At 36.7% G+C, this 72,089-nt stretch overlaps 1 pseudogene; it reads left to right on the forward strand.

The window, feature by feature from the left end:
* The first annotated feature begins 18,605 nt into the window (after window positions 1-18,605).
* Window positions 18,606-35,703, forward strand: LOC149262288 (GDSL esterase/lipase At1g29670-like; annotated as a pseudogene).
* The last annotated feature ends 36,386 nt before the right edge of the window (window positions 35,704-72,089 follow it).

Raw genomic sequence — 72,089 nt, forward strand, 5'->3', positions numbered from 1 at the left:
CATATGTACGCTCTTTTCAATAAGAACACCCATGTACAGATCTATCCATGCTACAAAATCGATACGCGACTACCCAGAAGAATATTTGCATATGTACGTGATATTTCTGAAGAAAACCTGTGTACAAATCTATGACTCTTGAATTATAACTTTTTTGCACAACAGAACATCAATCAAACCCAAATCTCGACATACACGACATAACATCATCATCACAGATCCATCAACCCATAAGTAGATTATTCAATGTGTAGTCATTTCAGATTTATAAGATTTGATCCATTATCACACTCCTGTGTGTGTAGTTATTTCAGATTAAACAATTCATCAAAAACCCATATCATGCACACTTAACACTTTGATCTTCATCTCCTTATATAGCTTAGGCGTTAGCCAATACCATGGTCAAACCCTTAGTTATGCCGATGGTATTCTTTGACGAGATCAAATATCTGTTTTTGAGCTCATTACTATTGGCCAATACCATGGTAAAGACCCCTGGTATTTTGAATACCATGGTGTAGAAAATGTACGCAACTTTTCTTCACCATGCATGCATATGTATGTGGATTTTCTTCACAGAACTCGTGTATACTTCCTCAAACTTCATATTTATCATTCCTCTATCTCTGAATTGGTATTCCTTTGTCTAATCTCTCTGTCACATATATATTGTCTTGATAATGTTCACACCTTTATTAAGTATGTTTCCATCAAGGACATCACATTTTTCATAATTCCAACACTCCCCATAAACATTCTTAGCCAACAAATGCACAAATATCGAGAATAATAAAAAATGGATGTAGGTGATGCAGGCCAATTTCTTAAAAAGTATTCACTGGAATTTGCTAAAATTTCTTGAGCATGTTACCATCATCTTTATTCATCTCCCCATGAAATAACTCAACAAAATTATGCATGGTTTTTGAGATATGGTTAAAACAATTTATGCCTTGTGCATTTTGGCAATCTTGTAGCAAAACAAAGCTTTCCTATAGCACTTTAGGACAATGAGGAAAACAAATGGGAAAGGCTTGGGAATGATTGGTGGATGTTGGAAATGGATGAGGGTGATGGATAGACATGGCCTTGGTCCTATTAGAGCTTCTGGGCAAAGGAGGTGAAAGCTTAAGTTTGAATTCCATTGACTAGATTTTTTATCAAATTTTTCTTATGGTGCTAACTTGTTCTTGTTTATTGCAAAGGTTGGAGAGCAACTACATTAATCATAGAGACATACCTATAGAAAAGAATTATTTTTCATTTTCTTTTTTCTTCTTTTTCCTTTTTTTTAGGCCTTCTAGTTGCATCAAAGGAGGTTTTCACCTGATATTTTATTTTTTCCTCTTATTTTATTTTCCTCTTTTCTTTTATTCCTCTATCCTACCCTACTTGGAAAAAATAAAATCTATTTCAAAGATAGGAATACTTCTAATGGGTCCATGTGCATAAACAGATGACATATAAAATCATGTGTAGGATCAAAACATATGCTTTGACATGTACCTAAATATGAGAGACCAATTGCTTTGATGATGTCAAGAATTGTTGAAGAAGCAAGTGGTGCTCTTGCTTAGCCATTGTTAGGAACCAAAGTTCAATATAGTTGTGATGCCCATGCTTCACTTGTCAATCAGGATCATTTTGTATGCCTTCTTCCATGCAATTTAAATCTTCTATTTTTATCTTATTAGTCCCTTGAACATATAAAGGATCTAATTATAAGCATATCATAAATTCTTCAATCTTAGGCTCCAATGGTTGTTCTCCATAAAAGGTGATCCATGACTCTTTATTCTCCTCTGGGTATTCTTCTTCTTGATGTTGTTCTTCAATGACAACAAAGGAATCTTATTTTTGCATTACTCTTCTTTATGTAAGATGAATATCATTTATATAAATAGGATCTTTTGGGAGATTTTTCATCCCAATATTGTAAGGGGGCTGAGGCATTTTATTGTTCGGGTTTGGAAATAATTGTGCAGGTATTTGAGTGGGATTAGGTCTCTAAAATGGTTGTAATTGAGGATGTGGATGTGGTGGAGGTGGATGGGATGGGTAGCATTGAGTTTGGTATGGAAGATATTGAGGATGTTGAGGGAAATATGGATCACCCCATTGAGGAGGTTGGTGTTGATATGGATGAAAATGAGGAATGACATACTTGGGAGGATAAGACAATGTATATGGAGGAAAATATGTATCATCCCATGGGTGATGATATATATGAAAAGAAGGAATGGCATAAGATCCCTAATGTGGTTGAAAAGGTTGGGGAAGATAAGTCCCTTGTTGATATGGGTTGACAAAGTAGAGTTGCTCCATGCCTCCTTCTAACTTCATTGCCACATATTCTTCTTCTACCTGCACATGATCAAGTGGGGGGGTTTGTGGTGTTGAAGATTTATTTTTTATAGATAATTTTTTTTAATGGAAATGCTAATGCAATGAAATATGCCTAATGTAATTTTTTTGCTTTTGCAAAATATATGAATGCATAAAATAAAGAAGGAATCATTCCAGGAAGAAGAGAGTGCTTGCTTTGAAACCCTCCCTGAAAACAATGTTAAAAAGTGATGAGCCCCTATATTGCAACAAGAATGTTGCAACTCCTAAGGCTATCGACTTAAATTATCAACTCGAGGTTCATACAAACTTAAGAGGGGTCGACATTGTATGTGCATCAGACACCTTCCTCTTCCTAGTCTGACTCCCTTTGATGCAATTGAAATAAGACAATGAAACAAATTCAAATGAGCAAATATCTAGGTAAGCTGCCAATCCTAAGTTGCAAAAGGTAAATAACAATAAGCAAACCTATTCTACTTTTTCTGGAAAGTAAATGGCATAAAGGAAATCTATTCTATTTGAAAAAATGTAAATCATAATGACAACTAAGAAAATATAATCTAATCTTGTTGGAAATGAAATGGAATTAAATGAAATATATTCTATTTTGCAGGAAAGGAAAGTCCTAGATTACTCTTGCAAGAAGGAAATCATACTTTGCATAAAGTAAATTGCGGAAAGCAAATCTAAAGTCATTGCAGAAATAAATGTTCAGAAATAAAGAAATGTAAGAGATAAATGGAAACCTAAACAAGCCTCGGCTCAACCAAATTGGCCTCAAAGCATTCATAGGCTATAAATCTACTACCATGAATTTGAAGTGAATTTGGGCAAGAAAGATCTTGAAAACAAATTGCTACAAGATGCTATAAGATTGCTACTTCTTATAAATTTCCAAATTCCCAAGAAAATCAAATGAAAATGATATGGGTATTTTCTTATTATTAATTAGGATCTATTAGGACTCCATTCCAAGTGGAATCACTCAAAAATACCCCTATTAACATGTGCTAAATAATAGCAGAAAATTACTACTCAAAAAATCAGAAATTATGAATTAGTGAACTAGTTAACCTATCAAATGCCTAACCCGATCAAGTGAAAATGATATGGGGTAAATTTTTATATTAACTTGAATTCTTTTATGACTCAATACAAGTGGAATAAAATAAAAATAATATCATTAACACATTCTAAAAATTAGCAAAAAATTACTACTATTTTGCAACAATAGACTTCTGAAAATTCTAGATTTGTGAACTAGTAAACCGATCCAAGTAGCTCAATAATGAATACGAATTTTCAAAGTTGTTCCAAGGATTCATCATGCTTGTGACTCTGTCAATAACCTGGAAAACAATTCACTTCAATTATTTAACCAATATAACAAAGGAAGCATGAACACTAAATGCATAAATAAGATATGGAAGTGAAAAAGACATCCAAAGAAAATAAATAAATTATATAATAGGGCTCTGAGGATCCTGGGATGGCCAATACCAAGGATACTTAGAGTACTATGAAGGAAAATAAGATTTAGATGCTAAAAATGACACCAAACTTCATTATTTGAACCAATCCAAGTACATCCCTACTTGAAATGAAAGTGGAGCTGTTGAATAACAAATTTTCTCCACTACAAGACTAATAAAATCATGCCCTTAGTGGAAAATTTGAATTTTTACTCAAACAAATAGATAGGGAAGCATCCTCTTTGAAAGGAGGCAACTTTCCCCTCCAAAATCCCTTAAAAAGTGGATCTGGTCCCCAACACTAGGAATCTTCTTTAAATGAAAGGGCGCACGTTCCTAAATTTTCTCAATCATTTGAGCTCCAAAATCTCTTCAATAATTTCATAATATCCTCTTCATTTATTATCCAATCTTATTCCATAATGTAGTAGGGAGAAAGTCCCTAAATTATATCATCCTCCAAATCCTCATAATCTACCCAATATTCTCGTTATATTCTACAAAAGTTAAATAATATTACACATAATATACAATTATATATAAACCTTCCTAATGAACATATTAAAGCTAAAAAGATGTCATCCAATGTAAAAAGAGAGGTTTAATGTGTTGGATGGTCAAATGGGCCTTAAAATGTATCTAATTTGGAGGACCATCACTAATACTGAAATTTCCAATAAATTTTCGAACTCACACCTCCCATTGACGAGTGTCTTGTACCCCATTTATGTCTTTATAGTACTTGTCAAGGAGTTAACTAGCTCACAAGACCACTCACATTTTATGTCCTCAGGTCATTCCTGATAATGATATGGTTTTAGGTTTTCCTTAGCATCATCAACCTCTAGGAATTTCAAAATTCAACTCTCTATGGCATGGCCCCAACATGCTGCGCCAAATGGTACCCACAAAAACCCATGAGTTCATGTACGAGAATCCTTGTCCCGTTCCCAATAGTAGGAACAACTTGGTGTGACCTACTAGATTATGTTACACCTTGTATATATGCATTTTATTTTTGGCTTTGTGTGTGATGCGAGAATTTTTCTAGTACATCATATATGCCATAAAATCTGAAAAACAAAAAAAACAAAAAAAAAACAAAAAAACATCAAAATATATGGTCCCTTTTTTACCTAATCCATGTTTTATTTCTTTCATTATGTGATTTAACCATGGGTCTAGTATTTCTACATGGTTTTTAAAGGATAGGGTGGTGTTTTAATTGCAGCATCCACTTGACCTTAGGCACATTTCTCTTGAACCTAACATATAGGGTTAGGCATATTACTGCCATATTTTTTGCATCATTGATAGTCATTTCCATCTTCTTTGTGCCTTAGGTCTGACCCCATCAAGTTGCAATACTAATGTGCCTTTTTTTCACATCATAACTTGGCGATAGAGTTTTCATATACATGGGTACCATAGGTAAGCACCTTTGTTATGTTTTGGTGTTCATGTAGTGTTATTTTACCCTCTTGGAATCCATCATTTTGACCTACCACGACTTAGAATCTAAGCCCCATTTCCTCTTTTTCCTCATATTTTGGCCTTACCCTAGGAGGATTCCACACTTTTATCTCTTGAGATTTCTGTGACATTTTAGCCTTACTTATGCACGTTGATAAGCATTGGTATCGTTTCATACCTATTGTCACATTATGCTTGGCCTATCACTTTCTTTCAGTTGGTGTTCTTACCATTCCTTGGGGGACGTTGTGATGAGTGGTCTTACTTGCCAGCCTCTTTTCCTCCTTATGTTTACAACAATTTTGTCTCCTTTTATCTCTTCTTTGAGCTCATTCAAATTGAATGGAAAAGGAACTATTGAGCTTCATTGTCTTATCTTTTGAGATTAATAAACTATGAATGAGACTAAAAAGAAAAAGAAACGGAAGGAAAAATTACTTGAGTTATTAGTCAAAATTGTAGCATCAATTGCACTGCCCTTGAACTTGGTACTTGTTTGCATCATTTCCCGAATTTTTAGATTTCCCAAGAGTCATACCATATATGAGTCTATTTACTCCTCTGGTTGGTTACTCTTCTAGCCACTATGGAGCATGCCTTAATGCCTCTTGTGCTATTGCATGATATCATGTGGTGCTCATTAGTCAATGCTTCCAAGTCAATTGTGTGTCATGTTGTTATATATGTTCAAGGGAAGTCTTACACTAAGTTATCCTTTTGCAATCCTTGTTGACCTTTTTTTGTCAGCCATCTTTGTGTCAGTCATCCTTCATGACTTCATCCATTCACATTTGACCTTGATGCATAACATGTACCCTTAATTTCTAACATTTTATTTCTTGGATGTTGATTAAGCCATGTCCATCTTGTGTTGTAACTGTAATTCTCAATGTCTAACCAAAGTCATCAACATAGATTAGCCCTTTTGAAAAAATGTCCAACTTGGGCCTTCTAGAGTTTCTCATTCCCGAGGAGATCAACTTGATTAATTAGCTTTATGAGTTAGCAGGGGTAAATTATTGTAGAATTTTCTAACTTATCTCCCCCTTAAGCATATTGATATCTGATATCATCATCTCAGAGATTGTGTATTGAGGCGGATTATGTTGTTAGAGTACAATCCCATGGAGGAGCAAGATGATGACATTTTAACAAAGGCATTGTCAAGATGTAAATTCGAGTTTCACAGAGACAGGATCGAGGTAGCTGATAATCCCTTTCTTATTGAGAGGCAGTGTTGAGAAATTACAACAAGAAATTCCAGTTTAATTTTTCCTTGAATTAAACTGAGAATTAAAATCAAATTTTATTCTCATAGCAACTTGTAAATAGTTTTTTTTTTTTGTAAATAAGATAATATATTACTTGGTAAACTGACAGATTACAAAAAGGGTTGTGTGGGAAAGAACCTGACACAAGACCCAGCCGAAAAGCTACTGTTGGTCATAACAAAGGTTGTATTTATAATATGACCTAGAAAAAAGAGGTAACAAAGTACAAATGAGGAGCCGAGAGGTGGTCTCGTAACAACATTTTCAAAATTGAGATATTAGAAGCGAGAAAGGAGAAGAATGACTTATAGTGGCTGACCATGTAGATATTGTTAACCTCCGTGACAGATAACCTTTCGCGGAGGTAGAGGAACATACACATCGCAAGAAAAACAGGGAAGGAAACTAACTGCATTACTCCTAGTTGGTGGTGACCCGCTCGTCATCCAGATGAATGGGAGTCTCTTGAGAGATTCCCTCGATGACCCGACGACTCGTGGAGGCCCCAGGGTCCTCTTTCTTGATGCTCAGGGATCCTTCAGCGATTGAATGGACCTTTTCTATCGACTTCTTCTTGATGACAATATAATTCGGAGTGTCTCGAGCGATAAATATGCAATAGTGGATGGCTTCTACATGCACTACAAACTTTTTAGTAAGTCGGTCAATCTTAATTTCCATAGCCTTGGAGTGCTCCTCTTGCTCTTGCATAGCAAGCCCCATGATGGTTTTCATTTGCCACCATGTTTTAATTGTACGAACGTAGAGGTTTTTACATGCCGGGGTGACAGCAGGGTCCAGAATCCAAGCAAATTTCGTGCCGACCTCCTCCGTGGTGACCTCTCTATGGAGAATATTTGCTTGGGCCTCTGAATCTAAAATTCACTGTTGAGTTTCTGGATTAACTGTCACCGCGTAGCACAAATTTGAATGCCTAGCAACAATCTCCGTGCGAGTGGTAGGGGTTAGGCCCACAGACTAACAATGGGAGGCAGTGCGACTGCGCACACCTCCCCTACTTGAACCAGGAGTGGAGCCATTCCTCGGAGCCATGATAGAAACAGAAGGACTGGAGTGTACAGGGCACTAGAGAGTGAGGGGCCAACATAAGAGGGAAAAGGTAGTGAGAAGAATAAGGGGGATAAGGGGGAGGGGTGAATTTATAAATGCTAGGAGGAGGGAGAGGGGGTGGGAAGGGGAATCATACAAAGATCTGAGGAGGGGTAGAGGAGTAATGGCAAAGCAGAGAGGATGAGACTGAGAGACGATGGTCACACGAGGGAGAGGGGAGGTGGCATCATGGAATCTGGAGATAGGCGAGCCAAGGATGAGTCCTTACTCAGGCGCCCTCCACCTGTCCTTCCCATTGAGCAAAGAATCAACCTTGTAATGATGAAAGGTACGCAAAAAATTATTTTTTGGTAGAGTAGTTATCTTCTTCATTGATTGATGTGCATTGCTGATGGAGTTCCCCTTCCTCTAGTTTTTTCCACGCTCAGGACTTTAGGTGTAGGGTGTCATCTGTACCCTCATTCACCGGTTTGTCCACGAAATTATTTCCCTTCTGATTGTTTGAAAGTGGAGGCATGCCATGCTATCAATTCCCTGCTTGATCCTTTGTATTATTTTGTTTGGGTGCCAATTTTCCGAGTTTTTTTCCACCTCGATACCCTAATGAATTTTTTTTCCAATTTGGTTGGCCAGTGTGGAATCTCCTTCAACTATCAGAGGAATGAGGTTTAGGTTGTGCACTATGGCGATGCCATGTTCCAAGGCATGAAGTTTTGTGGCATTGTTGGTGGCTGAACCTATATTGCCCTCATAAATTCATATTATCTCACCTTTAGAGTTTCTGAAGACCCCTCAAAAACCTGTTGGGCCAAAATTCCCTTTAGTTGCGCCATCATAGTTGAGCTTGAGGTCCCCTGCTCTCATGGCCACCACGTGTTATTTTTATTTTCATGCCTGGGGAGGGGAGTGACTTTGCGGACCTTGATATGAAGGAGATCCAACATTGAGAGGATTCTCACTTCGAGGAGGGTGGGAGGGGCTTTGACAGTCTGAGTGGGTAGAGAGTTCATTGTTTCGCTAAGCGCGCTTTTGATCTTCACGATAATTATTTCCTCTTAGATGGAGAGGCCACAAAATATTCTCGCGTTGCGTTCCTTCCACAAAGCCCAGCAGATCAAACCAGGAATTAAATTCCAAGCGCAGTTAACCAGAGGATGGGGGGAAAAGATCGTTCCCCAGTTTGCGATGGTACTTTGAATGGAATAGGGGACCCGATCATAGCTTTTAAAGACCAGAGAAATCCAATTCCATAAATTGGACATGAAAGGGCCGACATTTAACAGATGATTGGGGGTTTCTTCTTCTTGATGGTAGAGGGGACATCTTAAGGGGCCAATAAATCATTTTCTTCTTAGATTGTCCCACATTAAAACTTTTCTATGCATGACTAACCATAGGAAGATATAAATTTTCGACCAGTTCTTCATGTCCCAGATTGCATTCCACTTCAGATCTAGTTGGAGTTGGTCGTGCTTTGCTATGTATCTGTAGGCTTCACTTAAGATGAAGTGCCATGCTGAGTTTTTCCCCCATCTAATTTTAACCTCAAAAAAGTCATGGAGGATTTATATTTTTTGTAACTCTGAGGAGAGGTCCGACCATGTTTGGGGGTTCATATGGGGAGTCCAATCCTCATGATTGATCCAATTTCTCCATTTGTCATTTTCTTCACTTTTTCCCCAGTACTTGTTGACTTTGATCTTCCCTCTGTTTTGTATTTCAGCCTTGATATGTCGATAATGATCTTAGTCAAGTTTCAACCTTTGTTTCCAAGAATCCTCCCAGAAGAGAGCCTTGTTATCACTCCCTATTTCCCAGAAACTATGTCTTTGAATGATGTCCCTATTCTCCCAAGCTTGATTCCAGATGACTAAACATTTGATGTTTCCATTCATCCTGATGATTTTCTCTTGTGTTAAGGAGGGGGTGTACGTTTCTTTCTAGACGGTACCCCAAGGGGAGTTGGGGTTAGCAATCCATCTCCATAGGTTTTTAACTCCCAAGGCCTTTCCTAGGAGGCCTATATCTCTAAGACCGAGGCCACCATCTTTTTTGGGCTTGCAGATTTTATCCCATGCTACAAGAGCCCATTTATGTTTGACCTCCGCACCTCTCCATAAGAAGTTCCTCTAAAGGTTTTTAATTTTGTTCGAAATCAATTTTGGGGCTGCTAGAGCCGAGTACATGTAAAGCGGGATGGCCTGAAGGAAAGATTTAACCAGGATAATACAACCAACCAAATTTAGAGATTTGAAGGTCCAGTTGGCCATTCTTTTCTCCAATTTGTTTATTAGGTTCTCCCAAGTGGCTCGGGAGAGAAGCCTATCTGTAAGGGGAACACCAAGGTAAGTGGAGGGGAGAGTGTTAATAGGAATGGCCAGGAGTCTAGCGATGTTCCTGCAAATGGGCAGTGGAGTATTAAATAAAAGCAACTTGAATTTAAGGGGATTGATGGAGGTGCCAAGAGAAAAAGAGAAGTCCATCAGGATGGACATGAAAGATGCAACCTCTTTGATAGATGGGAGGCCCATGAGAAGAGTATCATCCACAAATTGCTGGTGAGTTGTAGGGGGGGCTGAGGCATGGGGCTGGAGACCAGAGAGATTATTTTCATGCAAGGCAGCAGTGATAGAGCGACTTAGCCCTTCCACCATTATAACAAAGAGGAAGGGATCCCCTTGCCTGATACCCCTTGTAGGATTGAAGGGTTGCGAAGGTGATCCATTCATGAGGATGGAGAAGAAAGATCTTGACACCATAGCCATGATCCACTTGATGCTTTCTTTGTGGAGGTTGAACGCATCCAAGACCTGTCTCATATAGTTCCAACTAATCTTGTCAAAGACTTTGGACATATCTCGTTGAATCATCATACCAGGTATTTTTTGGGATTTGAGAGAATGAATAAGCTCATGAGAGAGGATGATACTATCCATGATTTGTCTTCCTTCCACATAGATAGACTGTTGGTTGGAGATGAGGAGAGGGAGGATGAATTTAATTCGATTGGAAAGAACTCTGAAGATTATTTTGTATATGACATTGCAAATGGCTATGGACTTGAATTTGTCCGGGGAATCCACAAAGATTCCCTTGGGTATCAAAGTTAGAAAAGTGGAGTTAAGGTCTTTAAGGACAGACTTTTGAATTCGAGATTCCTCCACCCGGGTATGAACATCCAACTTTATGATAGGCCAACAAACTTTGTAGAAATCAATGGTGAACCCATCCGGCCCTGGAGCTTTTCCATTAGGCATTCCCAAGACCACATGTTCCAATTCCTCGATGAAGACTTTCCTTTGGAGCATTTTCTTATGGTCCTCTGTGAGGATTTTGGGAATATTCTTGGTGATCTTTTTTATATCCTGATCCTGATCATTCCTTAGCTCTTTGAGAAGAGAGCTGAAATAATGGATAAGCTCTGTTTCCAACTCCTCTTGAGAGTGAATGAGATGACCCTCTTGGTTCTTTAGAGCCAGAATTTTGTTGTTCCTCTTGTGCTGTATCATTGTTTTATGGAAAAATTTCATGTTCCTTTCCCCACATTTCAGCCAATTTATTCTGGATTTTTGTTTCCATGACTTTTCTACATGAATGCCTCTTTTGTCCCATCTTTGTTGTAGTCATTGTTCCTCTCGCTTACTAGTCTTTGTTAGCCCTTCTTCAATTATATTTTGTTGAAGAATATCCAGTTAGTGTTCCAATTTTTTTTATCCATAATGATACTATCAAATGTTTCTTTGTTCCATTTTTTTGATTTCCTCTTTGATATGTTTTAACTTTTGTTGGAAAGTATACATTTTTTTTCTAGTTCTGATGGGAGAGTAAGTCCACTTTTTATTCATTTTTTCCATGAAATCTGGGTGTTTCAACCAGAAGGCCTCACATCTGAAAGGATTATTCTTTGAACTCATGGAAATTTGAATCTTGAGAGAGATAGGCTAGTGATCAGAGCCTACTTGCGAAAGGATTCGTGCCTCCGTTTCCCAAGAGGTGAGATAGGTTGCCTCAAATAGAAGGAAGCGGTATAAACAGGGGGCTATTTGATGGTCTCCTCCTCTTCTGTTATTCCAGGTGAATAAGCCATTTCTAGTGGGAATGTTGATGAGGTTTAGGTTTTCATTGGTGGCAAGGAAAGACTCAGAGTCCTTATCTAACTTCCAGATTCCCCTTTCTTTTTAGATAAGTTAGTTATCATATTGAAATCACTAGCTATGATTTTGATAGGGTGGTGCAGAGGGTCAAGGAGATATGATATGATTTGGAGCATTTTGATATGATTTATCACCTTGTGCGGGGCATAAACATTAGTTATACAATTGGCCTCATTGGTGCCTATGATTCTTAGGATCACTGTTAAGGAATGGTGAGTGGCCAGAGAGGAAAGAAGGTGGAGTTTGGAAATTTTCCAAAAAGTCATTATGCCGCCTGCCATGCCTATAGCCTTATCAACCAAGGAGTTGTAAGGTTTGAAGCATTAGTTGAGAAGGAGGGTAGGATGAGTTGAATCCAGTTTTGTTTCTTGAATGAGCGGGATGTCGGGATGATCAAACAAGACTACTTTTTAATATGTGTTTCCCCCTAAGACTATCAAGTCCCCTAATATTCCAAGAGATGCAATTCATTCACATGGAGATGGGTATAGAGCTAGAGCCTTTACCTTTCCTTCATTGATTTGCTTGGCTCCCAGGTCTTGAAGGAGCCGACGGGTGATCTTTCATCCTCGCTTTTTTCTTGAGCCTTTGAGGTTGAGTCCATCTACTGGAATGTTGGCTAATATGCCTTTTGAAGCTCTACTTTATTGTGGTGGATAGTGAGATTTGAGTTTTAATTCTTCCTGGAGGAGATAAGTTCCTTCTATTTTTTGTAACTGTTGTTTTGATATGGCATTTATTTCTTTTTGTTTCCATTCCTTTGCAATTGTTTCAAGGTATACCCCCTACAGAGCTTCCTCTATTTTGTTTTCCTCTAGTGTTTCCTCAGTTTCTACTCTCTGCATTTTTTTATCCTCTAGCGCCCACTCCTTTCCTCTATTGGTATTACCTATATCCCTTTCATCTTGTTCGCGATCTACTGGTTGCATTTCTTCCTCTCCTGCTTCATCTGCTATCATTTCATTATGGTCCCTTTTCTCTTGGGTATTGTTTAGTACTTTGAACTGATTATGGCTTGCTTCTTTGTATAGGTTCTTCTTGGGGATAGCTTTTTTCCCGTTATTCTTGTTCCTAGAGATTACTTTGGTGAACCCTTCGCTGTCTTTTTGTTTATTTTCTTTCTCTTGAATTTGAGGGGTTTTATTCATGGGATAGTCTCATAAAAGATGCCCATGGTCATGACACTTTCTGCATCGGAAGGGAATTTGTTCATAGTCTATAATTTGCAACCAAACTTCATCTCTGAAGATTAATTTGATTTCTTCTGGAAAGGCACTAAAGACGTCTATAAATAGGTAGATTCGGGCATAGGAAACATAGTGACCTATTCTAGTGGCTTCATAATTTTTTATGTACTCCCCCAGCTGGTCTCCTATTCCTTTTAAGACTAAAGGAGACCAATAATCAGTTGGTAAGGAGTAGAGGCATACCCAGATTGGAACCCTAGTAAAATCCTCTTTTTCTGGTGAGAATTTCTCCCTCCAGATTCTCATGTATAAACCAGCTAAATTGTAGAAATAGGGTCCTCCTTCAAAATTTTTGTCTCTATCTTCTAGGAGGTCAAAGATTACTTTGAAAACTCCTTTGGAGCCCAGATGCAGTCTGGTCTCCCCTTTGGGTTTCCATTTTCTTTGAATCCACCAGTTTAGGGCTCTTTCAGTTGGCCATATTCCCATGAACTTGCATATAACTACGTGTTCCTGCATGTATTCTCTATATTCAGCTACCTCGGGGTCATGGATTTCCAGTTCTAGGATTTTCTTGGCTTTGGGGTTATAGTTATTCTTGGTCTTTTCCCCTTGATCTTGCAAATGCTCCTGAGATTGTGAAGGATTGATGTTAGCAAGGAAGGGCGAGTCTGCAGCCTTCTCCTTGTCTTCCCGAGTATCCTTGGTTGATCTTTTCACTGTGTCTTCCTTCCTTTTTGGCAGCTTGTTTTGTTGTGGATGAGTAGTTACTACTTTGTTAAAGCTTCCTCTTGGTGGCGTGCAGAAGGCAGAGTTGGAGGAAAACTTTGTGAAGAATGAAGCTTGGTCTGGCGGCCAACCAGAGACCATATCCTTAACAGAGCGGGTGCCAGGATGTTGTTGCGGATCCACCATGGCGGGGAGGGCCTCGAGGGCCAGAACTAGAGGCACCAAGGCGAGGTTGCAGAGCGCACAAAAACCCTAGCGGGGACAAATCCTAGTGCACCCTAGTACGAATTACAAAGAAAAATTGTTGCTTCATCTCCTCTCAACTTGTAAATAGTTATTTAAGTTTAATTAACTTAATTAACTTAGGAATTTCAAGTTGGAAGTCTTTTTGTAGTCATGTATATGTTCTCCCTGAGTTTTATGGGTCTAGTATGGATTTAAATTGAGTTGGAAATTAGATCACTCAGTTTACTGAGTTAAGTTCAATTAAATTAGTTCCAAACTATTTGTGGAACTAATAGAGAGTTAACAGTCAGTTGGTGCACTAGTGCATACACAAGTGTCACTCTAGTTAACTAAATATTCCCTCATGAGAAACTCATGCATGTTAGTTAAGAGAAAGACCCAGTTGAGACTATAGTGCAGGGACAATGTACTATCAGTGGTATTATTTACTGGAGTTTAAATATCATGCATGCATCATAGATTGATCATATGTTTGGATTTTGTAATTTTGGAAGCATGAATTCCCTTTAAATAAGGGCTATTCATCCTAGGAATTACGCAAGAGATTAGGGGCTTGGAGAGCTACAAAATAGGCTAAGGATTTGGCTTGAGCTAGCTTGTGAGCTGAGAGTGTTGAGCATACTTGTGCGGAATTGTTCTAGTGAGAACAAGCTTTGTATCTTCACTCATATTTATGATATATGCAATAAAAATAGTGGGACTTTGAGCAATGGCTTTCCCTAGATACATCTTGAGTTATGTGCCATTGATTTATCTTCTTCTTGTTCATATTGTTTTCATTGATCTATTGGCTTCAGCTAGTTGAAAGTAGTAGATTCTTGTCTGCGTGCTTAATAAACTATGAAGGAGACTAAAAAGAAAAAGAAAGAAACAAAAGGGAATTTACTTAAGTTATTAGTCAAAATCATAGCATCAATTGCACTTCCCTTGAACTTGGCACTTGTTTGTGTCATTTCCTTACATCAAAGTTTTATCTTTCCCAAGAGTCATACCATACATGAGTCTATTTACTCCTCTAGTTGGTTACTTTTCTAGCCCCTATGGAGAATGCCTTAATGCCTCTTGTGCTATTACACGATATCACATGGCGCTCATTAGCCAATGCTTCCAAGTCAGTTTTGTGTCATGTTGTTATATTGTTCAAGGGAAGTCTTAGACTGAGTTATCCATTTTCAATCCTTGTTGACCTTTTTTTGTCAACCATCTTTGTGTCAATCATACTTCATGACTTCGTCCATTCACATTTGACCTTGATGCATAACATGTACCCTTAATTTCTACCATTTTATTTCTTAGACGTTGGTTAAGACATGTCCATCATGTGTTGTAACTCTAATTCTCAATGTCTAACCAAAGTCATCAACATAGATTGTCCCTTTTAAACAAACGTCCAACTTGGGCCTTCTACAGTTTCTCATTCCTGAGGAGATCAAATCAATTAATTAGCTTTATGAGTTAGTTAGGGGGTAATTATTGTAGATTTTTCCTAACTTCCCTTCCCCTTAAGCATCCAGATTCATTCTCCTAACAAGGCAAAAGTGTCTATATATACTTTTCATGCCAAGAGGGAAGGCTACATATAGATCTAAAGACTATACTATAACACGAGAGCTCTGTTATTTTTTTGAGGCCATCCTTCTAGGAGGAGAAAACTAGGTTGCTAACCAAAGAGGAGAAGGCTATTATGCCTTGAGGTATACCATTATGTATACTATTTGATTTTAATACAAAAATTGATTCCCTTCCTCTATATTGTTGACGTCCATGGCTAGTGTTCATGTTGTTATAGATACTCCTTCCCCAAATCACAAATGAAAATCAATTATGAGTCCCATGAAACTAGCATCACTTTAATGAAATTTTCAATAAATAAATAAAATTTTTAAAAGAAAATAACTCTCATACATCAACCATTCCTTACTATTATCACAATTTTTTGACTAACTATAGGGATTCATACATTATACCAATGTTTTCCACCATATACAAAAATCTGAACTAGGGATTCATACATTATACCAATGTTTTCCACCATATACAAAAATCTGAACAATGGAACATCTTATGGGGACTATAAAATAAAAAATAAAAAATAAAAAGAAAAAGAAAAATAAAATTACCATATGGATGACCCATTAAGAACAAGAAAAACCATTTTATAATTACCAAAAAAGTACAAAATAATTCTTTAAATATAAGGAAACATTAAAGCCACAAAAACAATAACTAGCATATGAATGACATATTAAGAACAAGCAAGACCACTTTATAATTATGAAAAAATTACAAAATAATTCTTTAAACCATTGTTTTTTATGATAAATAGTTTAAAAAGTTGGTAGTGTGACAAAAATTTTGAATTTTAGTTTTAATCCAAGTATATAATGGAAAATCTAAGAGTGTTTTTCATTTTCAACCTTCTTGTATCACAAATATGGTGGGCTCTTTAATCAAAAGGGGTTTTGTGAATTTGTCAACCAACAATTTCACTATAAAAATCATGAAAATTTGTTCTTATTTTAGATATACTTATTTTTTAAACACTAACTAAGATCTTAATTAGTTAACAATATTTATTTTCTTCTCTAACATAAATCCCTTAATCATTAAATTTATTAAATGATCAATAAATATATTGATTATTTATTGATCATTCCAAATATATTTAAGCTGTAAAGCATTCTCTTTTGAAATCAACTTTCGGCTTCTCCACCTGTCATCATTGTGTACCATAAGATTAAATGTTAATCGAATGTTAAAACCATTCGATTAGGGAAAAGTGGTTACCAATTCATTTTGTATTCGATTCCAAACCATAAATAAATAACCGCTCCTTCTGATGCCCTTGCAGATGCGAAGATTATTTTCAATGCAGTCAAGAAACAACAAGGGCCAACCAGAGCGATGGTGAATCTGCTGAAATCCTCATCATGATCGGAAGAAGAACAGAAAGACGCTTCTGCGAGCCCCGTCTGTGATGCTGTGCTGGGTATTTCATCGATGTGTACAGTGGAAGAGCCGTTTATGATTGCCTTATAGCTTCCATGCTAGATTCTGCCATTTTATATTTTAATTTTTAATAACTTAGTCGGATTCGATCATTCTGAAGAAAATTGTTGTTCTGATGTTGGCTTGCTTGAATGCATTCAACCCAATTCATAAGCCCGATGCATGGAAAGATCGCTGCCAGCATGCAGGCGAAATGTGAAATCAATCATTAGTTTCTAATGAATGAATTACCCATTAGTGTCTCTGATACACGAAAAGGTTTGGTTGGCTGGTGGATTCGGTGGACTCTCGAAGCTATGCCCAAATATTTTGACTTCCAAGACTTGCAAGCAAGGATAATTTTAGGGGCGAATGTTCGCCCTTTGGCGAAATTAAGGGGTTTTAAATTCTTAGTGGGCGAATATTTTGTATCATAGTACATTTTTACAAATCACCTCAAATAGCCCACCTTATTTTAAGGGAGAGGGTAAAAAAGGTAAATTTAGCCCTTGAAATTAAGACTTACAACCTTCCATTCGCCCATTTTCAAGAATAGGTTTTATTTAAGTGAATCCATTCGCCCATTTTCAAGAATAGGTTTTATTTAAGTGAATCCTATGGGCCAAATACCATATTTATAAAAGAGGTATGGTAAATTAATAAAAATATAAATAAATGAGAGGTATGGTAAATAAATAAAACATTTTTTATATTTACTCCATAAGTCACCTTATATACATGTAAGGGTGTAAACAAATAAAAATATAAGTAAAGTGGAGGTATGGTAAATAAATAAAACGTCTTTTTATACTTACTCAAAAGGTATGGTAAATAAATAAAAATATAAATAAACTAGACTTATCGTAAATAAATAAAACCTCTTTTTATATTTAGTCCATAACCCTCGTTCTATTTATGAAGGCTCAAGAAAGAGGTTTTATTTAAGTGAATCTTATGGCCAAATACCATATTTGTAAAAGAGGTATGGTAAATTAATAAAAATATAAATAAAGGAGAGGTATGGTAAACAAATAAAACATTTTTTATATTTACTCCATAAGTCACCTTAAATATAATACCATATTTCTAAAAGAGGTATGGTAAACAAATAAAACATTTTTTATATTTACTCCATAAGTCACCTTATATTTAAGAACACTCAAAAAATGGGTTATATTTAGGTGAAACCTATGGCCAAAATACTATGGGACAAATACCATGGACTAGAATGTTATTAATACCATGCAAAAAACCATTATTAACCCTAATATTAGAATTAATAAAAATAAAAATGGCACATGGTATTGACCCATGGTATTCACCAAAATGGCACATGGTATTGACCCATGGTATTCACCTAGAATGTAGCCTATTTAAATGGGGGAATTAAACCAGCGTGTAGCCTATGCTAAGATTCACTAGGACTTTACAAAGTTTTATTATTTAGTGAAAGACTCGCCAAGATCTTACAAGATTTTATAATTGAGTAAAATATTCGCCATACCTGGGGAGAGATTCGCCAAAAAATTATATATACATATTATATTATTGATAAAATCGCCTTCCATTTTTCCTATATACCATGGAGATTCGCCCATTTATTATATTTATAAATTTAGGGGGTTCTTTAAATTTTCCCTGCTTGCAAGTGACCACAACTATCTTGATTGTGCTTAGGATTTGCAATTGAATTTAAAAGCAGGAGCATGATCATGGAGTTCTTCAACTGGCAGTCTTCGCAGCCTATTTCATCTAATTTATTTGTGCTACTGTATGCTCGTTTTGAGTATATGAGACATATTCGAGGCTTTGCGGTGATAGGAATCAGGGGTTTAAATTCCAAGGCAGCTTCATGGCTCCCCTGTTTAGATTTTGTTCTTACATATTGTTGTGTCAGCGTAATTTCCGGGGAGGCCGCGATTGAAGTTACAACCATGTTTATATTCGGCGATTCTCTAATCAACAATGGCAACAAAAAATATATAGTAAGCATTGCAAACTCTAACTTCTTGCCTTACGGAACATATTTCTTTGGAGGCCATCCTATTGGAAGGTTTTGCAATGGCAGGTGTTTAAATTCCAAGGCAGCTTCATGGCTCCCCTATTTAGCTTTTGTTGTGACATATTGTTGTGTTGGAGTAATTTCTGGGGAGGCCACGGCTGAAGTTAAAGACATGTTTATATTCGTCCATTCTCTGATCGATAATGGCAACAACAACTATATAGGAAGCATTGCCAAAGCCAACTTCTTGCCTTACGGAATAGATTTCTTTGGAGGCCATCCTACTGGAAGGTTTTGCAATGGCAGGACCACTGTTGATTTTCTAGGTTTGCATTCTATGGTTATTTGATTTAAAGCTTCTGGTTTGTATATAATTTTCCAATGAAATCCTTGAAAAGAAATTCCAAAGGATGTTTCCCCTTGGGTGTAGACTCTGTTTTCAATTCAGGAAACAAGAATGCAGCAGAATTAGTTGATTGTAAATTCTGGAATGGAGTGAACTACACTTCAACACCCGCAGGCATTTTGGACGAGACTGGCCAAAACCTTGTAAGTCCAAATTGCTGAAACGATAAATTGAGTTTCTCCCACTGGTGCTAAACGTAGCATATACAGTATCTAACATTTATGTTTTTGGTGCGAAATTGATAGCTTGGGTACATATTGTTGAATCAACAGATTGCAAAATTGGAGAAGAGTTTAGAGGATTTGACATCGCAGTTGGGAAGCACAGTGCTGGTGGCTTGGCATATAGCAAAATATATTTTGTCAATTACTTTTGGCAGCAATGATTATATCAACAACTATCTTATGCCTGCCTTTTATCCAACCAGTAGACAATACACCCCAGAGGCTTACAGCAAATGGAAAGCCCGCTACCATTCTGCAGGTGGAATGTGAAATCAATCATTAGTTTTTAATGAATGAATTACCTGTTAGTGCCTCTAATACAGGAAAAGGTTTGGTTTCCTGGTCGATTCAGTGGACTCTCTAAACTATGCCCAAATATTTCGACTTCCAAGATTTGCAAGTGATCACAACTATCTTGATTGTGATTAGGATTTGCAACTGAATTTAAAAGCAGGAGCATGATCATGGATTCTTTCAGTTGGGAGTCTTGGCAGCCTATTTCATCTAATTTATTTCTGCTACTGTATGCTCGTTTTGAGTATATGAGACATATTTGAGGCTTTGCAGTGATGGGAATCACTAATCAGGTGTTTAAATTCCAAGGCAGCTTCATGGCTCCCCTATTTAGCTTTTGTTGTTACAGATTGTTGTGTTGGATTAATTTCTGGGGAGGCCGCGGCTCAAGTTACAACCGTTACAACCATGTGTATATTCGGCGATTCTCTTATCGATAATGGAAACAACAACTATATAGCAAGCATTGCCAAAGCCAACTTCTTTCCTTACGAAATAGATTTCTTTGGAGGCCATCCTACTCGAAAGTTTTGCAATGGCAAGATCACTGTTGATTTTCTAGGTTTGCATTCTATGGTTATTTGATTTAATGCTTCTGGTTTGTATATAATTTTCCATTGATTTCCTTGAAAATATATTCCAAAGGATGTTTCCCCTTGGGTGTAGACTCTCTTTTCAAGTGAGGAAACTAGAATGCAGAGAAATTAGTTAATTGGAAATTCTGTAAAATTCAAGAAATTTTATAAATATGAGCGAATTCAAACAATTGGCTTCACTCTTTAGGGAGGGTGCTAGCCCTAGACCATAGGAAAAGGAAAAAAAATTCTGGATACTGAGGAGACTCAAGGGGCTGAGGCATCTGCTGGATTCCCACTACCTAGGGAGGAACTTCCTGCCGCTGAGTTCACCAAATTGATAATCCTCGGGGGACTGAGGCATCTGCTGGATTCCCACTACCCGGGGAGGAACTTCCTGTCGCTGAGTTCACCAAATTGATAATCCTCTATCTTTCATGAGCCTCCCACTTCTCAATTAAATCCATCATATTTCTGAAATATTAAGCCTGCAGTTTAGTTAAACTCGGACCCAAATAAAACCCCAAAGAGGTTTTTCTCTCAATATGAATCAGTGCTCTTAATTGAAAAACTAGATTGCAAATTTTGGGAAGAGTTTAGAGGATTTGACATCGCATTTGGGAAGCGCAGTGGCGATGGCTCGGCATCTAGCAAAATCTATTTTGTCAATTACGTTTGGCAGCAACGATTATATCAACAACTATCTTATGTCTGCCTTTTATCCAACCAGTAGACAATACACCCCAGAGACTTACAGCAAATGGAGAGCCCGCTGCCATCATGCAGGTGGAATGTGAAATCAATCACTAGTTTCTAATGAATGAATTACCCGTTAGTGCCTCTGATACAGGAAAAGGTTTGGGTGGTGGATTCGGTGGACTCTCGAAACTATGCCCAAATATTTCGACTTCCAAGATTTGCAAGTGATCACAACTATCTTGATTGTGCTTAGGATTTGCAACTGAATTTAAAAGCAGGAGCATGATCATGGATTTTTTCAGTTGGGAGTCTTGGCAACCTATTTCATCTAATTTATTTCTGCTACTGTATGCTCGTTTTGAGTATACGAGACATATTTGAGGCTTTGCAGTGATGCAAATCAGGTGTTTAAATTCCAAGGCAGCTTCATGGCTCCCCTGTTTAGCTTTTGTTGTTACACATTGTTGTGTTGGATTAATTTCTGGGGAGGCCGCAGCTGAAGTTACAACCATGTGTATATTCGGCGATTCTCTTATCGCTAATGGCAACAACAACTATATAAAAAGCATTGCCAAAGCCAACTTCTTTCCTTACAAAATAGATTTCTTTGGAGGCCATCCTACTCAAAGTTTTGCAATGGCAGGATCACTATTGATTTTCTAGGTTTGCATTCTATGGTTATTTGATTCAATGCTTCTGGTTTGTATATAATTTTCCAATGAAATCTTTGAAAATATATTCCCAAGGATGTTTCCCCTTGGGTGTAGACTCTATTTTCAATTGAGGAAACTAGAATGCCGCGGAATTAGTTAATTGGAAATTCTGTAAAATTCAAGAAATTTTATAAATATGAGCGAATTCAAACAATCGGCTTCCCTCTTTAGGGAGGGTGTTAGCAACTTAGCCCTGGCCCCTAGACCATAGGAAAAGAAAAAAAAATTATGGATACTAAGGAGACTCATGGGGCTGAGGCATCTGCTGGATTCCCACTACCTAGGGAGGAACTTCCTGCCGCCAAGTTCACCAAATTGATAATCCTCTGGGGGCTGAAGTGTCTTCTGGATTCCCACTACCTTGGGAGGAACTTCCTGTCGCTGAGTTCACCAAACTGATAATCCTCTATCTTTCATGAGCCTCCCACTTCTCAATTAAATCCATCATATTTCTGAAATATTAAGCCTGCAATTTAGTTAAACTCAGACCCAAATAAAACCCCAAAGAGGTTTTTCTCTCAATATGAATCAGTGCTCTTAATTGAAAAACTAGATTGAAAAATTTTGGGAAGATTTTAGAGGATTTGACATTACAGTTGGGAAGCACAGTGGCGATGGCTCAACATTTGGCAAAATCTATTTTGTCAATTACTTTTGGCAGCAATGATTATATCAACAACTATCTTATGCCTGCCTTTTATCCAACCAGAAGACAATCCACCCCATTGACTTACAACGAATGGAAAGCCCGTTGCTAGCATGCAGGCGGAATGTGAAATCAATCATTAATTTTTGATGAATGAATTATCCATTAGTGTCTCTGATACACGAAAAGGTTTGGTTGGCTGGTGGATTCGGTGGACTCTTGAAACTATGCCCAAATATCTCAACTTCCAAGATTTGCAAGTGACCACTACTATCTTGTTTGTGCTTAGGATTTTCAACTAAATTTAAAAGCAGGGGCATGATCATGGATTTTTTCAGCTGGCAGTCTTGGCAACCTATTTCATCTAATTTATTTGTGCTACTGTATGCTCATTTTGAGTATATGAGACATATTTGAGGCTTTGCAGTGATGGGAATCAGGTGTTTAAATTCCAAGGCAGCGTGATGGCTCCCCTGTTTAGCTTTTGTTGTTACATATTGTTGTGTTGGCGTAATTTCTGGGGAGGCCGCGATTGAAGTTACAACCATGTTTATATTTGGCGATTCTCTGATCGATAATGGCAACAAAAAATATATAGCAAGCATTTCCAAAGCTAACTTCTTGCCTTACGGAATATATTTCTTTGGAGGCCATCCTATTAGAAGGTTTTGCAATGGCAGGACCACTGTTGATTTTCTAGGCTTGCATTCTATGGTTATTTGATTTAAAGCTTCTGGTCTGTATATAATTTTCCAATGAAATCCTTGAAAATAAATTCCAAAGGATGTTTCCCCTTGGGTGTAGACTCTGTTTTCAATTGAGGAAACTAGAATGCAGCAGAATTAGTTAATTGGAAATTCTGGAAAATTCAAGAAATTTTATAAATATGAGCGAATTCAAACAATCGGCTTCACTCTTTAGGGAGGGTGTTAGCCCTAAACCATAGGAAAAGGAACAAAAACTATGGACACTGAGGACACTCAGGGGGCTGAGGCATCTGCTAGATTCCCACTACCTGGGGAGGAACTTCCTGCCGCTAAGTTCACCAAATTGATAATCCTCAGGGGGCTGAGGCATCTGCTGGATTCCCACTACCTGGGGAGGAACTTCCCCTAATTGGGGAGGAACTCTTTAGATTATTTTTTATTTCGATACACACTAATGACAACCAGTTGGTTTAATTTTTTAAACTATTTCTATTCTATATTTTAAATGAAATAAAACTAATAAATATAAAACAATATTCACTAAAACCAGTTTATCTAACTCATTATATTGCTTCTAATTTATATATCTTTAAAACTGTACAATAATTTGATCTTAAAGAATGTTGAATGAACGATCTCAGGGCAATTGCTAGGGCTGCCTCTCATTCCTGCATACCTTGACCCATCTACAAGGGGTTCGGCAATCCTAAATGGAGTGAACTACGCTTCAGCACCCGTAGGCATTTTGGACGAGACTGGCCAAAACCTTGTAAGTCCAAATTGCTGAAATGATAAATTGAGTTTCTCCCACTGGTGCTAAATGTAGCATATATGGTATCTAACATTTTTGTTTTTGGTGCAAATATGATAGCTTGGGCGCATATCGTTCAATCAACAGATTGCAAATTTTGGGAAGAGTTTAGAGGATTTGACATCGCAGTTGGGAAGCGTAGTGGCAGTGGCTCAGCATCTAGCAAAATCTATTTTCTCAATTACTTTTGGCAGCAACGATTATATCAACAACTATCTTATGCCTACCTTTTATCCAACCAGTAGACAATACACCCCAGAGACTTACAGCGATATTCTCATGTGGTAACTTTCACAATTGGTGGTTGGTTTCATAAGCTCTGTCTGGTTGCCTGAGAAATACAACCAAAGTCAATTGAAACTTTAAAGTGGTTCTTGTAAAACTGAGAATTTAATTGAAACTTTAAAGTGGTTATTGAATTTTATTGGCGTTGTCTAACTCTCCTAGGTTTTGAAGTTTTTTTGTTTGAATATGGGAAAACAATTTTTTGGTAAGATTTTGAATTTTTGTGGTTTAAAATGTGTTTTTAATCTATAAATGGATTTAGTGTCTTGAAAAACTTCTGCGGATTTGGATGATGCAGTGATCACAACTCAAACTAAATGGATTCAGTGCCCTGAAAACCCTCTGGTGAATTCTGATGGTGCAGGGTTCACAGCTCAGATTTGGGATTCCAGCAGTTCCTTATCAAATTTCTAGCAAATTTGACCCAAAAATATGCCAAAAAAACTATATCAATGGTTAAAATTTTGGCTATTTTGTTTTGTAATTGATAATTACTTTCCTTCCTTAGCTTAAAATTTTGGTTTTTTTGGTACTCAACATTCACTTTCTGAAAATTGACCAGTGCACACTTTGTTTGCATTAGTCTAAAAAGTGATCAGTGCAGGAATCTGACATATGGTAGCCATCTTAAAATAGTTTCAAGAAAAGGAACCATCTCATCTTGCATCAAACTTCTCTTTGGTTGTCATTTAGATTATTTGAGGCCATTCAGTTTGAACAAAATCTTTAGTAAATATTATTTCATTATATAATAAAAACTTGAATTATGATGAAAAATGTGAGAACCTAGCATTTTTGTCAAAACTCTTGTGAAATTTGTACCAGGAAATAGAATCCTTTCCCTTTAAGATTATCTTACTCCATCAAAATACAAAACAAAATTTGGTTGCTCCTCAAAATACAGTACTTTATCTAAACTTACATAAAAATAATCCCTCCTAGAGTGTTCACTGTAAATTTACAGAGTATTTATATAAGTTGGTTTTATGTGGAATATATATGCAGGCTCTATGCAACTTGGGAGCTCGCAAGTGCGCAGTGGCAGCAATGGGTCCTCTGGGATGCATTCCAAGTCAAATAGCAATGTCCAATAGCAATGGCAGCTACATTGACAGTGTAAACCAACATGCCATACTCTTCAATTCCAAGCTCAAATATCTTTTGGGCACTGTCACTCAATATGCCTGGTGCACATTGCATCTATGGAGATGCCTATAGTGCAGTTAAAGACATGATGCAATGGGTCCTCTGGGATGCATTCCAAGTCAAATAGCAATGTCCAATAGCAATGGCAGCTGCATTGACAGTGTAAACCAACACGCCATACTCTTCAATTCCAAGCTCAAATATCTTTTGGACACTCTGTCACTCAATATGCCTGGTGCACATTGTGTCTATGGAGATTCCTACAGTGCAGTTAAAGACATGATCGACAATCCCAGTTCTTATGGTATAGTAATAACTTAATTTTAAATTTGTTCTCATAGAACCTTTAAATCTTGGATAAGCTAGGGCAGACCAACATGAAAAAGTTGTTACTGTAATTTTTCCCTCTGGGATGCATTCCAGGTCAAATAGCAATGGTAGCTGCATTGACAGTGTAAACCAACACACCATACTCTTCAATTCCAAGCTCAAATATCTTTTGGGCACTTTGTCACTCAATATGCCTGGTGCACATTGCGTCTATGGAGATTCCTACAGTGCAGTTAAAGACATGATCGACGATCCCAGTTCTTATGGTATAGTAATAACTTAATTCTAAACTTGTGCTCATAGAACCTTAAAATCTTGGATAAGCTAGGGCAGACCAACATGAATAAGTTGTTACTGTAATTTGTTGCTGATGTGTTTACTGCTATATACAGGTTTTAGTGTGACAAATCAAGGATGATGTGGGATAGGCATGTATAATGGATAGATAACGTGCTTTCCGGGACTGGAACCGTGTACCAACAGGGACCAGCATGTATTTTGGGATGCATTCCATCCCACTGAAGCTGTGAACATTATTCTGGCCACAAGAGCTTACTCTGGCCCTCCTTCTGACTCTTACCCCATCAATCTCAAGCAGCTTGCTAAGATATAATAAGGTTCCCATTAACATTCTGGACAGTCAAATGTCTCTACTTCTTAAAATATTTTCATTTAGTTATCAGCAGAGCATAATATACCTGTAGTCAAGTTACGGATTTTGAAATATTTTGTTATCATCAGAGCATAATATACCTGTAGTCATTTCGTTTGAGGTAAAGGCAAAACATGTGATCCAATAGTGAAAAGTCTTTATTTAATCTATATATTGAATTCAAGTGATATTTATGGAATTTTATATGGTTTACTGATAAACATACAGTAACTTGGAACCTCTAAACTTTTGGAAAATTTCAGTTAGATTTTGTGAATATGGATTTCATGTATTGAGAAAGAAAATTAGCCTTACTATCTATTTCTTGAACAATTTTTTTGGAACTTTGAGTTGGTAGTATGTTAGTTTGATAGTCGTTTGTCTAAACATAAGTCTTATTTTCATTGCATCATGCGATCAGCTTTGAATTACTCTGTTCTGCTATTTTTTGCCATGCACTCTAAATGGACATGCAGATTGTAATCAATCTTGCGACAGTTTTGAAGATAGTTATTATTTAAGATGGACATTTACATATAATAATAGAAAATATAAAAAACCAAAGAGATAAAGGATGCTGAATGACATTCAATGGTCAATGGTTTACTGATGGAGAGAAATCATGCTGGTTGACATTCAATGATTCACTGAGATTGAAATTCCAAATTTACACATTTTTCTGGGTTGTAGAATGAGTTTTTAGGTTCAATCATATTATGTAACTATAGCAAAGGATAATACCTTAAATGATAGTTAGTGGGTTTCATTCGCCTTCCATTCACCCCATACATGTTAATTTATGTGGCAAAAATATAAACATGTTAAATATCATAACAAGTAATTCCTAAAAGCCTAAATATAAAGAAAATTTGAATATCTTAAAATTTAGAGTAAAAACCATTGTAATTACAAAAAAAAATGAAAAAAACAAAAAAAATCAAAATTTGTCGTGCACAGAGTGACAGCATAACTCCCATGCCAATACAATGCAATACCATACAGAACGTGAAGTATAACTATATTGCAAATTGCCTCCTCTATTTGATATACGTATGATCCACAATTTTTCCTGTTTTTCAACCAAAGTTTTTAATCAATAGCTGGACAGAGACAAATAGGAAGACCACAGTATTTGTATAAAATATAAGCCAGACCACCTTGAACTTTTTTTCTCTATGTACCTCTGGTAAGAATTTCCTCATACCTCCTGTCCGACTGCTATTTCTCCAGTCTCATTTGCTGGTGAAATTCATCAATGAAAGCTTCAACCAACTTGTTGGTTTCTTCAACACAAGACACTATGTTCTGGTGATGACCCCCATCAGTCCTTAATGGGCTGCTCAGACTGCTGCCTTCCCTTGAAGGCAACTGGTTCTCCTCAACTGGGGTGACACGTATCATGATTGCTCCATAATTTTTCTTCTTGCCATGGAGAATGACCTCTCTTACTTTGTGTACTTGGGCTTTCACAGGGTACAGCTTTTGCCAGAGCACTCAGCAATTGTTTTGCAAGATTGGCCAGGGAAATCTTCATGTTCTTTTTCTTGCCCGCCTGTAAACATTTATAACAGATATACCTTAGAAACACACTATTTTTTAACAAATTCAAGAATACAACCATGCATAATTTTTTAGCAAAATTCAAGAATACAACCATGGTGCACAATCACATACAAACCAGCAAAATTTATAAGGTGGAGGAGGTGACTGTAAATTTTGCACACAGTGCTATGTACCAGTCATAAGGTTGTGAATTATTGAGCTGCAAATATTCTCTTGAACCACATTTTGTTTTAGTTGGAAACAAATATTTTGTTGCGCAAAGAAAATTCATAGCTTTTGATGTGACTGGTTATATCTTTTGTTGCTTTCAGTTATATTTGGCGTTATGAAAGGGACCAAACAATCTATGGCTTCAGCGTTTTTTTAGTACCATTATTGCACATCTCAATCACTTATTAATCATTAATTATCTCAGGATGAGAATTTCATTAATTATCTCAGGATGAGAATATATGTTATACTAAAGAGGCGTTAGAGTTAATTTATGAAAAATAATTAGCACTACCATTTCTATTCATCATGTGAGAAACTTTAATTAAACTTATGAAAAATGATTAACATTATTATTTTTATCAATAATGTAAGAAATTTTAATGAACAGACCGATAAATAGATTTGATTAAATTTTAATTACAACTTGACTACATAAGAAAGCATAAATTATGGTTTAATATATATTTTTTTTAAATATAAAAATGGCATGTGTGCAGAGTGTTGGAATTTGTTTTTTTCCAACGACTGTATTGCCCAGGAGCACAAGCAATATTTTTGACTTGAACATTGGTACTGTAATCAATCTTGTTACAGTCTCAAGAGTAATGATTATTTTAGATGGAATTTTATATGGTTTACTGATAAACATACAGTAATTTCGAACCTCTAAATTTTTGGAAAATTTTAGTTAGATTTTGTGAATATGGATTTCATGTTTTGAGAAAGAAAATTAGCCCAACTGTCTATGTCGTGAACAAATTTCTTGGAACTTTGAGTTGGTAGTATGTTAGTTTGATAGTCGTTTGCCCAAACATAAGTCTTATTTTCATTTTTCATTGCATCATGAGCCTTGAATTACTCGGTTCTTTTTTTTGCCATGCACTCTAAGTGGACCTCCTTTTTTTGCCATTCACTCCAAGTGGACCTGCAGATTGTAATCAATCTTGAGATAGTTTTGAAGATCGTTATTATTTAAGATGGACATTTACATATAATAATAGAAAATAGAAAATGTCAAGGAGATAAAGGATGCTGAATGAAATTCAATGGTTTATTGATGGAGAGAAATCATGCTGGTTGACCGTCAATGGTTTACGGAAGAAAGAGTATAACATTGAAACTCCAAATTTGCGTGTTTTTCTGGTTTGTAAAATAAGCCTTAGGTTCAATCATATTATGTAATTGTGGCAAAGGATAATAACTTAAATGATAGTTGGTGAGTTTAATTCTCATTTCATTACCATACACGTTAGTTTATAGGGCAAAAATATAAACATGTTAAATATCATAACAAATAATTCCTAAAAATAAAAGAGAATTTGAATATCTTAAAATTTATAGTGAAAACCATTGTAATTACCCAAAAAAAAAAAATGAAAAAAAAATCAAATTCTGTCATGCAGAGTGACAGCATAACTCCCATGCCAATAGATCACACTACCATATAGAAGTATAACTATATTGCAAATTGCCTCCTCTATTTGATATACTTATGATCCACAATTTTTCATGTTTTTCATGTTTTTCAACCGAAGTTTTTAATCAACGACCATCGCTGGACAGAGACAAATAGGAAGACCACAGTATTTGTATAAAATATAAGCCAGACCACCTTCAGCTTTTTTTCTCTATGTGCCTCTGGCAAGAATTTCCTATACCTCCTGTATGACTGTTGTTTCTCCAGTCTCATTTGTTGGTGAAAATCACCAATGAAAGCTTCAACCAGCTTGTTGGTTTCTTCAACACAAGACAGTATGTTCTGGTGATGACCCCCATCACTCCTTAATGGGTTGTTCAGATTGCTGCCTTCCCTTGAAGGCAATTGGTTCTCCTCAATAGAGGGGTCACGTATCGTGATTGCTCCATAATTTTCCTTCTTCTTCTTGCCATGGAGAATGACCTCTCTTACTTTTTGTACATGGGCTTTCATGGGGGTACAGCGTTTGCCAGAGTACTCAGCGATTGTTTTGCAAGATTGGCTAGGGCAATCTTCATCTTCTTTTTCTTGCCACCCTGTAAACATTTATAGCGGATATCCCCTAAAAGCACACTCAATTTTTTAACAAATTCAAAAATACAACCATGCCCAACTTTTTAGCAAAATTCAAGAATACAACAATGCCTAACTTTTTAACAAATTCAAGAATGCAACTATGGTGCACAATCAAATACAAACCAGCAAAATTTATAACGTGGAGGAGGTGACTGTAAATTTTGCACACAGTGCAATGTACCAGTCATAAGGTTGTGAATTATTGAGCCGCAAATATTCTCTTGAACCACATTTTGTTTTAGTTGGAAACAAATATTTTTTTATCCAAGGAAAGTACATAGCTTTTGATGTGACTCGTTATATCTTTTGTTACTTTCAGTTATAACAAAATAAATAAATAAATAAAAAAAAATATGTCATGCACAGAGTGAGCATAACTCCCATGCCAATAGAATACAGTACCATACAGAATGTGAAGCATAACTATATTGCAAATTGCCTCCTCTATTTGATATGTATGATCCACAGTGCAAGCATTTCCTCATACCTCCTATATGACTGATGTTTCTCCAGTCTCATTTGCTGGTGAAATTCATCAATGAAAACTTCAGCCAACTTGTTGATTTCTTTAACACAAGACACTATGTTCTGGTGATGACCCCATCAGTCCTTAATGGGTTGCTCAAACTGCTGCCTTCCCTTCGAGGCAACTGGTTCTCCTCAACAGAGGGGGGCACGTATCGTGATTGCTCCATAATTTTCCTTCTTCTTGCCATGGAGAATGACCTCTCTTATTTTCTGTACTTGCGCTTTCACAGGGTATAGCTTTTGCCAGAGCACTCAGCAATTGTTTTGCAAGATTGACCTCTCTTACTTTCTGTACTTGGGCTTTCACAGGGTATAGCTTTTGCCAGAGCACTCAGCAATTGTTTTGCAAGATTGGCTAGGGCAATCTTCATCTTCTGTTTCTTGCCGCCCTATAAACATTTATAACAGATATCCCCTAAAAAAACAGTAAATTTTTTAACAAATTCAAGAATACAACCATACCCAACTTTTTAGCAAAATTCAAGAATACAACCATGCCCAACTTTTTAACAAATTCAAGAATGCAACCATGGTGCACAATCAAATACAAACCAGCAAAATTTATAAGATGGAGGAGGTGACTGTAAATTTTGCACACAGTGTTATTGAGCTGCAAATATTCTCTTGAATCACATTTTGTTTTATGTGGAAACAAATATTTTTTATGTAAGGAAAATACATAGCTTTTGATGTGACTCGTTATATCCTGGGTTGCTTTCAATTATATTTGGCCTTACGAAAGGGACCAAACAATCTATGGCTTCAACTTTTTTTCTCAGCGCCATTATTGCACATCTCAATTACTTGTTAATCATTAATTTTATTAATCATTAATTATCTCATGATGAGAATATATGTTACACTAAGGAGGTCTTAAAGTTGAACTTATGAAAAATGATTAGCACTACTATTTCTATCAATCATGTGAGAAATTTTAGTTGAACTTATGAAAAATAATTAGCACTACTATTTCTATCAATCATGTCAAAAATTTAATAGAGAGTGTAATTCTCGCTAATAAATTGTGGTTTAATATAATTTTTTTAAATATAAAAATGGCATGTGTGCAATTCTATTTATAAATAAATAAAATGTACAATGATGGAATTTTGACTATTTTTAATATTTTTAAATTATTAATTTCAATAGTAAATAGAGAAATTAAATTTTATTTATAAATAAATAAAATGTATAATGATGGAATTTTGACCATTTATAATTTTTTTACATTATTAATTTCAATAGTAAATAGATAACATAGTAATGAGACTTAGATTTCCTTTGAAATGAGTGATTTCCCTATAAGAATTTTTTCCAGGAGTTTCCAAACGAGGTTGGGCTTTTAAATGTTGAGGTGGTATGGACTTTCAAGGTGCCAAGGTGAAATGTAGACTTAGATTTCCTTCAAAATGAGTGATTTCCTAGAAGAATTTTTTTCCGGGAGTTTCCAAATGAGGTTGGGCTTTTACATGTTGAGGTGGTATGGACTTTCAAGGCGCCAAGGTGAAATGTAGTTTAAAACATTGGGTTGATGTGTACCTTTAAGTGTCGGGGTGATATGTCATGGTAGGCTTCGATAGACCTTAGAAACATCGGGTAACGGATATTTTAATAGATAAAGATAGAAATATCTCTTCCCTAGAGGATTTTACCTTAGAAGCTTTCGAAGGAGGCACAAGTGACTCGGTTTAAAAATGTCGAAGTTTGGGGTCTTGGGTTTTCAGTTGACGTAAATGAAAGACATTCTAGAAGTGGAGAGGGGGAATCTTTGTTCCTCGAGCTTTTTCCTTAATTTTAGCGAATAAACCCTTTTTTTGGCAAGGACATAGTAGAATGAGTGGTTTCCAGGTGCATATTTGTTCAAGTGCTTACGAAATGTTGAGAAACATTTATTTTCTTTATCTTTTCTAACACGAAGACTCAGATTAGAGTTGCCTATCCTTTAGGTAATTTCGTCTAGGCATATTGCCTAATAATATCGTTGAGTAATGTACTATGGAGCTTACATTCACAAGGAGGATGTATCACCATACTTTGGTGACTCTTAAATTTAGATATTGAAAAGCCTGAACTAAGAAGAACTGACCCAAACATAAATAAGCACCTATTTCAACATAAATAAACCTATCTATATATAAGTTGTATGGAAGCAGATATTGAATTGTTTGAATAGTCAAGATCTGATTACAGTGAAATGGTATATAAAAAATATGACAATTGAAAATCCCCATGAACTGCAAACATATAAAATTCATGCATCCACAAATGTGGAGAAAATATCTTCTTACGAAAACAATAGTTGTTTGAGCACAACATTGTTACTTATAGTCATTCCATTAGCAAAGAAGCAATTTTTTTAAAGATGTATTCTAATAATTATCAAGTGAGATGTATTCTAATAATTATCAAGTGAGAAGAATAGGAAGATGTATCTTCTTATTCTTCTCCATTATTAAATGTTCTTATTTGCCAATTAATTTCTTTTATTGACAAATTTCCCTGTCCAAATAATAAAAATAAATTATTAAAATAAAATAAATAAATAAACGAGATTTAAAACATATTCATTGAGAGAAAAAAAAAGGAAAAGCATTAGCACAGCACACTTAACCCTTGAAAGCTAATAAAAAGAACTGTTACCACTCCAAAATTAACCCTTGAAAGCTAATAAAAAGAACTGTTACCGCTCCAAATTCACAGCACAATTAACCCTTGAAAGCTAATAAAAAAAAGTGTTGCCGTTGAAACTAAAAAATCTCTGAAATTAGTGTTACCAACGTGCAAAATGTTACTGCAGCTCGTCAACAAAAATGGTACCGCAGAAACTTAAAAAGTGTTAAACCATGAAATGTTAATGCAGAAATTTCGATGTGGAAGATATTACATACCTTCGCTCCTGTCGTTAAAGCCGCGGAGAGTCGCGGAGGCTGTAGTAGTTTAGTTGAGGAGAGCCGCGGAGGCTGTAGTTTAGTTGAGGAGAGTTGTAATGTACATAGGAATATAGAGACGGTTATGCTATACTTATATTATATGAACAAAATAAGAGATGGCTTCCAAGAAAATGAGGTGGTACCATCAATGGTTAATAACAATAATTTGGGTTGGGTTTGATAACGTCCACACTTAAAAGAAACATTCCACCACCACAAATTTTCAAGAGTTTTAAAATAATGATTTTTGGGGCAACGTCTAGCAAATAGTTAAAAATAATGATTTTTTGGCAACTTGGTGTGGTTATCTTTAATATGTATTTAGTGGTGTTGGGTAATTTTCCTCAATTTTTGGGGTTGATTTAGTTGATTTTATGGTTCAAGTATATGAAAAACAAACAACTCGAAGAGTAATGAGGAGTCTCGTTGTTTAGTCTAAGAAACCTTATCAATGAGCTCATGATATATCACTCTCTAAACTTATGCCCTATGCATTGAAGTTAATAGAGGAAGCTATTTTTGGTATGTATGGATTTTAAATATCATAAAAAAGTGCAAGGATGGTTGGTATCTATGGATTTAGTTTTATTTGATGAGACTACGTAAAGAAAAGAGAGAAATATATCTAGGTGTAGTGGTTGGGTGGCCATATCTTGTGCAAAAATAGTAGTGCCCATAGATTTTTTAGTTTTTCCTCTAGACCCAACTTCTTTCCTAATTTGAGTTGTGACTAACTAGGCTTGTTTAGATTCAATGGTTGACACGATGGTTGTTGGGGTAAATGCACACTTAAGGACTCATAAATACATAATTATGCCCACATATGACCACTTTTGTTAATCTACTAGACAATTCTATCTTTAATAGGATGAAACTTGGTAGTGATTGTGCACTAGTTGTGCATTGACGTCGAAATTAAATCTCCATTACTATGCATTAACTTATCCATACGGTTCCTAATCATTATTCACATTACCTCTTATTTAAAAGACTACCTTATCCATAATCTTATGCACTTACCTACCAACCTTATCCTTTGACTTTCAATCTTATTTTTGGAGGTTTCTTTCTATTTTTGACTTAGGAGTTGTATGTGGGAGCCTTCATATCAATTCTAACTTATTTTTCAATCTTATTTTTGGAGGTTTCTTTCTATTTTTGACTTAGGAGTTGTATGTGGGAGCCTTCATATCAATTCTAACTTATTTTTCAATCTTATTTTTGGAGGTTTCTTTCTATTTTTGACTTAGGAGTTGTATGTGGGAGCCTTCATATCAATTCTAACTTATTTTTTACGGAAATTGTATTTATTCCACCCTATTTTATACTCTCACTCTATTTTAGACTCTCTCACTCTAGTTCTAGTCTACTAATTAATTAAGGAAAGTGCTTTTCTACTTGGCCTAGTTTTTGGTGAAGACTCCACATTTTGTGGAGCGGAGTGCGAAGTAAAGAATCCGGTGGAGTGCAAAGTGGACATCACAGTAGATATAACGCGTGGTATATGGGCTTAGGGGCGAGTCGAAGGCCCTCCTTTTTGTTAAAAGAATGTAATGTTGCAAATGATGAATGGTTTTTTACCATAGTAACTTGTATTAGGGGAGTCCATAGTATATGGACCATGGTATTGCGATGATATATCCCTCGATGTAATAGTATATATATCAATGAATAATAAAGAAGAAGATAGTCTAGAAGAAACACATAATGTATTGAATGGTTGTATCTTTTGGAGTTGTGGTTTTGGACAAGAAGGCAAGGCTTTGCAGCTGAGTGTGCAGAGGCCTGAGTCCGTAGCTGAGTGTGTGGACTACTTGCAGCTGAGTGTGCAGGCCAAGAACTATTGTGATACAAATTCTCTATTATAAGCAATAGTTATTGTGGTTGTAGTCCCACATTGGGATGAACCACGCTAAAATTTGTGTCTTCATGTGTTTATAGCGTAGCAGTTTATTACAGTTGTATATTGTTTCAGTACACTGAACTTTTATGGATGTATATGATATGTTTCAAGTGATGAATGTAATGTGGCGAGGTAATGTATGAATGAGAAGTAACTTATGAATGTTAAGTATAAGAAAAGACATGAATACCACATCTTCACATCCCTCAAGACTGCAGAAACCTGGTTTTACATCCTCCCATAGCCACTTCGGGTGAGACTTCGATATGCTTGCAGGTCATTGCCGAAAGGGCCAATGATTAAGGGTTTTGTTGGTGCGCAGTATAGATTGAACCTGGGTTAGCCCAATCTAAAACAAAAAATGGTTATGTTGCCGGGACCAGGATCTATTTGAGGGATATGTGGATGTGGCATCCGTCGAAGAAATAAATTCAAGATTGGGTAGAATAGAAAGAACAATAATTTTCAGATCAAGAGAATAGAAGTCCTCATCTGTCATCTAAAATTTGGTTACAGAAGTATATTTTCAAAGATCAATAAGAAATTTTCTTCGGTTCATGTGGATCTGTATGAGTGGATATCAAGGTTAACTGAGAGAAAGGACTATTTTAAAGGAGATGAACCTAAGGAATGGACTCCTGAATTGATACATCGACTCAAGAGCACTGACAATAGGATTTCAAGAGATTTTGATTTCTGGATTAATAGCATCTTGGGAGGATTCATTACTGAGTTCGCGGTAGACTCGACTGTGTCCTACAACGAAGTAGAATGATAATTTTTCAAAGGACCACGAGGTAAGTATTTGAGATCTCTGAAACTCTGGATTAAAATGATTTTGTGTGAAAAGGGAATTTTACGAATGCAATCAAATTATTAGATTACTTATGTTTGGGAGAAGATCTAAAGAAGAAAGTGGAACAACGCAAAGTGGGAAAATATATAGAGTAGAAACTAGAAAAAGATCTCATGGTAAAGATCCGAAGACCTTCATAGAAATTGACTATATCCCTATGTTGAGTGAATCTGAAAGTGAAGAAAGCCTCCTTGAGAACCCCAAAGTAACTACGCAATATTCACCCTTCTGGCCTGAAAGTTCGAGGAAGCCAAAATCAAGTAATAATCAGGGTGCTTTTGGTTTTCCCTATCACCCTACCCCCTCATCTCCCTCCCCTTATGAATCCCCCTCCCCCTCCAAGAAGAAATATGGTTGCTGATATTAAGCTACATGTTTTTAAAGGAACTGGGTCGAAGGATCCGAAGCAATTCTGGATTTTATGTAAGGCAGTATTGACAACGAAGCAAATCCATGATGAAAATATAAAGAAGGTGTAGCTCATCACGACATTCCGAGATAGAGAGTTGACATGGTACATGAAGTATTCAAGCAATCAGATAAAATCATTTGCAGAAATCAAAACAACGCTGGTAAAAGAATTTAAGAAGTCGAAGTCTGAGTCGCAGTGCATCACCGAGTTAAAGGAGATCAAATAGAGGCCTACTGAGTCTATTTGGAATTTGACCAAAGATTCAAGGTATTATCAGATTAGGTAAGCTTCGACATAGCTCCGCAACAACATAAGGAATGGTTCATAGTTGCGTTGCTACCACATATCATATTTTCTTTGACGCAACAAAAGATAGAAACTCAAGCCAAAGCTCTAGAGCTGGCAATGAAATTAGAAGCTTCGCCTATAGGAGATTCCAATGTAGGTATTCAACAAATTCATAGTCAGTTGGAAAATTTGACTCTGCAGTTACAAGATATAAAGAAAATCAAAGAAGTAAGAGAAGAAGTGTGGTGTACGAAGTGCAAATCAGAAGGCCACTCTAAAAAACAATGTCCTCTCTTCATAAATTACATGGCTAGTGGAGCACTGAATCCCTTAAATGCAGGATCCAGCCTATGGTGCGAGATATGTAAGACCAGAGGCCAACATTTCTCAGAAGGTTGTTACCTATTACAAAAATATGTGTAGACTCGAAGAAACTTATATTGAAAATTTTGTAAATCAGTAGGACATGATGAGAACAACTATCGAGCGTATGAACTAATAACGGAGCGCAGTGCTGAGACTTATAGAATGTAAGCAGAAGAACATAGACATGAAGGCAGTGGACAACATGGTGGTTGAGGAGGCTACCAAGGAAGAGGTTGAGGTGATGGAGCTGGTCGAGGACGTGAACAAATTATTTTCTATAACTGCAGCCAGGCAGGTCATTTTATGAGAGATTGTCAGAACCCTACTATGACATGTAAGTACTGTAAATATTTTGACCATGTAATTTAAGAATGTCATACTTATGGAAAAAATGCAAGAAAAAATGAATCAACAGCCGACACAGAATATTCAAATGATGACAGCTGAAAGAAGAAATGATGAACCATGAATTAATATTGTTACTAGGAGTGGAGCTACGACCGAAAGTTATAAAGAAGATGAGAAGAAAGAATCTGAAAGTACATGGGTTAGAAAAAGTATTGAGAAAGCTCCTGTTTTTTATATTCAGAAGGAAAAATAAGTGTTTATGGAAGACGAGATGTGCACTACAGTGTGGAATGCATTGAAGTTCGTCGGAAAATAGAAATATGACCGTTAAAAGGGAAAAATATGCGGAAATTTGCATTTATGAGGATATATTGGAAAAATCTAAGGATAGATATGCAATTAATGAGAAAATTTGAATGCAATATGGGAAAAATTCAATCTAATGATGGGGTTCCAATTTCAGAATTATTATAAATAGTCACCTCCCACCCAAATTAAGAACTTTGGTGAATTGAGAGCTCGAGTGTTGATAGTGCGAAGAAATTGCAGAGATTTTCATTGTGTATGTTGTTTGAGCCTTGCATCTCTGCAACATTGGCAGACTGTAGGAAATTGTTAGACGAAAGTTTGCAAATTTTGACTTCACTGCAGGAAGAACTGCAACAGAAGCAACAACAATTAGAGGAGATTCACGCATTTGTGAAGACCTTACCAATCTTTCAAAAGCTCGTGAAGATCAATGAGTTGAAGGCCCTCTAGAAGAAAATTGAGGAGCTAAAGAAAGAAGAACAAATTTTGACAAAGAGGACTCACCCTTGGTAGGATGAGGCCCTCCAACTATCGCAGACAGTGGATGAGAAGCTTCAGGAGCTTCGACAATTGGAAACAGTGTTGGTACAAAAGGCTACATAACATGTGATAGAGGCACTATTGGAGGAAGCACACAGCAAGGACAAGCATGTGACATAAACTCTGCAATTGTTCAACTAGGCCTACAAAAACATCATAGAAAAAATCAGAGGTAAAGCAGTTGAGTGACTCAGGATGAGTCACATGTGAGTGTTGAGGGTCTGTTAGGCGCAACCAAAGTTGGCATAGTTTTTGGTGAAGACTCTGCATTTTGTGGAGTAGAGTGCAAAGTAAAGAATGCAACAAAGCGTGAAGTGGAGCACACAGTAGATATACCGCATGGTATATGGGCTTGGGGGCAGGTCGAAGCCCCTCCTTTTTGTTAAAATAATGTAATGTTGTAAATGATGAATGTTTTTTTACCATAGTAGCTTCTATTAGGGGAGTCCATAGGATATGGACCATGGTATTGCAATGATATATCCCTCGATGTAATATATATAGGGATGAATAATAAAGAAGGAGATAGTCTGGAAGAAACACATCATGTATTGAATGGTTATATATTTGTGAGTTGTAGTTTTGGTAAGAAGGCGAGGCTCTGCAACTGAGTGTGTGGACTGCCTACAACTGAGTGCGCAAGACAAGAAATGTTGTGGTACAAATTCTCTATTATAAGCAATATTTCTTGTGGACATAGTCCCACATTGGCATGAACCATGGTAAAATTTGTGTCTTCATGTGTTTATTTTCTTATTATTTGTTATAGCACAACTGTTTATTACAATTGTATATTGTTTCAGTACAACAATGAACTTTTATGGATGTATATGATATGTTTAAAGTGATGAATGTAATGTGGCGAAGTAATGTGTGAATGCGAAGTATCTTATGAATGTTAAGTATAATATAACACATGAATACCACATCTCTACATCCCTCAAGGTTGTAGAAACCTAGTTCTGCATCCTCCCATAGTACCTTTGGGTGAGACTGCGATTTGCTTGCAGGTCATTGCCGAAAGGGCTCGTGATTAAGGGTTTTGTTGATGTGTAGTATAAATTGAACCTGGGTCAGCCCAATCTAAACCAACACCTGAAGAATAAACCTAATTAGTTCATGGCCATAGATATTATTTTTAGGTTGTTTTCCCCACTTTGTTTTCCTAATCATGACTTCCAATGTTTTCAATAAGAAATATCGAAGGTTAATGAGTTTTCAATGCCTCAAAAGGATCATTAGTTTGAAATGATATACAAATACCATAATATGTCTACCTTCATAAGTAATAAATTTTTGTATACCCAGGGCCACTTCTACCGAAGGTGGAGGAAAATATGGCCTTTTTATACTCTTTCCATTAGCTTCCAGAACCTCTCCTTCTACAAAGAATTACTTATGATACATATTCACTATTTTTCATCTCTCACACCAGTAGTCTTGAGTCTAAGGTAGATAAGTTACATTGGATACTAGATCGTCATCAACATATATTTGCAATATCCTTACTATGGTTGTTTGGTTTTCAAATGCCAAAGAGAATTCCCTAGTGAACAATTTGTCTCCCTTTCTGAACTTTACAAAGTAGGACATCCACCCAACCTTCTAAAAGATCCTATCCACTTAATAAATTCTACTCATTATCCATGTGATCCAATTCATAGCATGTAGGAGGTTCCCTCATTATGGAATTGTTGGCAATGAGTAAGACTACAGAGGGAGAAATTTTGCTATGTGTGTTTAGGGTAGGATTTGCATGGGAAAAAATGGAGAATTAGAGAGATGAGATATTTTTCTTGTAAACCACCATCATTTGTCATGTTATTAAGGAAAAATCATGGAAATTATATTTATAAGTGGATAGTGACATTGATTAGTGATGGGACTATATTTTTTAAATGGTTGTTTTAACTTCCCCTATGTTGTGGACCTAAGTAGATTTTTTATTAGATTTCAACTAGACATATATATTTGGTTTGATGAGTATGGAAGTACCTCCCCCAACCAAGGGAATCATCCATCCCTAGATAAGGTAATTTGACAATTGGAATGGTAATATCATAATTAGAATTAGAAGTAGTGGAAGAGTACATACCAATAATCTTAACATTAACCTGATGGTAGCTGAGTCTAATTATTTTTTGGCTCTAAATTTGTCTCAAGGGTGACTGAAATTGACCAATGTTGAAATGATTGATGTGGTCTTATAAAAAATCACATATGCAATGAAAATGGATAGTCAGGGCGAATGAGATGGAAAATGGTGTCCTGGATGACTAAAGAGTGTCTGAAAATTATGAGAGTTAGACAAATCTAGCATCATTTGGAAAGTTGTAATGACATGGAAAGATCGATTGTGTTTAAAATGATAAGAATTGATCTGGATCATTGGAGGAATGAGACCAAAGAATATGAAAAAATAATAGAACTAAAATTTTCCCAGAAAGTCAACCATCCCAGTGCTACTCTAGACCGAACATGGTTAACTACAAATTCCTCATCAAATTTGATACATTAATGTTAACATGATCCAAGTTGTTTAAGAAATGTAACTTCATGAGTGAAAAATGAATGTGTCATAATGCCTGAGATAAATATTTCAAAGAATCATTATAAAAATAATTGAGAATAGGGCAAATGCGTAAAAGAAATGTTGACATTATAAAGATAACTCAGAATATGACACATATGCAAGCGAGGTATTTCAGGTATTTCCACTGAGAGTTATCCCCTTTTACATTTCAAAATACCACAGTTTACAAAATCCATGGGTGAATACCATCGGAAAATATAATAAATTATGAAACCATGGGTAAATATTATAAATTATGGTACCATGGGTAAATACCATGGTTTACAAAATCCATGGGTGAATACCATTGATGAGTATCATAATTACTATGGTAAAATTCTCACTTCTCACTTTAATATTATGATTTATTTTGCTTATTATCATGGATATACTATCCATGGTTTAAACAACAATTGATAGAAAAATAATTATTAACTACGGTAATTTTTTTCCACTTGGATTAAGAATTCTCTAGACATGTTAAAGCAAGATTGTTGAATAAGGATTTTACAGTGATAATTTTATGATGGTTTGATAAAAAATTTGTAACAAATATATAGTAAGTCTCTCAAACATACCACTACTAGGATTCAGGAAAGTGACAAAAAATCTGTGGAAATCTGTGGGATGGATCTGCAACAAGTTTGAAAATGATTTTTGTAGTGGGGTGGTTCTATAGAAAATTTGTGGGGTTGCTATGCAACAAGTTTGCAAATAGGTTCCATAGCATGATGGTTCCATATCAAATATATGGGGATTGTTCCACAACAATTCTACAAATAGGTTTTATAACAAGTTTGTGAATAAGTTCCATAGCTACTTTTTAGGATGGTTCCATAGAAAATCTATGAGATGGTTTCACATCTAATTGTTGATGTGTTTTCATGTCACACATCAAATAGAGCGATTTTGAAACAATGAGATTTTATTTATTTGTAATGTTTCATATATTCTTCACATAATGCCATCAAGGATGGTTTCTATTTTTTACCAAAGAGAAGAACATAAAAGATATTAAAAAGAAACAAATTTCTTATTTTCATCTTCTCATTTGATATCCTTATGTCTTAGCTTCTATCTTTATTTATATTCAATTTATTTACCCATTTACCATTTTCCCAATTAAGTATTATTTTCATGAAGAATTACCTCACCTCCTCTACCCATTTTATTTAGTCATTTTTCACACATGTCTTGCACATCACACCCCATTATTTATTACTAAGTGAGTTTTACCTTTTACACCTCACTTTCACATAATATTATTACACATATTAATTTTATCCTAAGTTATTTTCGGATATCTCCTTATGATACATGGAAACCAAGTGGACATATCAAGGGGTAGTACTTGGAAGCTATTAGTTGGACATAGAATGTTGAGGAATGACTTAGCACAATGACTAGGCAATGAGATGGAAACCAAAAACTACACTTTGCATAAGCTACAGAAAGTTTCATGAATCTTTATACTTCACACACTAATTATAAATCATTATAAATTCCTATAGTGCATGTGGGTAGAGTAGGGTACATTTTTAAATCAAAAGACCAAGGTTCAAGTGGAGTAGATAAACAACTATTGAGTTGCCTCATGCATATCAAAGGTGGTTGGGTCATGAACTTCTAGAAACCATAACATGAATTTCCAAAATTATATTTGGGAAAAAAAGTGGTTTTAAGGGCTAAAATTGTATGTATCAACTCAAAAAATTAGAAGAAAAATTGTAACCAATTTTGGGCCTATCAACAACAAATTTTCTAAAATGATTCATAAGAAAGGGAAATATGGATAATATGAAGTGGGACCCATATTGGAGGATGAATTCCTAAATTCATATTTTCAAAATGGATCTCTATTTAGTTAACAGAGAGAGGAAAAAACTAACCATCAAGTAGTTACAAGGATGGAGACAAGATTATTAATAGAGAAAATCACAATCAAAAGGTAGTGGTTGAGAGAGAGTATTCATTCCATAGGTTGTTTTAATGTGATTTTGTGGGTGCTCTTTATTTTTTTTGAAGAAATTCCCTTTCTTTCTACCTAGTCTTTCAACATCCATCCTTGTCATTTGTCTTATATATTTGTGAAGTTGATTCCTAACTTTAGTTTCCTTTCTTCTTCTAGGTAACCTAATATTATTCAGTCCAAAGCAGACAAATCCTTGTCCCTTAGGGACAAATACCTTTACTTTTTACACTTAAGTATCAAGATTTTGTAAAGTGTTTCAGGAACTTACTTCATTCAAAACTTAAAATATGTAAAATAATTCTTTAACTCTCGCACAAAGTTGTTTTCTAGAGTGCATGTCATTTGTGGTTTTGAGACTTTTAAATGAGTAATAAAACTCATCAATGTTTTCCTATGACTCTTTATGATCTATGAATGCATGAAATTAGTTTATATTTCTCTAAATATCTAGCCATTTTTCTACTTTCTTTCTAATGATTTTCTTCAAATGTGTTCTCATAATGTATCATGGAATGAATCATCAAATTTATTTATTTCTAATATTATTATTTTATTTTCCTTTCAAAACACAGAGTACTTCCTCTATAAAAATGTAAAGGGAATCTTAAGAAGGCTCTAGGAGGTTGATTTTTCACTTAACAGGAAATGAATTCAACATTTTTAGTGACCATGCTAGGGAGTGATTCATTTTCAACAAATATGATACTTTCTTTTAAGGATAATAAATTATTGAGAAACTAGAAGCTCTCTACTTCAAGTTTTTGAAAAACAATTGGTAGAATTCTAGCCACATAGTTAAAAATAAATTAGGTTCTTGAAAACCTTGTTCAAAAAACATCACATAATCTTCAATATTATGGAAATTCAAGTAAACATATCTTTTGGTGATTTCTTTAATACTAAGAAAAATCCAATACTTAAGAGAATGAACTCTCTAGTGACTCCATTACTGAATGTTTTTATTTTAAAGAAGCATGCCCCCATTACTCCACTGGAAATTTCTGAAACACATGAACATCTAGATGGAAGCTCCAAGCAAGAGTTTCTCTGATATTGTGAAGATAATTTGCATTCCCCATAAATTTCATCAATACTTTTCCAATTTATGGAAAAAGAATAAGGCCCACAATGGAATAGGCTAATGTACCAGAAGTCATATCATTCTACAAAGAAATATTCATCCCTTGCCAAACATGTCCATGCAAAAGTTTCCCATGTTATTTGGAGATACTTCAGAAATTGTAGAAAATAATTTATTTAATTTTGATAATTCTTGTGATATTTATAATGTGGATACAAGTGATGTTGTTTGCATATGGTTTGTCTTGACTCTATAAGGAAATGCTCATGAATGTTTTTATTAATTGTTTCTTGGAACCATCAAAACTTGGGACATATTATAATTTTTATCCATTAAGAAATATGTCTCAAGGGAAAACCCCTATTCTCTTTTCTTGAAGGTGGTTTAAACCCACATGTGTGAAAATTAAATAGTTAAATATTCCACTCTCTAATATGTAAACTTTTGTAGATATTTCACTAGATAATTTTTCGCAACATATATGATACATTTATATTGAAAATATAAAATCTATATTATGGGAGTTGTTTTCCTTTGAATTATGGATTTATTAAGTTATTATCTTTATAGATGTAATATAAACAATGTAGAAAATAGATAAAGAAAAAAATACAATAACTCATAACCATTACATCATAATATATGACTTAGGAAACCCTTTCAGGATAAAACTTGACTAGAAGGTGAGGTTGCTATACTCTTTCTTGAAATGAAAATAGATCAAAGTAAAAACAAGTGGGACCCATGGTTGATTGGTTGCTATGGTGTAAAAATCTCTCTCTCTCTCTCTCTCTCCTACTCTATTCACCAATGGAACAAAATGCACTTGAATAGAATGGAAGTTATTTTCCTCCTAGTGGCACGATTATAACACATCTTGATAGCCTAATAATGGTTAAGTTTGATAGAGTATTATTCATCGTGATCATGTGGCTATTCCATTTTCCATGAATAATGGGGGCTAACATGGCATCTTCTTGAATCATCGTGGTTAAAAACAAGAAGGTAAAATTTTGAGTGGCATAACATTTGCATACAAACTATGATTGAGTAAATTATTGCACCATTGGAAATGTTTCTATGTGTAGATTATCATTACGTGGTGTGGCACTTAAGTAGTGTTGTCGCTTCTACAACACCCTCCAAAATTTCACTACATTTAAATTTTGGAGCCTACTCAATCATCACATCAAGTGTTGCATTAGTCGTCAAGTGTCATGTCAAGTCATTTTATTTGATCCAGGTGTTCTTAATCATTCTTAATTGTAGTCGCATTGATTAGAACATCTATAATACTTTTGGTCTCAGTTGCACATACTTTGTCGATTGTACTTAGGTGATGTACGTAAATTTCCATTTTTATGTCTATTTATCATTGTTTAATCTTTTCTAATTTGTATTGGTGAGTTGGCATGTGTTGCACATGATTCTATGTCTAATAGCATTAATGTTTCCCCTTGTTCTATCTTCCACACTTAGTCAAATTTTGGTTGCAAGGTGAACCCATTAGGGTTAGGAGCACAAAAAACACTCATAATCCCTAATCAGGAATCCTTCATTGTTCAAAAGTGCATCCTACTCCCTCCAAGAGCACTTAGCACACTCCTAAGAATCACTCTCCTTCCTTATTCTAAACTATGCCCCAAAGAATCAAGTCTTCCTTTGATCACACTCCTTCAACTCAAAGAAGTGCACCCTCCTTAAGAGCATGAGTTCACTCTCAAGACTCGAAGCCTAACCTCTTTAGCCTTCAACAATGTTCACTACACCCTCCTTTTCCTTCATCCTTCAACTCTGCGCTTTGCACCCTCCTTGTTTCCATTAAGCACATAGTGCACTTCGGAAGCTTGAAGCCTAATCCTTAATCCTTTAGACCTATGCCCTGCATCATCCCTTGAGTTTCTCTATCCCTTCTTAAGCACATGAGCACATCTCAAAGCCTTGAAGCATCATCTCCTCAAACCTTCATCCTTTCAAAGTGTGCCCTTGCACCCAGAAGTTCTCCTTGCTTTTCGCAAGTGCATTGTTAAGACATGAATAAAAAAATTGCATGAAACATGCTAGAATAGGGGATTTTTCAGGCTGATGTTTGCTTGTGTGAGTGATTGCAGTTGCAGGCGTTTTAAGAATAACATGGCAAGGATGCTTGAATAAGATCGGGAAAAGAGGGCACTTAATGGGAGAATTTGAAAATAAATAACACGTTGAAGTCTTGACAATTGAGGTGCCCCTAAAGGCTCCATGAGATCAAAGTCCCTTTTGTGTGTGAATACATCAATGATCAGAAGATACATGCAAGAGAAAAGACAGAAGTGGAAGAAATGTCACCCATTGAAGAAATTCCATGTCATCAATGACTCTAAGTCTTAGTCATCAATAATAGTGACTTGTCATGTCTCATATCATGATGATGTGGAAGTTTTGATGTAGTCATGCAATTATTGTAAATACAAATAAGTGGAAGTCCAAGAGTCATGTATGGACAAAAGAACCATATATATATAAGTCCACAATGCATTTAATTCCAAGAGTCATATGTAATTCAAAAATTCATTTGTAATTCCAAGGGTTATAGAAGTCCAAAGGTCATTTGAAGTTAGAAATTCAAGAGTCATGAGGATTTGAAAAGTCATGCCTCAAGCTATCAAAGGATCCTCATTACTCAAGAAAAGGACTTTTAACCTTGGCTTCTCCCACGAGGAATTAGAGAGATAGAGATAGTATTTTTGGGGAGCAAGTAGTGGCTCTAATGCTCCAATATTGGAGCTAGGGATGTTCATTGTATGTATGTATCTTGGAACTTTTGCTTAATACTTGAATCCTTTTGGACAACACATTTTAATGCGTGAATTGTGAATGTTTTAAGACTATTCTTGTATTTTTTATGATTCATGTTGGCTTTCACATGTACCAAAGTAATTTAACTATTTCAGTGGCTTTGGTTCTTAACTTGTTGGAAATGTGTTGTAATGATTGTAACGATCGTTGAATCTATGTGAACTATTTCACTTGATGCTAGATGAGTCTTTCTTATCCATGTGTGTGTGTCTATATTAGAGTAGTACTATTAGTTCTCTTTTATAGGATCCCTTTCTTCCCCCTTGCAGTGAAAGAACATTAATACATATACAATTAAGCATTCACATGGCACACTCTATTTCTCATTTAGAAGCACATGTGCACTTCTCTTTCATGCTAATTGCTTAAGTCAAATTAGGTGTATTTTTTAGTATGCCATGAAAGCACGTGATATGTCAGAGATTCATTGAGTGAAGATCCCATGGGATCAAGAAGGTAATCAATGTTATGAGTATGTTAGATAAAATAGTGAGATGATTCTTGCCCTTGGCCATGCTATGAAGAAAAAATATATTCATATTTGCTATATTTTCACATTATGTCTTGTTTTATTAATATATGTGCTTTAGTTGTGAGTTGAAAATTCTTAGGGATGGAATACTTATGGCATACAATTAGACATTAAATACATGGTTTCCTTTAATTATTGTTGTAGGTACACACTTGAAAGATAAGACCTTTGAACCATCTCAAGCTAGTGAAAGGGAATGTAAAGCATAGTGTCCAAGATAGGCAACAACGATATAAAATTGCATTGGAGAAGATAGCATTGGGAATGAACTTAATGAATGAGACATAGTTTCATGATTGGAAATGAAAGAAACGTCAAGGATCGTGTTATCCGAAGGGGATGGATAATGTAATGTTCCAGATATAACCCTTGGAAGCTATTGAACCAAATTATGTTTAAATTTTAAATATGTGATTGTGTGTTGAAAGTCAAACCATATGGATTAAGTTATAAGATCTCATGTTGTTACAAACATTTAAAATGAATTTTGAGAATTCTTATTGTGGACCTCAAGGAAAAGGACTCTTTTGTGAATGACTTATCATGCAAGATGTAATTGTGCATAGACGAAGCATAAGGTAGGATTTCCATGCTAGGTTTAAGATTTGTAAATATTTATGTTGAACATAATATATAATGGTCCAAACTCACTATGGATATCATGAGAACAATGGAGACTATGATTTCACCAGAGGGGAAGATGAAATACGGCCCATAGAAAAGTAATTCTTTTGTTTCCAACTATTAGCCTTATATTTCATCTCTTATGTACAAGTCTCTTAAATGAATCTACCCACCTCTGATTGAGTCATTAAAGCAATAATTGGATGCATGTAAGAGTTTGGTGGGAAATACTTCTCCCATAATTATGGAATCTTGGGCTAAGTACAAATGTAAGAGCCCTAAGTTTTCTCCTATCAAAAGTAATGTTATTAATTATTCCTAATCCTCCTCAATTCCATTTATAATTATTTCATGAAAATCATTCATATTATCTCTCTGCCATTAGTGCACAAAGTCACCATGTAGTATGTATTATTCTAAACAATAAGCAAGTAATCCAATGGAATAGGAAATGGGCCAAAGGGAGGATAGTGAAATGAATGTACAAAGGCCCTAGATTCAGAGAGATGGTTGGAGGAGAGAAGATAGTTTGGGTAAGTATTTATGCGCCATAGATGCTCAAGAAGGAAAGAGATAATACTGCAAGGAGTTCCCAAAAAGCAGACAACCGGTTGGGATATTTTTCCACACACTAAACAACGCCATAAGGGATGGGTACTCTAAAACTATTGAGTAGAGAATTAATTCTCCATTTTGTTGTGTGAGGTAGTGGAAGAGAGTTTCATGGCTAGTTTAATGGCTAGAAGAGATTCTAGGAGTATCATGTAGAAAGTTGCTTGTCTTAATATGACCACAAATGAGTAGGTAGAGAAAATTAGAACCCTTAGACATGTTCCCTCATTTTGGTGGTCTCATAGCCTAGTATGGGGGTGGTATCCTTGGGTGGAACATCACTCATACATAGAATTTTTATTGTATCATGCTCATTTGAAACATAAGTATCATTTAATTTTTATAGATATGTAAAATTATTGTTATTTTATGTTATGGAATTGTATTTAAATGCATATTTGTGTGTGTGAATGATTAATCACAAATAGTGTAACTAAGAGGGCATGAAAAATGATAATCCATGACTATATATGCACTCTATTTTAATCCAAATTTTGATTGGAGGATAATTATGTAAGGCTCAAACAATGGGTCTCTGAAGGCCATGAATTATTTTCCCTGTATTGTAGCTTATGTCCATTGATGAATGATCACAGGGTAAGGTGAAACATAGTAAAATGCATCAAGTCTTGGAGCTCCTTGAAAAGTTGGTCACTAATCAATGGGGGAACTCTTAAAATATTGCAATTTATTAACTTTCTTCAATTGGGATATGTGGTAGTGTCCTATTGGTGTAGGTTCTAAAAGAGAAACCCATGGAGAATAACCTATATGATCCACAACAATTTGGACCATAGGATTGGTTCCATGATTGAAGAAGAAAGTTACATCCCAAGGAAATTTTCATATGTATATATGTTGGGTGGAGGATACACAAGAAGGAAATGTGTTCCTTCCTATTCATGTAGGTCATACATCTACAAGAAGGAGGGAGGGGGTCCTTCTTTCTTACAAGGATAAAGATAATTGATATAGTTCTATATCAATAGTGCATGATTATTCCTTGATGAATATACAACACTTTTATTTCATTGTGGAATGTGTGGGTTGGACAGATCGCATGAAATGGATTCATTCATGTAGAACATAACCTTTTGGATGCATAAAGTATCCTATCTATCTCATTGTTAAGATAAATTATGGAGAATAAACCTTATGGCTTGAGTGGTGTTGAGGCCTCAACAACCCGCCTTAATTTTTCTCAAAAAATAAGGGGGCCCCCATATAAATTTTGAAAATATTGCCTTAGTTTGCATTTGGTTTCCTATTTTAAGTGATTCTAATGTTTATTGTTTTCTACTTTTTATATTTCCATCACCTTCTCCTCTTCGAGATATTTGTGGTGATATAAAGTTTGCTTCATTCCAAGTTCTAGATCAGAAGTTATGGCCCTTAGTAGTTTTGTGTTTTTTCTTGTTTTAATGAGGTGGCATGCTAACATGGCAAGCTACATGGCAGGATGACTTGGTATGTTGATGTGCCAGCTACTGTGGATCCATTTATTTATTTTAATTTTATCCTTTTTGTCTTTTGTTTTCATTATTTTATTATATTTTAAATTATTATTTGGTGGTCGAAACTTCAAGTTCACCAGAATCCAATGGCCAGAATTTTGGCATTACTAGAATCTTGATCCCCAAGACTTTTTCATTGTATCCATTTCAAAATTTGTCTAAGGACTGGAGGTCAACGACTAGGGTTTAAGGATTAAACTTTTTATTAATTTTTTTATTTTATTTAATATTTTATTTTATTTAATTTTCTTTATTATTCCCCTCTCTAAAAATCAAACTAGGATGGGGCGAAGGATCCAGGGAAGGCTTAGGTCAGGGACCATGGCCCGGGGAGGTGTGTTGTCTACGGAAATCCTCTCTATGAATATAGATGATCCCTCTAGCCTAATGAGTGGGACTAGCAACCTACGTGAAAATATACAAGACACTTTCCTATATTACAATCGAAATGAGAGAAGAGGAAGATGGCCTACCTCGTTCTGATGTTATAACGCCCTCCTTTGTTGAAGACCTCAAACCACTTGCACCTTGTGCTCAATTCTGCTACTCACAGCATTTGAATTCCTGCACAAAATATCAAAGACACAACAAAGCATATGAATACAAATAGTATAATCGAAATTAATCCACTTAACAGATCAAGGAGCATTAAGATAAATGATGCATTAACATACACATTTATGGGTAGTGAAATAGTAATTGTATATATTAATAGAATAATGGAGGAAGCATACAACCAAGCCTTGATGTCAATAATATCTCCTTGAGTGAATGTCCAAGTCCAAGCTCAAGCTCTCCAAGCACTCCTTCTCCAAGCCAAATGAGTAGCATGTAGGCAGAATCTCAGCATAAGGGTGAAAATAATCAAAGACCAACCATTTGGGAATGGTAAAAGATGAATATATAGAAAGGGAAAGGGAGTTAGGATCTCTCCAAACATAGGAGAACACCCTCATCTCAAGGAGGTAGCTCATAGGGATAAGACCAAAGGGCCAAGTTAAGAGAACTTGACCTCATCCACGTCAAACAACCTCCAACTCGTCATTCTAGAAGCCTCTAGATCACGAAGCTTCTTGTCCTCTTTGGGAAAAATTTCCTTTTAGGGATCATCCCAGGTATCCAAGCCAAAAGCGCACTAGCATCATGAGGCCAGTATAATGAAACTAGCAATCAACATGAATTTCCAGTGTCAGGGTCACGATGATGCTAAAATTAGGGTTTTAGAGCCCCTTTTCTCCAGGGAAGGCTCAAGGCATTTTTCATCAGTTTTTTAGGGAGGATCTAAGCTGCATATCACGATGGGTGTACTGCATGATTTCCAAGTTTCAGGCACTTTGGGGTATGACACAAGGAAGTGCAAGAGGCGTGACAAAATATTGTGTAACAGATGCCCCGTAAAGCATGAAGGCAAAACGGGTAGTGATGGCTGAGATGATTTACGAGCTTTTGCAAGGACGAGAAAAAACATTGTCAAGAGACCTAAAAATCAAGGATGCATATACATATACATATTTGATATAAAAACATGAATCCACGTATGGACACCACCATCAGGATAAAAGAGGACTATGTGAAAAGATCCACAACATGGGCGCAACCATCCGAATGAGAAGGATCATCTGTAAATCTAAGATCCAAGGTATGGATGCAGCCACCTAATATAGAAGGATCATCATAAATATAAAGTCCCACGGTATGGTCACAACCATCCGTATAGAAGAAACATGTGTAAAATCATGAACAATACATAGCTCCACACAGCTTGAGTCATATTAGACAAAACTGAGGGTATTGTGCTCCATCCCAACCCGATCAATGTACGCATTCTAATATGTGAATGAATGTGTCGAAGTCGAACATGCTAGAAAACCACCTCATTGCTAGACAATGATGTGGACTGTTAATAGGTATGAGAGGAACCACCAATAATGAAAATGGTCCTCAAGGTACAATAGTAAAATCCATGAATGTGAAAATGAAGCTGATGTCGAACACTCGTGGAATCACCCAATCGAAGGTCAATAGTGAAAACCTATCATTAGATGCAAAGAACTTTCCATTATGGCATGCAAGCTCCAAGGTACTAAAAGGGAGTTTCTAAGTCATATTCTTGGATAATGAGTTGAAGTCAACAGGAAGTGACCTGTAGAAGGAGGGCCATAATGATCCCCCCATCATCAACATGAAACAAGGAATAAAGTGGAATGAATGAATAGGATCCAAGACTGTAGGAAAGCGTCAGACAATGTATAGGTAATGAATGGTAGACAGGACTTCTATTGAACATCGACGACACGACTCCAGAGTGTGGTAGCATTTGACTCAACATAATACCAAAGGTCATGATGACGAAATATAATAGTCAGATGAGAGGAAAAATGGATCACCCAAACCTGGAAAGACAAGTTACTAAGTGAGGATATCCCAAACCCAACATGAGAAACAGATAAGTTTCATGTTCAAGAGCGACATGCTGCCTATACAAGGGATGTTTCACTTTCATTTTCCCCACTATTTCTAGTGAGTACCGCAATTATTTTTAATCACAAGATTGAAGGGGATAGCATATGCTTTTCATATAAGTTCATTCTTCGAATGAATCCATCCTAGTACATTTTACGAGTCCTAGGAAGGAGAAAATTGGGCTCGTCATGGTGACAAGTATTTCGTCATTTAATTTTTATGAGTCTGATGGAAGAGTAACTCGGTGTCTTTTTCATATTTAGAGAGTTTGAAAAGGAGACGAAAAAGAAAAACTCCATCAAGTCCCTTTTCGTAATTTGTCTCTCGAACCCGAAAAGGTAGAAAAAAATATTTGAGAGAACCTCTTGACCAAGTCGATCAAGGTGTTCCTTTTTCGTAAATGGTCAATCCCAACCTGAAAAAGGGATAAACTTATACTCATATGATGTAAATTAATTTAATTTAACAAGTTCAAAATGACAAGTACTCGGCAATATTTTCATATTTAGAGGTTCAAAAAAGAGCTTAAAGATGACTCCACCTAGAAGAACGAGTGGTATAAAAGGATAACAACTAGTTCTAGTCATGATGGGACTGCTCAAAACATGTAAAGGTCAAGAGGCTGTCTAATAATGCCACTCATGATAGATGTTCCTCAGGTAAGGGTAAAACAACTAAGTGAAAGTGTATGATCAGCTAAAGAGATGGTCGCGGTGGAATGGAAAAACCAATGCTCATCTAGTAAAAGTTGGTCGATAAAATTGACAATCATGAGATGTAAAGTGGGAATGGTTTCATTTTCTCACAAGCTTGAAACATGAGAAAACATTATTCTTTGATTTGGTTTTATTTTTACACAATCTTGAAACAAAGATAAACTATTCTTGAGATAAGTTTGCATGCCCCTAGCATAATGACTCAATTCAAGGTACATGCCCCCCAAGCTTAATTTCATTCACCTAAGTAGACTAGTGGTTACTCACAGGTGGATGGAATGAAGTTTTACTTACGAGATCAAGTTAAAGACTTGACTGGGATTTTACGAGATCTAATCAAAGACTCGAATTGGAAAGGGATTTGTTTCATTTTTTAACAAGCTTGACACAAGAAAAGAATTATGCTCATGACACCTTATTTCATTTTTTAACAAGGTTGACATAGTAAAAGAACTATCCTCATGGGAACCTATTTCATTTTTTAATGAGGTTGACATAATAAAATAACTATCCTCATGGCCCTTGTTTCATTTTTTAATGAGCTTTACAAAAGACAAGGATCTTTGGTCCAAACGCTTGATTACGAACCAAAAGAGGCCATGGCTTCCAAGAGGTTATCATCATATGGGAGAAAAGCACTCTCGAAGGGATACATGTCCAGGGATCCAAATGAGAAATTGGGCTCCAATGCCCCTAGTACATGATGTGCTACATCACCTACTATATCATTGGTAGATGTGGGCATGGAATAGGTGGCCACGTAATTAACCTGTGGTGGGGGTGATACTGCTTGCACATAAGAACCATTTAGGGATGATGGTTGATGGGGATTTGATTCAAGACCAATGAATGTAAGCTGATCAATGATCACAATGTTTCCTTCATGCGGGAAACACATCATGCGAAAGAGGGAGGAAACAAGAGCTCCCATGATGTAAACATAGTCACAGCCAAGGAGTATATTAAAATCTAAAGGTCCTTGGACAACCATCGCATCTATATATATATAGTCTTCCCTCCCAAAGTAATAGGTAAATTAGGAAGGATCCCTAATGTTTGACTGGTTCCTTGTTAAAAACTAACAGATTCTGGGTGATGGGGACAAGCTGAGGAGAACCTAAATCTTGCTAAGCAGTTGAGGATAGGATGCTAACAGATGCACCCTCATCTATGACCATGCTAGGTACGACCATATGGTAAACATGTACTGTAATCTGGAAATGCACATAAGACAGAAGATGATATCCTGCCAGTAAACTCCAATCAAAATAAGTGACTAAATTACTCGAAGGGGATGTTGTAGGAATGTGAGAGATTCCCTCTTGCACTATGGGGATAGGAGAACTGCTCTCATTCACCTCGGGAATGGGAGGATTTACCTCCAGTTCATTGGAAATTGAAGAAATTAGAAGAACCTAAGCAGTATGAGGTTCACTCTCTACCAGAGAGGTACGGTTAACTAAAGGTAGAGCCACGTCTATCATTTTCTCAACCAATGGATGGTCAAGAATGAACTCACGAGACTCACTTTCAGAGAGAGTGGGGTTGACCAAAGATGACTTTTGATCAATCATTGGATCAACTAGTGAAGGATTAGGGGAAAGCTTTCGATAACCAGCTGGAAGGTGAGGTTGGGAAGCAGTAAGGTTTTCCAACTCTTTGGAAGGTTCATCCAAAAGAGGACAAAGGTGAATGGGATGATTACCTTCACACAACTTACAAGGAAATTTGAATTTTCCCTTTTTCCCATGAGCCTTATTATTACTAGTGGAAGGTTTATCACTAGCATGATCTCCAGAGGTTGATGAGAAAGGTTGATGCGAACCTGTGGACCACACTTCTAAGACCTTGGCCATGCTAGGACAATTCTAAAGAAGGTGGTCACCCTTACATAAAATGCAAGGGAATTTTACTTTCCGGGGTTGGTTGGAATATTTTTCTACATTAGTTACATCCATAACAATAGTTGTTTGGTTGCCCCCTTGCTTATTTTGCTTCTTCTTCTTCGTCCTCTTTTCTTCTTCTTAGCTTCCTAGCTACTAGAATCCAGACTTTCACCAGGTGAAGAGGAAGAATCGGGTGAAGAAAGATGCAAAGAAGGTGGGGGGTCAACTTTAGCATCAACATGAGGTTGATGTTGTTCAGGTGGAGGAGAACTCGGTTGAAAAACAATTTGGACACTCGGAAACACCGAGGTTGAAAATAACCAAATTGGCAGACCAATGGTCAATCCAGGAAGGGACAACGTCGCCATATAGGGAGCAGCATTATTTCCAAAAGAAGGAAATGAACTAGGATTCCCATAAAAGTGAAGAAAAATCACACAGCCATATAACCATATGCACAACAAATTAACACACAAAAACTAAACTGGTGGAAAAGGCAGAGAGCCATCATGTGGTCTCTCATACTCATGTAATTCCCTCTTATTCAAATAATTTAATAATACATTTAAATACATGAGAAAGTGGTCTTAAGATAGTGTGTCTATCTTAGACTCACTTGGTTGAGACAATTTCTCAAATTACACACTAATTTAGGAGAGCTAGTTGGAGAGAATCTCTCATCCAAAACTAGACTCCTTAGTTTGACGAGTTCTCATGATTTTATTAATTCAATTTAATATTTGGATTTATTAATTGATTATTAAGAGAGTGAGGCTAACATTCCCCCCCCAATGATAAATCCAAAACGAACAAGGAACCATCATCCAAGTTCTCAAGTTGATCCTCAAAAACATTTGCCTAAAAAACTGCAAAAGCTGCATGCTGAAAAAAACTCAAATCTGAAGAGAACATGAATCAACTGCATGTCTGATTCATCTCTGAATGTCGCTTGAAAACTCCATTATGTGCCAAGCCACAAAAGGATCCAACTGTCCTTTGCTTGAAAATAGCATCCGGTGTCCATTGACAGAATTTGATGAATGCCCACTGGCATATTTTCTGATGATGATTGCCCACTAGCTGATGAAGAGGCCCACTGGTTTCTTTGCTGATGTTGTTGAGACTTTCAGTCTGACAACCACTTGTCAATTTCATTGACATTTCCCCCTTTGTCAACTGAAAGGAGAGGAAATCTTCTCCAAAAATATCTGAACTCCTCCCCTGTAGGTGGAGGAGTATTTCACTAGTGTACTCCCCCATTCAACTGCACGAGAGTACCATCTTCATTTGATTGTTGGTTGCAATATGTGTGAGTGAATCCGATTGTAAAACTTGTACAATCTTCTAGCTGTGGATGACCATTCCCAGGGATCAATCCATGAATAATCGATCTTTAATCTGGCAGGTTGGTCTTGTTTGCAACATTTCTCTGATGAATGATTCTTCTTGCCACAATGGTGACAAGGATGGAGATCAAAACACTGATCTTCCAGATGACCGGTTCTTTGACAATGAGAACATGTCGGTTTGTCTACAACTTGAGTTTGTGTGTATTGACGTCAGTTTGCAAGTTGCTGAGAACTTGCTGAGGGGATTTGTTCAAGTAATCTAGCACTGACGAACTGAATGGGCTTTGAATAATCAGGGATATGTAAGTTGTCGTTATCTTTGACATATCCTAAGCCGTGTCAATTTTGATTACTTTGGATTTCTTCCCATGGCTGGATGATGGGTTTGGAAGAAAGTTGCACTGGAACAACTTCAACACTTGAAGCTGGTTGGATGAATGAGTTCGAATGATCAGCTGTATCTGGAAAAGACTTGGAAGCAACACGCTTCTCTTGCAACTCAATTCTCTGTAGTTGTGATTCGAGTTGAAGGAACTCAATCGTTTCATGTGCATGTTGAATATGCACTTGAACGTCAGTAAGAGTGGTTTTGCCAATTTGCACCATGTCACCAGTTGATGATAAGATCAAATTGGTAAGAATTTGGGATAGTTGAATGTGTGTCGCCATATTGCCTTGCTTACTTTGAAGTTAGGCTTGCTTGTCGTAGAAGTCGTGCTTGAAAAAATTGCTCACTTGAGTCGATCACTAAAATGACACACTCACTTGCTTTGTTGTTTAAATGTCACACTCACTTGCTTGGTTGTTTGAATGACATGCTCGCTTGTTTTGATTGGTTGAATGACACACTCGCGTGCTTTGATTGGTTGAATGACACGCTCGCTTGCTTTGATTGTTTGAATGATTATTGCTTTCTAGATGGCTTGCTTGATTGATTACTGACACTTTGTGCTTTCTTGAATGTACTCACTGAATCTGCTGATTTGTAAAAAAAGGAAAGGGTGTCGAACACTGTCGAAAATGCACCCAAGAGCTAAATGACAAGTTCAATCTTGATGACTCAGTTGAAGACTTACTTGAATTAATGTATTCACCTTAACAATTCAAATGAGGGTGTCGGTTACAACTGAAAATGCACCCGGACAATTCAGTTAAAACATTGCAAGTGATACAGAAAGTGTTCATAATGTTGATGTCATTTGGACTTGAAATGCTTGAGTGTGTAGCGTCCTTAACTTGATGGCATGAATTAGCTGTTGTGAAATGTTGTTGCAGAAGATTTCTTTTATCAAGTCGATGATGTGACGCTTTGTGTTTATGAACTTAAGTGATTATAAGAGTGTTGATTTTAGGAGCTTGATCGATGACTTGTATATGTAAACTTTCTTATGTGCATGTAGTTGTTTTGTTTAAGTATAATAAAAAGATAATTTGAGCACAAGTCATGCACATGCATTCATTACACACCGTGTACCTAAGATCCCATTATTCAATTTTGGGCGGATCTAGGACACAAACACCACAAAAAGATATGATTTTATTAATCTTAAAGATACATCATCATTACAATGTCTTCAGTGAGGCGTCTCAAGCACAGACAAAGAACTCCTTGGTGTCAAATTGGCTAAAAAAACGACTTTAAAACAATGATAATGCCAAGCTCGCAACCCTTTGAAGCAACTTGTCAATTACAACTTTAATTTTGACTTGACTTTGAGATAGACTTGATGGAGTCACTCCAAAAATTACAAACCAAAATCACTTCAAAAAATATCTATTACATACTAACCTTCTCAAACTTTACTAATATTGCCAAGTGAGAATATTTCGAATGAATGACTGCAGAAGATAGTTGATCAAGACTGTATGAGTCCCTTTAAACAATAAAACTTTGCTTTTTTGCTTCTCAACAAAAATCCTTAACAACGACCCTTCAGAAATGCTAGAAGAGATAGGCTGCAAATTTATCAACGACCTCTAATCAATAGTGAGTATCCAAATTCTTGAAGGCCTGAAATCAATCCTCAGAAATTGATATACAAGATAGACAATTATGAATATGTTTCCAAATAGTCTATCTCTGTTTTATTTACAAGGCCACAAGAATTTGAATGTCACTGGCTCATATCCAATCCATAGGTCTGAGTGATCTGAATTGTATACATAATATTGAAAGTATTTCACCTGTAACCAATTTCTTCAGATTAGCAATAGTGGCTGCCCAACTTTGTTAGGTTCGTGGAGAACTTCCAGATGATGAAGAAAATGAGAAATATTGTGTAGATTTCCTTCAGAAGGGCACGTTAGAGGGTGATCTTGAAAGCATGGAAACCCAGGCATTGGATGGACCATTTTTCTGGAGTTGGCAATCAGCATAAGGGACTAGTAAGGGAAGTAATCCAAGAAGCCATTGAAGCTAGGGAAAAGGACTTTGGTTTAAAGCAATGACAACAAATTCAAGCTGAAAAGAACTGAGAGAAACCCCGTATACCTGCGTGGAATAGCATGGATCGTATATTGTAGAGACCACCTGAACATATAGGCATTGAGTGTTTCAAGCAAGCAAGAGGTCTCTCCCATGGCTTCAGATTCTTTGAAAGCTTCTTTTCTTCCTTTTACAACGTTCAAATGCACCAATTATGTAACAGGCCCTTCGGTTCTCACTTCGTGTCATGACTTAGAATTAATTATGGTCCAATTCATGGTTTCACTGGGAATGCTTTACTCGACTGTTGTATGTGCCTCCCCTATGCCACGACTTCGACTGCTCTGTGACTCCTCTATTGGCAATATAGAAACCTCAAAGTCTACATACTGTAGAAATAAGAAGCAAACTTTGAACTTGGAACTCCAGAATCTCTAACAAAGTTCGCACTAGGGACAAATCTTAGAACTTGGTACGCTTTGACAACTCCGAACCTAGTACACCTCTCAACAACTTGATTGTAAGACACTGGTTTCGACCTCGTGACGCACAAGGGTGCAACAAAATTGAATATATATGCTCCAGATGAAGCCAAAGCCAATGGAATGGGAAAATTAAAGTAATCTTTTGGTCCAGACAACAAATTTAAGCTCCTCAAAGTCTCATATGGCTATTTAGGAGTTTTCCCCGATGGTCAAGAGTGGACAAAAAGAAGGACGAATCGATGCAGGCTGTCTATGGCAGTGGGGACTCGCAGGCTACAATAATTTTGTGTAGTGTTAACTAAAGCAGACAATTCCATCTTATCATCACTGTATCTCTTCCACCGTGCAATTATTCCACTCAAGAGAGATTCAGATAGATGGGAGGTCAATGTGCTGGTGAAAATAAAATATCTACATGCTATCAGTTCTCCAACAAATGGCGTGAGATATGAATGTAAAAAATGTCTCCCCTTCTGATTCCATTACTACGATCATAATATAATTAATAGGTTTCCATGGAAGACTACCATGGAATCAGTCAAGCCCTAATAACCATTGATGCTCCGATACCACATGAAGAAGAATCACACAGCCATATAACCATATGCACAACAAATTAACACACAAAAAATAAACTGAATAACAGACATATAGAAAACCAGACATGGCAGAAAAGGCAAAGAGCCATCATGTTAGACTCACTTGGTTGAGACATTTTCTGAACTTACACACTAATTTAGGAGAGCTAGTTGGAGAGAATCTCTCATCCAAAACTAGACTCCTTAGTTTGAGGAGTTCTCATGATTTTATTAATTTAATTTAATATTTGGATTTATTAATTGATTATTAAGAGAGTGAGGCTAACACAAAGGGGTTTCCTTAACTGGTAGACTCAGGAAACATTGCCATCAGTATCAACCTAAGATCTACTAAGGAGTATTTCCATAGGAAGGATGTTTTTCCATGGTCAATTAATTGATTTTATAAATTAACGAAACAAAATAAAATATGGGTAAGGTAGGCAAGAGGGTTTACTAAGTATCTGTGAACCGCAATATACACCTTAGCTGAAACCAAGGACTTAATGTACGATGACCAATCTCCCCGAATGCTATGTTCGGTGTATTGCATTTACAAGGCGACTAACTCATTTACCTATGGTTAAAGAATAACAACCTAATAAGGTCTCCTGATATATACTCGACGGTACAGGGAACACAAGTCCGTGTTAGTGTTATTGTTGGCTTGAGGGGGCCTGACCCAGGTTCGAAGTTAATTAGCCAAACAAATCCCTACACTACTGGCCCTTTCGGCAACAGCCCGTGGAGCGCGAACTGAGGTCTCACCCGAAGCAGTATGGGGGGATGTTGGAACCAAGTTTCCGCACCCTTGAGATGTCTGAGGGGTCGATTTAGTCCAACTGTGAATACCTTCGTGTAGGTCACTTCGCGCACTATCCTGACCTGCGAGGCCTTCATGATCTGTTATAATCACCTTCGCATAGCCCTCACCAGGGGCGGAGGTGATTTCGCACTGCCCTAGCAGTGATCTGCGCTACTTCCCCAAGTTATACCGTGGATCTTACTTATCTTCTTATAACAGTTAGTTATCTCTATGTAAATAGATACTTTGTCTTATATTCACTTTATCAACACATTCATATAAGTTTGCGCATCATATAAACAATAGAAATGCAATTTATATCACATACATTCGATGCACAAAATAGGAAAAAGATACACAGAAATGATGTAAAACTTCTCTTTATTACTTCTCCAAAGGTTACAGACTTGACCCGCTCTACGCACTCAACTGCAAGGGAATGTCCACTCAGCTGCGGACTACTAGGCCTCTGCACACTCAGCTCCAGAGCCTTCTCCTACTCTACAACCCAAATACTTGACTCTACACTTAGATAAGACTCAATTCTCTTATTTTCTCCATTGATTCTCTCCTTTACAACTTAGAGCCTCACTCTATTTATACAATCCCATGGTTCGCGGACCATGGGTAGATTTTTAAAGCTGACATTACATTACAAAAATGAGGGCAGACAACCTTATGACTCATTTACAATCTTTGCGCTCTGCACCCACAAAACGTAGAGTCTTTACATAGGATTTGGTCAAAATATGGACTTTAAGCCTCAAAACTTGCCTTGGGGGGTCCTGCGCCCAACAGTTGTCTAATGCAGAACCATTTGATGAGAGCGTCCCTATATACTTACCATACTGAAGTGCCCCTTATATACCCGAAAGTACCGGAGAACCTTCTATATACTTCCATACTAGGACGGGATTTCACCCCTGGGATACATTGCAGACAGTTAACTACAACTACTATGTGTAAAGATGCCAGAACACATCTCTAGCCTATACCTCTAGATATTTGTGTTAGGTGACAAATGCTCCTTAGGTTAATTGAGGTAAATTTTAATTTTATCTTGAATTAAGTTTCAATTTGATGGCTCAACGATGTCATCTGAATTCCTATAATGCAACTAAATGATAAAAATTAAATCTTTTCATTTGATGAAGGCTATACTATTGAAGGAATAGAGACAACCAAATAATGCAACAAACAAGCAAGATGCATTTAAAACAAAACTCTTTATCATTCCAATGCAAAATGAAAAAATGAGATCTAATCTTTCACTTTCACAAACAAATGCAATGCCAAGATGCGATCCTAAGAGAAACAAAAATCACTTTTCTTTCACTAAGATGCACTAATGCAAACTAATGCAATGAGCAAAGGAAAAATGCAATCTAACACAATGAAAATGAAAATCTCTTTCACTTTATGGTTTCGAATGCAAAAATGTTCCAAAAAATACTTAAATGAAGAAATCTTTCACTTCTTCTTTCTGGAACAAAAAATAAAAACAAGTACTCTCTTTCAGTCTTACCAAAGCAAACAATTGTAATCTATGCTTGGCAATGGAACAAAAGAAATCTTCAAAGAATCAATATGACTCGACACTAATTAAAACAACAATTTCACATCAATGAACCGAAAGAAACTTGAAAAATATGTCCTGATTGTAGGAAGACTCCTGAATGGAAATAATCAATCTCAGAGAGGCAGACCAAGCAATGAGTAGCGGTTGACCTAGAAATCCTAAAAACCCTAGAAGGAAATCAAGCTTCAAACACACATTAACAGGGTTAGGAGAGAATTGTAATCATACAAGCATGACAATCAAGACAAATACACTGTAGTCGCACTAGAAAATCATTGACAGAGGCCAAAAATACTGAAAACAAGAAGAATCCCCAATATTTCTTCTATCCTTAGGGATCAACACGCCCGTTATAGGCAAAAGGGAAATGAAAGGCAGATTAGCGCGACTGTAATTAAAAAATAAGTGATGACAATGCTACTGTTGGAACATAAAACACGATGGGTGAGAAAAGTAAGGGAAAATAAAAAACTTCAAGATCAGAGCAGACTAAATGTCCTCAAGCAAGAACTAGTGATTGCAAATAGCTACAGTGATGCAAAGAAGCCAAGAAACTTATGGTTGGTCAAACTCACCAGAGAATCTGATTGAAGGAATGGATGGAAAGGGTTATCATTTCCCCAGTGGAGCCGCCATTTTATTGTCTAGGTAAATCCTCTCTGCGGATAGAGATGATCCCTCTAGCCCAATGAGTGGGACTATCAACCTACGTGACAATCTACAAGACACTTTCCTAAATTACAATTGAAATGAGAGAAGAGGAAGATGACCTACCTCATTCTGATGCTATAACGTCATCCTTTGTTCAAGACCTCAAACCACTTGCACCTCGGGCTCAGTATTATTGCTCATAGCATTTGAATGCCTACACAAAATATCTGTTACACAAAATATTGTCACCATGACTTTTTCTAGTCAGTGTGAGTCTATCACCACTCATACTATCCTCCTTTGCAAGTCTTAAACCTCAGCTCTTCATGTCAAGCCTTAAAAATGAGAGAAAGTCCTTGAAAATCTCTAAAACTCTGGTTCCGCACTTTCTCTTACCATTACCTGCGGTTCTGCACCCCTTGGTATGTTACCTGCTGACCTGCCCGCTCTGTCTCTAAAGGAATGGGTGCGGACCCCTGTAAATTAAAAAAAGGGCAAGTTTATTATTAAAAACTCACTTTGGATTAATTCTAGATGCTTCTAGAAGGAATCTTGAGGTGGCAAGTTCGCTCCTAGGTGGTTCTGTTGGAAATAATACTGAGAGGGGGGGGGGTGAATCAGTATTATCAAATCAGATACTTTTCAATGTCATACCCAGATTCATATACACGGCTTCAGTTCAGTATATCAGCGTATATACGCGACTGTGTTAAATGCAACTAGCGTATATGCAGTAATCTTATGATTCAGTTAGCTTATCTTTAGTAAATTCATCAGAACATTATTAACCATAATAACAGTAATCAGGTGCAGTAAAAACAGAACAGATCATCACACACAAGAAGCACACATGAACACCATGATATAAGGTGGAAACCCAATGTGGGTGAAAACCACCTGCTGCAATTCGTTTCTATCTTCCTTTATTAAGAAACTTTTTTTACAATGTACTGGTGCAGTCCTTTACCAGTACGCAGGCTACAACCTGTAGAAGGTTACAACCTCCTCTCATTCTCCAGGCTCCTGGAAGGGAGCTCCAACCCCCTTTGCTCTTGTACTAGCTGAGATACTAGTACGTAGGTGCCAACCTACAATCTTCTCTCCTCCAGGTACCACGTTTCATACATTTTCAGACTGGATACTCCTGAAGCACAACACATAATCTGAAGGCCACGTTTCATCAAATTTTCATACTGGACCCATAACTATCATTGAAGCTCAAAACAATCACTACTAGCATTATCAATTTCTGAATCACTGAAACACTGAAACCCTGTCAGTCACCAGAACACAGAGCAGACACAGAACTCTACACAATCATTCAGACCCAACTGCAACTTCAAATATCAAACTTCAAAATGCATACGCTACTACGCTGAATCAAACCCGCGTACATACGCGCTTTTGCCAAAGACAACCCGCGTACAGATCTAAAAATAATTTCTCATAACTTGCAGCTGTACCAGACATCAGTCATACTCATAACACTTATAGAACAATACATGCGTCAGTATGTAGATCTAGAATAAGCATCATAAAGATAGTTCATTTCAAACCATTTGATCCCGATCTCTCCTTAGATCTTGTTCTCCATCAACCGGTGAGATCCCTCCTTAGCTCAGATCAAGCAATGCATCATCAACCCATAACCTGCATCCTGGATCTCATACTTCTTCAGATATTCAAGACTTTTCGGATACACTTGCCTAATGATCTTCTTCTCCTTTTATAGTCTTAGGCCTTACTCAATACCACGGTCCAAAACCATAATAAATCAATACCAAGAGCCCAATACTTGGGATCAACACACTTGTCGAGATACCATGGTCCAAAACCATAGGTTCAAATACCGAGGACTAACTACCATGGACCAAAAGTAAGCTTTCCCACATGTACGCACTTTTCCTTGCGTGAAAGTGCGTGTATACACATACACTCCTTTTTCTCCGCTTACCTGCGTGTATACGCGCTTTTATCAAGTATAACCCACGTATACCTTTCTTTTGACCTACTACACTAGATCTGCCATCTGATTAAGTTGCCATCACCTGTATCATGCCTCTGAGTGAGTTGCCATCAAGGACAACACCTGTATCATAATGCCAACAGGTTCATGATCCCATAACTAAAGGAGCTAACCCCTTGTTGAGAGGAGCTTATCCCTTTGAAGTAGGACTCTATCCCTTTGAAGGTGGACCTGGTAACTTCCTTCCTTGCACTATAAAATGAGGCATTGGGCTGGTTGCTATGGAGGTTGAAAGCTAAATATTTTTGAGGGTAAATGCTGTTGGAATTTAGACTTCCTAATTGAGCTTGAGAGGAGAGATTACATACCTTTTGGCTTCATTGGGAAGAGAGTGAAGCTTGTCAAAGTAGAGGAGATTCTTGCTGGACCCTGGGAGGAGCTTGTAGAGCATCAAGGTACCAAGGTTGTAAAGTTCTTCTTTGTTTAAAGTTAATACAATCAGATTCATTTTTCTCAATAAATTGTCTTCTATGGTTTATTTCATGAATTCCTTGATCATCATCATAAATATGGTTTATTATATTGGCTCTGCAGGTGTTATTTGATGTGTGCCTGCTTGTGTTTGCAGGTTATTTAAAAGAGAGCTCATTCGGACAAACGAAGCGTGGCTTCCACAAACTAGCACTGGACTTGAGGTAGGATCTGAAACATCTCTTGGCTTTTATTTATAAATCACAATATTTAGAGAAAGATAGAATTTTTTTGGTTTGCTTGTCGCTAGATATCCATAGATACTACAGAGATCGGTCTTGTCCGCAAGAACAATTTATCCACCCGACAAAATGGCGACTCCACTAGGGATCAAACCCAGTTCCAAAGTAAGGAAAAGTACTAGGATTCTCGTTATATGACTACTTTGTCATTACCTGGATTTGCAATAGGTTTACCGATATGATTATTTTCAACTTCGTTGGCCCCAAATACTCCAATTGTTCCACCTCAACCGAATGCTTCACCTCAACAGAGTTCACCATCTCAACATCACCAACCTTCTGTTGACCTTTTACCTTCTTCGCCTAATATTTATTCCTCCATTTCTTTCTCTTCGCTTGGTAAAAGCCTTGACGCTAGTAACCAGGTGGCTAAGAAGAAGAAGAAAGGGAAGAAGAAGAAGAAGAATAAGAAGCAAGATAAGAAAGAAGTCAACCAACCAACCATGGCTGTAAGTGTTAGTTGTGTTGAGGAAACCTCCAACATGCATCGTAAACCCAAATACCCTTGCAGGCTTTGTAAGGGTGACCACTTCCTTATCAATTGTCCTAGTATTCCAAAGGTCTTGGAAGTATGGTCAGAAAAATCTCATCAACTTTCCATTGATCCATCAACTAGTGATAGTCAGGTTCCTGGGAAAAAGGGTAAAGTTAGGTTTCCTTGTAAGTTATGCAAAGGGAGTCATCAAACTCACATTTGCCCTCACATGGATGAAGCCTCAAAATTTTTGGAAAACCTTACTTTTCCACAGCAATAATTTCCAACTGGTTACCATAAACTTTCTCCCAACCTACCGTTAACTTACGGAGTGATTGATCTAATTTCAAGTACAGTCAATCCCACTCTTCCATTGGAGAGTGAAACTCATATCACTCAGGTTGATAATCCATTAGCTGATCAAGTGGTCTATTCAATTTCACATTTGGTTGATCCCACTCTCCCTTTAAAGAGTGAACTTCATACTGCTCAGGTTCTTCTTGGTTACATCAGATTCTTCTATGTTGGGGGGGTATTTCACCTATTTCTACAGAACCCCCTCCAAGTACTGAGGTCTTTTCCTTTGATTGGAATAGACTGACAGAACCTCGTCTTCCTTCCTCCATCCCTTTCCAAATAATTTTCAAGGCTGGTGGGAGGGACATACACCGCACACAGGTAGATGAAGGTGCTTCTGTTAGTATTTTATCCTCAACTTCTTGGAAAGCTTTGGGTTCCCCTCAGCTTGTGCCTATTACGCAGAATCTGAAAGCTTTTAACAGAACCATTAGTGAACCTTTAGGGATCCTTCCTAAGTTTTCTATTACCTTGGAAGGTAAAACTGTCTGTATTGATCTTATGGTAGTTCAAGGTCCCTTGGATTTCAATTTACTCCTTGGGCGAGACTATGTTTATGCAATGAAAGCTGTCGTATCGACACTCTTTCGCGTGATGTCTTTCCCTCACAATGGAAATATTGTGACTGTAGACCAGCTTTCGTTCCCTAGTCTTGTTTCAACTACCAATAATATGACACCCCTAAATGTTCCTGATTCTAAAGTGGTATCCACCCCGCCACAGGTTAATTATGTGGCAACAGGTCCCATGTTTTCAGTTACCGATGTAAGTGAGCCTCTTCCTGTTTGCTCATCTTCCTTTGATTTAGATCTGGTAATTGACATGGAAAACTCTATGGGATTACTTGAACACGATGTTGTTATCCATTTTGAGTCCCTTGACATGTGTTCCTTCCAGAGAACTATTCTTCCTTCTGATGAAGATCTCTTGGAAGCCATGATCGAGGTGTGTGTCACATGAAATAAGTCGATATTGCGGACAAGATAGACCTTCCTAGAATCTAAAGAAGACCAATGACAAGCAAACCAATCACACACTATCTTTCTCTAAATATGCTTTTATAAACAAAGGCAAACAAGTGTTTTAGGCCTACCTTAGGTCCAACGCAAGTTTGTGGATGCCCTCGCTCTTTCGATCCAAATGAGCTCCCTTGTCACGAGTCTGCAAACATAAACAAGCAAACAAATTAAATAGCACCTGAAAATCCAATATCATAAAACATATTTAACATGAAAGTCAAGGAATTCATGAAACAAATGACATGAGACAATTTGTTGAGAAAAATGAGTTTGATTGTATTAATTCAAAAGAAGAAGAAGAACTTTACAACCTGTGTCTTGACGCTGTACAAGCTCCTCCCAGGGTCTAGCAAGAAGTCTCCTCTACTTTGACAAGTTTCACTCTCTTCCCAATGAAGCCAAAAGGGTATGTGATCTCTCCTCTTAAGCTCAACTAGGAAGTCTTAATTTCACCAGCATTTACCCTAAAAAAGGTTCAGCTTCTAACCTCCCTAGTAACTAGCCCAATACCTGAATTTATAGTGCAATGGAGGGAAGTTACTAGGTCCTCCTTCAAAGGGATAAAGCCCTCCTTCAAAGGGATAGCTCCTCTCATCAAGGGATTAGCTCCTTCTCTTTTGGGATGCATGAACCACCTAAGAGCGGAAAATCCACGTCAAAATTCCTTCTAGAATCATCTAGAATTAACCCAAAGTGAGTTTTTTAGAATAAACTTGCACCTTTTTAACTTTCACAGGGGTCCGCACCCACACCTTTAGGGACAGAGCGGGCAGGTCCGCAGTTTTTGTAAACAGAAGGTGCGGGACCGCAGGTAACAGTGAGGGAAAGTGTGGAACCAGGGTTTCATTGATTTTCAATGTCTTTCTCTTATTTTCAAAGCTTGACTTGAAGAGCTGAGGTCTGAGACTTGCTTAGGAGGACAGTACATGTGATGATAGACCCATACTGACTGCAAATAGTCACGGTGACGATATTTTTGTGTAATAGATTGCCCCCTAAAGTGCGAAGTCTGTAGTAGATGAGGATTTCATTTATCATTTAGGAAGAGTGAAGTACTTTATCATTTCGAGGATCATCTTGTGGAGAGCCCGGTTGGAACCTGTAAAAACATTCAATGCAAGATATGTATATGAGATCATATCATCACTGAGGTAGGCATTCCCATACTCAGATCAAAACTGACTTAGAAAACTAACTACTGCTCTGAAATAGGAATGATCTTGTAATACATCACTAGTATAGACTCATGTGGACACAGTATGGACGTAGCCATCTGTTTATGAATAGTCCATTATATAATGAATAAAAAATTCCTCGCAGACTGGATTGTGGAAACTAGATCCAGGGTCTTCATTTCTACTTCTCGAAACAATACGATTCTATCCATGCGAATAAATGTGTTGAAGTCGAACATGGTAGAAACCACTTGATTACCAGTCAATGATGTAAATTGTTAAGAAGTGTGAGAGAAACCACCAGTGATGTCAATGGCTCTCAAAGTACGCAGTACAATCCATGAGATTGAATAAATGTGTTGATGTCGAACATGTCACGGAATCCTTTGATCGAAGGTCAATGATGCAACCTGTCGTCAAAGGCGAGAAACCTGCCATTGAGGCATGCAGATCCCAAGGTACTGACGATTTCTAGATCATCTTTCTAGATAATGAGCTGAAGTCGATAGAAAGCGATCCGTCGCAGGCAAGCCCACAACACAAAATCATAGATCAAGTTGAAGAAATTTAGTTGCAAGGACTGACTCAGGGATGGTGAAGATGGATGAAAGATATTTTGCAGATGAATGGCTTATTGGCAGTGACCTCTTGAACACATAACGACACAACAGATGGCTTAGTGACAATTGACCCAAAGTTAATACCCAGAAACCGACTGAAGACTTTCAATGTGGTTTGATCAACTGTTAGGCAAAGGATTTCCAAACCCAGGTGAATAATAGTGTCGTGTTCAAGATTGGTTACAAAGTATGACAAACAGGCTCATTTTTCTCTCTTTTCCCCCACCATTTCTAGCAAGTACCTCTTTATTTTTGACAAGCTTGAGGAGGATAACATTTGCTTGATTATAAGCTCATCCTTCAGATGAGTCCAACTTAGTTTAAATTCGAACCCTAAGAAGGAGTGGTTCGTTCCTGTTTGTAATTGAACAGGTCCTTTACTGTGAAATTTTAACGAGTCCAGTATAGGAAAAACTCGGCGTTTTTCAATTTTAGAGAGTCTGAAAAAACTTAAGAAGACTCCAGGGTTGACCTTTTTCGTAAGTTTGTGTCTCCCAAGCTCGAAAAAGTATAAAATAATACTTGAGAGAACCGCTTGATATTTACAACCAAGGAGTACCTTTCTTAATTAGTGCCCTTGATCCGAAAAAGTAAAAAAGCGATCAATGACACGTCGTTTTATAACCAGTATCGAATTTGAAACGACAAAAATCTGGCAATCTTTTCATGTTTTTACAATCAGAAAAGAGCTGTAAGTGGACCGTCTTTTAATTCCGTTTTAACGAGTTTAAAAGAAGAATTCGACAATATTTTCATGTTTCATGAGTCAGAAAAGAGCTTAAAGGTGACTCTAAATGTTTTTTCATCGAAAATGATAAATTTCGCCTGAATAATCCGTTATCCTGAACAAAAACTCAAACATTACTCATACCTATTTGAAATGGATAAAAATGTTGCAAAAATACCTCTCCAAAGTGAAACATAAACAAATTTCCAATTTATTTACTCAAAAAACTTATAAAAAGGGCTTTCGTCAATTCATTTTTACCGTTTGAGTTTTGGGTGAGAAAATAGTGCTTTTGTTTAGAAAACTTCCCGTGAAGATTGCGGAAAATCCAACCATCGGAATCGAATGTCATCTTCTCTAGGTAATCCACATCATCCTACTCTTCATTTTTAACCATTTCATTTCTTGTTTTAGGTTTTCATTTCATTTTTTGGAGGGTTTTTAGGCTTAAAACCCGCGCGCGGGGGCCCGCAGGTGTACCACTGCCAGCCCGCGGACCCAGACTTTTTCTCAATGGGGAAAAAGTCAGTGGTCCGCACCTTCCATGTAGGAAAGGTGCGGACCCACGTGTTATCACTCAGGTTGTCCCTAAAGCTCCTTAAAGGGATATGGCCGAGGTAACCACAAACCAATCTTTGGACTGTAGGTCGTAGCCTACCTGCAGTCAGAGAGGGCTCTCTCTTTATGATTTAGCTTTGTTGAAGATGATATTAGGCTATTTATTGAGTTCAAGGGGTTTTGTTTATGTTTGGTGGGAAGGAGGATGTTTTCAAGTAGAGAGGCAATGCATAGTGTGGTAAGTTTCAAACCATTGGGCATGGAGTCATGGAGTAGGACTGCTGGTGCTTTTTCTTGGTCACAAGAGGAATGAGGAGCAAGGTAGCTGCTCGTGAAACAACACTTAAGTTTAAAAGGATAGAATGAGGGCTAAGGAATGAGAGGCAACAAAGAATCTCTCACTCAGCTTAACAGAGGGAAGATGAATGAGATCTATCTAGGAGCAGCTAAGCATTCTTAAACAACAGTCATTCATATGTGAAATAGATCAAACATGAGCCATAAAGGAATTCATATTTATGCCTAAATCAAGAGGAAAACATTAAGAAGCCACAGAAACTGAGCATAGAGTGCAGCTAAGCATATTCTAGACCAATATTTTGTTCTGTGACTTGAGCATGTATGAAATTGAAATAACAGAGGTGAGAAACAATTATTGATCCATATAGCAGCACATGAATTCCATCATTCACTCTTCAACCATTAAAAACACTTCAAACAGTCCATCCTCCAAGCTTTAAGCAGTCTTTGATTAAAGAAACCATATCAGATACAGAGCAAGTCTCTAGAGGAGTCATACAACCAACCAACCCTTTACACTATCCAGAGGGTGGTATAAATAGAGAAAATATCTACAAAATATCTACAACAGTAGATCTGATAGCAGATCTGGAGAAATGAATGCTTCTAACCTAACATTTATTGCAAATAAATGAATGAATGCCTATCTACCAGCTGTGCAGGGACTGCAACCATAAGAATGAATAAATTATTGG

This window comes from Pinus tabuliformis, chromosome 6 (assembly GCF_031772625.1).
Source record: "Pinus tabuliformis cultivar Carrire ecotype Pingquan chromosome 6, CPIR1, whole genome shotgun sequence".
Lineage (NCBI taxonomy): Eukaryota > Viridiplantae > Streptophyta > Pinopsida > Pinales > Pinaceae > Pinus > Pinus tabuliformis.